Consider the following 72,089-nt stretch of genomic DNA (forward strand, 5'->3'; position numbering starts at 1 on the left):
CTGCGTCAATTCACCGACTCGGACCCCGCATGCCCTTTCTGCGGCGAGTCTGAGTCGGTGTTCCACATTTATTTCCTTTGCGCCAGGCTGCAGCCGTTCTTTTTGTTCTTGAAAAACCTCCTGCTGCAGTTCTGGCTGCATTTTTCCCCCACCTTTTTATTTTCGGGCACCCTGTTCGTGGCTCCACTAGGAAGAGGGACCTCCTGGTGAATCTGCTCCTGGCTCTTGGCAAACTTACCATCTACAAGACCAGGAAGCGTAAGATCACCGGGGAGGGTCTCTTTGACTGTGGGGCCATGTTCAGGGCCCTCCTTCGTTCCCGGGTGGCGTTGGAGCACGCCGACGCGGAGTCCGCTGGCGACATGATGGCTTTTGTCGACCAGTGGGCTCTGGGTGGCGTGCTCTGCGCCACCCCCCCCTTTGTTTTGAATATTTAATTTAAAAACTGGCTTAGTTAACGGCCGTTTTTTGTTGGCACCCCCTTTTTGATTAGGGGGTGCCAAACTGAATCTTTTCACCGGCTGCCTTTGGGCAGCCGGCGCAGTTTTTTATCGGCCCTTAAATAGGCTGTACCCTTGAGCAAGGTACTTTACCTAGATTGCTCCAGTTAAAACCCAACTGTATAAATGGGTAATTGTATGTAAAAATAATGTGATATCTTGTAACAATTGTAAGTCGCCCTGGATAAGGGCGTCTGCTAAGAAATAAATAATAAAAAGAAAAACTGCTGCCATAAACATTCATTAAAAAGTCTCTAACAGCATTGCGTATATATATATATATATATATATATATATATATATATATATATATATATATATATATATATATATATATTTATAATAGTACATTTCACCCTAAGCTGGTTTGCAACTAGTGTATGTATGTTCTGGAAATTAAAAGAAAACTATATACAAAGTGAATCTAAACAACAAGAAAAAAAACAATGGTTAAGATAACTGTGATATTTTATATCCGTACCAAGTTCCTCATTAAGTTATTTTCTTATGTGTGGTAAATATCCCTTAAACCATTCCAAGCAAGGAAGGCAAGCAGCGTTGCCAAATATGATCGGATGTTAGTGTTGCAATGTCTTCCAGCAGTTTTTACTGCAATCCTGGTGTAGCAGGGCGATTGCCCTGCACGTGTTTATTTAGTGTGGATATAATTTGTATGGGGAAATGGGTTTATTGTGTGTCGTTTTGGAGTTTGTTTGATTGAATTATTGTTTTACAGACGGGCGCTCGATGGAGACTTGCTGCCTGCTAGGTTTGGTTGAGGGGAAGGGCAGCAAGTGATTGGCTGTGCTGGACCTCAATCAGCAGGTGGGCGGGTCTTGACTGAGTGTCCATCAGTTCAAAAGCATCCCCGGGAGATGGTTCGAGGCGACTGCAACACCATGCCAGAGGGGAGCGGCGTGTACTCGGGAGGAGAGGGTCCGTTCGGCAGGAACGACAGCTACGCAACCCTGAGACTGCAAGTGGTGCTTGTGAAGGCAATGCCCAGCCAAGGCCGTATGAAGCAGCACAAGTCGTTGTATGAATACCGGTTAATGAGTAGGTTAGTTAGGGGATTGTGATCCCATGTGATGTATAGCGAGGGTTACGTAGTGTAGCCAGTTCCTGGAGCGGGACGCCTCGTTTATAAGGCTAGCACTCGCCCTCTGGGGCACCTTTTATTTGTAGTTTTTGTACTGTGTTTTATTTTGCCTTTTGTACAGCTTGCTGTATGTGTCCTCTGTGCATTACCATGGCTGGTAACGTCACATGATCACCTTTACTTTCTTTTTTGTTTGTGTTAATAAATCCTGTGCGCCTGTGCCGGCGTTTCAACTCCACCCCCAGTTGTCTCTCTGTTTTGCTAAACAGCGGCTATCCACGCAAGTGATGTATGACCCGGTCACACCTGGTCATTGTGTGGTTTGCTTTAATCCCGACAGTTTCTGATTGCAATGTCGGTATAGGTGACACCTGGAACCAGCACAACATGAATCAATTATTAAAACCAGAAAATCAACAGGCAAATGAAGGGTGTGCTTTTTACTTCTTGTGTGCAGTTTGCATGGACATTCTGAATTTGAAAAACATGTTAATTTCAAAATATCATTAATTGCTTTTTTCCACATTTCCCTTACTATTCCCATATTGATTTATCATTTTTTTGCCTAAATATGCCTTCACTTTGCTTTGAGTTGTGCTTTGATCTTGTATGGAGAACCCTAAGTCCCGGAACTGCATTCTAATCATGTGAAAATATGACTTTTCATCTCACTAGCCCAACTTACTCTACATGTATATCGACAGAGGGAGTAGGTGTCCAGTAAGAAACTCATTGTCTCTTAGAGTTTACACTCTGGCTGCTCAAATTATCTGCAGGCCTGCCTTTATTATTCATGCCTTTCTTACCTACTGTTCACATTGTCCTATAGACTGCACAATACATAAACAGGGACCAGGGGTGAGTAGATATAGGAGCATCTTGTGAAAGGAGAAGGGGCGTGGACTCCACCCTTTGCAGCTCAGTATGTCAGAAAAAACGCAGTTACAAAGTGTGGTTTTTATGTATCATGCATAATAAAAAATAAATAAACTTTTAGAGTGCAGAGAAATCCCTGAGAGGCAGGGTAAAGCAAAGAATAGAAGCTGCTTGAGTAATTGAACTGTATATAGCTGTGTACTTGCCTTGCTCTTCAGTGTGCACTGCACAACTCCTGGGACCTTGAACATAGAAATAGTTTTTGAATTGTGGCAGCTAAGTATACTTTTTATTGAGGGATGATTTTTACTAAACTTTAAGATGCTGTCTGGGTCTGGCACCATCTGAGGCTGCAGAATCCTAGTTTCCAATTTAGAACACTGATTCCAAAGATATTACATGATGCAATGACCTTTCAACTCTGCTGGCCTGTGGCAATGTGCCCCACCCCCGTGTGCATTTGTGTGTTATATGTTGTATGTTGCGTGTGTAAATGTTGGTGTATAGTCATTGGTACACGGGATATAAACGGGTCTGTTTTTCACGTGTATTTAAAAATGTAGATTTGTATTTAGGCACGAGGATGGCACATCACTTCACGTGCACATTTTCATTCACTCAGGGTTGAGTGTTCGAGAGTGGAAAACAAGTGAGAGAGAAGGAGAACGTAAAATTAAGGAAAATAATAATAAGTGTTTAGTACTCACCGTGTTTGTCTGTCTCCGTGCACCGTTTGTTAAGTGTTAGTTCGTTTTGTCTGTCTGTTTACTTTGGCTACCAGTGCCGTGCCCTGTGTTTTGTTTGTACAACCTTTTTATTTTCTGTTTTGTTTATTAAATGCTGAGCGAAACCATTCGCTCAGGTCCACCAAACCACACCTCTCTGTCGTTTTATTTCCTGCTTCTGGTCTGACGCTACCCACTCCGGCCGTCTTTGTGACATGGCCCCACTAGCTTACTATTATTATTGTAGACAAGGTCAGAATATTGTAAACATATTATAATGTGTGTGTGGGAGCTATTATAACCAGAGTTTATCATCTAAATATGTCAAAAGAGCATGCAACAAATTATCCACACTGTAAACTTAATCATACACATTATTTGCACTGTACATTCTTTTTGAGGTTTTAGAATAAATAATATAAAACAATGGCTTTCATTATTTGTTTATCAGCTTTATAATAAGTTAATGTAGTGTATATTACAGTTTATAATAAGTTAATGTAGTGTTATTACAGTTTATGCTGAATAAAGAAAAATCAACCAGATCAAAACTGCAGAACCAAAAATTTAAAATGTTCATTTTTCATAATTGGAAAACAAATAGAAAAGGAACAATGAACAAGTCATATTAGGGCATTTCTTTTATCTGTTTGACCACTCATTTCCTTGCTCTTCTCTGGTAAATTCACTTTCAGTGTACATGCAGTAACTTGGGTTTTCTGTAGGGAAGTGAAAAGTGCAGTGTCGTTATTGCACAAACATGTTCTTCCGTTTACTGATATCAGTTATACAGTAAAGGGTAGATTACATTATCCAAAATTACCCAATAAAATTAAGCAACATGTTGAAATGAGTTTGTTTAAGTGAAAAAAACTCCACAAAGGACCAGATTTAATAAGCTTTTGCTCCAAGTTTTTGCCACTTTCTTTCTAAATGGAACATGTTCATGTTTTAGAACAGACTATGAACAGCTCTGAATATCAAATTATGGGTTCAATACAGTGCATGCACCTGGATCATGCACTTTGTAAATCTGTCTGATAGATTTAATTGTCTGTTGTCACAGATAAGGATGATATGCATAAGTGTAGTGTAGTGTGAAGAAGTGTGAACGCATGGAAAACCACAGGCAGTGAGGAATATGTTAAACAGAACGGTACACTACAGTAAATACATAACATAAGCAGGCTAAACTGCTTATAGCTCATATGTAGCTGTACATTTCAGAATGGGTTTGTGTTTGCTGTTAATGTGAGGCGACCAGCGGAGGATACAGAAATCCTCAACATTACATGTGGTGTACATAAGAAAACTTATATAGTCTTTCTGTATTTCAGCAATAAATAAGAACATAAGAACAGAAGAAACAGTACGAATGAGAGGAGGCCATTTGGCTCATCAAAGCTCGGTTTCAAGTAGGTGATTGAGCTCAGAACTTTGTCAAGTTGGGTCTTAAAGAATCCCAGCGATTCTGCCTTAAAAACATAACTAGGTATTCTGATCAGGGATGGGTTTAAATCTATCCCTGCCAGCAATCACAGGTGTGGCCGTTCCCTTATTAGGTAATTGGTGCTAATTGGGGAGTAGCCAAATGTATATAAGGAAGGAGAAATTCTGGTGGAGGATTTTGTGCTGTGATTTGTGTATTGTTTTGTATCTGTAGTGAAGGCTAATGCCCAGCCTACAAGTGTGTTTGTTTTTGTTAATAAACGTGCACACTAGTGCTTAAACTGCAGCTTTCTGTCTCTGAGTCTCTTTCCTGCTGGTAGCCAGCCTGGGCCATGATGCTACCCTGTCACATGTGGTGTTATAAGTGGGATAGTGCCCCTTGTGACCGAGAGCATGAATGCAGTTGAAAAAAAAAATGGCTAATTGGATCTGCTGGAACCCCGACGCATCCAAAACCCAGTGAGATGGTGGAATGGAGGACCGCCTTCGAAGCCTCGAGGACCAAGGCTGGTGCCTTGCATGCTGGGAGTTCGGGCACAAGGTGGTAGTTAGAGACAAGTAAAAGTATTACCATAATTTCTATATGTATAACATGGTTGTTACCTAGCTTTATGCTTTTTCTTGTAAAACGGTATAAATACAGAAAAAAACGTATATAGTATATTTTAGTACAGGAGCTTTAACAATAATCATTTTAATTTGGTATAAAGTTGCAGCATTCTGAACTGGCTAGAACCTGTGAAGGGAATCAGAAGGAAGGAGGAAATCCCACCTCTAGTCTACAGTCCAATTTACAAAAAGATCCAAAATATGCCAATAAAAATAAAATATGTATTTTTATTTAGCTTCCTGGAGCTCAAACAGAGCTTACACTTGACATAATTCATTGTATCACCTACGACCTGACTTTCCTGTCTGAGTAAAACAGACCTTTAAATTAGTTTAATTAATTAAAAAATAATAATAATAATAAAAAAAATCCAGAAACCTAATTCAACAAACCCTTCCATTTGCTATAAAGATCTCAAGCATGCACTAAACATGCCTTTTCATTTTAAACCATGATATCTGGCTCCGTAGTTGGCTAGAGAAAGTTCCCAGTTTGGTTGCCTTTCCAGTAGGAAGCATGCTACTGCTTCCTAAGTCATTTCACCTAAGCAGAACCTCAAAGCTTGTCACTGGCTGCTAAGCGTGCCAGCCAATAGGGAAGCACTCTCTTTGTAAATAATGTTTTTAGTAAAGAAGATGGCTTAGAAGGATAAACTACAGAAGCACACATTCAGCCAGGAATCATATGTTAGTGTAAAACTGAACTTGACTGTAGTTGCTGATTTGATTTCCCTGAGAAGTATTGAAACGCTCTTTTAAATCCTCATTTATTATTATTTGTTTATTTAGCAGACGCCTTTATTCAATGCGACTTACAGAGACTAGGGTGTGTGAAGTATGCATCAGCTGCAGAGTCACTTACAACTACGTCTCACCCGAAAGACGGAGCACAAGGAGGTTAAGAAACTTGCTCAGGGTCACACAATGATTCAGTGGCTGAGGTGAGGTGGTTACCTCCTGGTTACAAGCCCTTTTCTTTAACCACTGGACCACACAGCCTCCTATATAACTACAGTATTATTTTGTGTCTATTTCTATCAAAGCTCAATTCCTGTACACCTCTACACAACTATTCAACCAGCATCACCCCATTTAATTTGCTCTGTTATTATTATTAAAAGCTGGAAAGGAACCTGCTGGGTATAATTGGTAAATGTAGGATGGAGAAGGAGATACCGACTTCTACAAAGACAGGGGAATTAAACACCTTAAAGTACCATCTGGCAGGTGTGCATCAACAAATACAAAGCAAAATAACATAAATGTTAACTCCTGTTGTTTTAATAGTAGCTAATTCCGTCAATATAGATGCTATATAGATGTCTTCCTCCTTACACGCTAATATATATTTTCAAATAGTATTTATATATTTATTTCTGAGGCAACCCTTCCAGAGAGAAAGAGACAGGCAATTCAGAAGCACCAACATGTTCAGGAGGAAAGGTTTATTTCATAAACAGGCTCATACTCACTAAACACTCTGTCAGGGCTGTATACATAGAGTGTGATGGAGAGGGCAAGGAGCCAGGGGAAAGAGGGAGGGAGGAAAGGAGGCAGGCACTGAGGGAGGAACCAGGGCTGGTGTTAAAAGTCTTTAAATTGTGACAGAGCAGATGAAGAGGCTAAAATGGGCTCAGAGATGAACTCCAGAGACATGACCTCCACAGATCAGAGGGCCTCCCTGGATCTGAACAGGAATCCCACCCCAGGGTCCACTGGTGCCCCCAACTCCACTGCTAATCATGGGTGAGTAAGACTAACTGAGCTGTGGAACCTCAAGGCTACAACAAAATATATCTCAGGAGGCTGTTACCTATAGGAATGGCTATTTACCAGTTCCTAATAACTCAACAGTGAAGGAGGCTGTGTGGTCCAGTGGTTAAAGAAAACGGCTTGTAACCAAGAGGTCCCTAGTTCAAATCCCACCTCAGCCACTGACTCATTGTGTGACCCTGAACAAGTCTCTTAACTTCCTAGTACTCTGTCTTTCGGGTGAGATGTAATTGTAAGTGACTGTGCAGCTAATGCATAGTTCACACACCCTAGTCTCTGTAAGTCGCCTTGAATAAAGGCGTCTACTAAATAAACAAATAATAATAATGTCAAAGCAATAGCAAGCATGTTAAAGAATGGGCATGGTGAATAATCACAATCATTTTTATGCTGAAACACATTTTACTAAAACAAGTGTAAATTGTATAAAATGATTTATTGTATTTCTTTTATTATTATTATATTACAAGTTTGTATGTTTTTTGTATGTTTTTAATTTTAAGAATTCACTGTAGGCACATCGTTAAAAATTATTATTGTGAATCTTTGAGTAACTATCTGTATGAGGTATTTGGGCTAAGATTAATCTCTCTGATGAAAACAATCTGATTATCACTCAAGTTCTTGTGCACGCAAACACACTGCATGGAAAAATTAAAAATTCTATATGTGGAAACTTGTCGGGAAAAGTCTAACTGCCTTAGACTGAACAGACTTCCTCATTCCAGTCAAATCATGTGACAGAGTAGTCTGCCCTCTCAGAGTAGATTGGGCCAGCAAAGTCAGAAAATTTGAATAAAACGAGGAAGTCTTTTGAAGGTCACATGATTTGAGTAGAATGAGGGAGTTAGGATTCTTCTGACAACCAAATATTGGAGAACCCAGAACCACTCAGACTGATTACATCATAAAAAAAGGAAAGGGAGGAACAAATAAATTACATTTGAAGCTGCTTATTTTCTCACCTTTTAGAAAAATGTTCTGAAGTGAGGTGGGGAAGCACATAAGTGTTGCACTGACTCTTCTTTCCAGTGTGTAGTACAATGCTAAAGGGGCACTTTTTATTGAATAGTTAGTAGCATGGAAAACAGTTATCAAAGCAGCAGCAACAATGTATAATCATGACACAGAACACGCAAAAAGGATATTAAACAGGACAAAAATAAAAATGTAGATGGAATAAAGTACCCCAGCTTTATTGATCATATACCGCAGATTTTCTTTGACTTTGAAAATCATGTGGGGGATTAATCGAACAAACAAGAAATTAAGATAGAACAATTAAAAAAACTTTTTTTTTTTTTTTTTTACTCTTAAATAAACTCCAGTCTCAGTGTAAACAGCATAAAAAGACACTGAGTGTCAATAAACCACTGATAAAGTACGTACAGTAAAGAACTGGTATTTATTTTATTGGCACTGATTTTCAACATTATTGTCAATTATTTTGATGTTTTGTTGACGCTTTTCTCACTTTTGACGGCACTTAGTAGGTGCTGTATACTGTGGCAATGGGCAGTCAATACATCGCTCTGTATTTGAACATCTCTCTTCCAGCTCTTCCTGTCCCACGAAGATCCAGAAGTATATGCGGATCAAGAATTGGGAGACTGGCCAGCTATTTTACGACACCCTACACATGCAGTCAACGATGGTTAGTTTAAAAACATTAGTCAGTACAGAACACAGTGTCATTGCAATAAGTCTCCAGTTAGTACAGTACACAGTGTCATTGCAATAAGTCTACAGTCAGTACAGTACACGGTGTCAGTTCAATACCAATAGGTACATCAGTGGATTGTAAGGAAAATGATGGCCATTATAAGATTGTCTTTTTGTGCTGGAATGGACAGAAGCAACAGATCCTCTTACAGTATCACTAACATTGATCCCCATTGATCTGATCGCTAGAGGAGGGGTGTGTGTGTTTGGGGGGGGGGGGGGGGGGGGGGGGGGGGTATGAATTAGTTAGTCTCCATGTCTGTTCAATAATTTTTCCCCCATTATCACCCCCTTCACCCCGCACCCCAATCTTCCTCTCCAAAAGCCAATAGTTGGAAAGGAATTTATATCACCTCCAGCTAGACTGGAATTAAACTGAAGACAAATGAATTAACATTTCCATCCCCCAATGAGCCATAGCTCAAGCACACAGATGTGAGTAGATATGAGTAGATACATTTTCTCTGGGAGTCAGTAACTGGCCCTGTGCTTACAGGAGGTGCCCTGTGGAGAGCGGAGGTGTCTGGGCTCAGTCATGTTCCCTGATCAGATGATCAGCAAGCCTTCAGAGGAGCCCGTCAACAGAGAGAGGCTTCTGACCATGGCAACAGACTTCATCAACCAGTACTACACCTCCATCAAACGGTAAGAAGAAGAGAGGGAGAGAGAGAGCTTGATACCCAGGCTTGTAAATTTGTCGTTAAGGCAAAAGTGTGTGTGTGTGGGGGGGGGGGGGGGGCGGTGGAGGTGGGGTATGTTGACTCAGGCAAGGGTGAAATTAAAGGTATGATTGCAGAGGGAGTATTTTTAACATTAGGTAGGTAGATTACATTTACAATTAGGCATGCTTAAAATTCAAAGGTAGAGCCCAGCACACAGTCACGCTAAAGAATCAAGAAGTGCAGGTAACATAATGTGATGATCTCCAGGAGGGTGGGGGTTCCTCAGGGGTTAACTGGTGTGAGTGTGTGAGTGGTTGAGTGGTAGGGTAAATGCGGTTGGGGTGACTGTGAGTGCATGCTAGGAGCGGGAGGCGGGGTGTAGGGAGGAACATATGCGAGTGATTGGAGGGGAACAGGTCGAGCGAGGGCATAAATAGGGGGCACATGGCCTTGACCCCTGCACTCGGGCGCAAACAGTAGAAGTGACAGGATAGAGTGTGAGAGTCTGGAAGTGAAAGAGCAAAGAGGAAAAGAAAAAGGAAAGAAAGAAACACCAAATCACCACTTTATTTTGTGTTTGCTCCCAGTATCCTTCCCTTGCTTATGTTTATTTTGTGTTAAATACGGGCTTAAGCCTTAAAAATGGCGGGATAATGGAGCAGAGAAACCCAGGGAAGATGCTTGTGCCAGCCTATAGAGGAGACGGGGAGCTTCACGGAGGAGAGGATAAGGAACTAGGTGAGAGCTCGGGTTGCTCTGGTCACTGGAGCGAAGCATGGCTGAGTATAGCCGAAGAGTGGCCGGAGAAGCACAAGGGCGACCCAGAGCTGTGGTGGATGAAGCCGGGAGCCAAAATGGAGGATGAGATCTGCCGCGGAGCCAACAGCAAAGAGGAAGTACAGGGAGCCAGAGCGAGCGCAGCAAGCAGAGCGAACTGGGTGAGCTACAGCGCATTGTGCATAACAAATGGGCTGAAACCCAGAAATGGCTGGGGAGGTTTGATGGGTGGGGCAGCAGGGAGGCATTTCACTGTGCCTTTGAATCCATTGCCCAAGTAAACAACTAGTCAGAGGTTGAGAAAGAGGGGCAGCTGATAGCAGCACTAGAGGGGGAGGCCGGTAACTGCATTCTAGCGATCCCGGTGGAGGAGAGGACTGACTACAGGGCACTCGCAGCCACGCTGGAGAAACAGTATGGACAGGCTGATTTCGCTTACGTGATGCAGCTGAAGGAACGGAAGAGGCAGGTGGGGAAGTCGCTGGGGGCATTGGGAAATGACATCACAGCCCTGATTGTTAAGACATACCCGTGCCGGCGGATAGCATGTGACCGCATGGGACAGGACGCGTTTCTGGGTGCTGTTACACCCATTGAACTCCAGCGCCACCTACTGCTTGCGGGGCCTGCTACCCTGCAGCAGGCCATAAATGAAGCACGGTGACTTGAATCCATTCTGTTGCCAGCCCCTGCCCTCCCCAGTACTGAAGCTCCCACAGTTAACACCGGGGCCCCCAGTGCACCTGTGCCAGCCTGTGCTTACCGAACCTGGCATGATGTTGATGGTGGAGCTTGGGGCGCCCAGGTTGATGGTGGAGCTTGGGGCGCCCAGCTGCCACACCCAGCGTGGCTTGCAGAGATCAATGAGGAGTGTATACTGGGAGTGGATCTGCTCGCGGCGATGGAAGCAACCCGCAACCCTGGACCTGGGACAGCTGAGTGTACGGGAGGGAATTGTCATGCGCCAATTGTGGAGGAGCTGTCCGAGGAGCCAGGGGACCGGACCCCCAACCCCTGAATGCCGCCCCATGCAGCACTCTCCAGCCAGCGCCATAGCCCTCAGGTGCCAGCACTCACCAGCCAGCTCGGCCACCCCTGGGATGCAATGCTCGCCAGCCAGCACCACCACCCTTGGGCATCAATGCTCGCCAACCAGTGCCACCACCCTCAGGTGCCAGTGCTTGCCAGCAAACACCACCACCCTCAGGCTGCAATGCTCGGCAAGCAGTGCCACCGCATTCAGGTTCCATTGCTCTCCAGCCAACGCCGCCACCCCCATGCCGCAACACTCCCCAGCCAGCACAGCCACCCCCTGGCTGCAACGCTCGCCAGCTAGCACCACCATCCCCAGGCACCAACGCTCGCCAGCCAGCACCAACGCTCTCAGGTGCCAATGCTCACCAGCCAACACCACCACCTCAGGCTGCAACAATTGCCAGACAGCCCCACCACCCCCAGGCTGCAACGGCCACCCGCCCTTGCTGCCAGTTGACATAACCCTCACTGAAGTGGCCATGCACGACTTGTCAGCGCAGAGGGGAGGGGCTCAACCGCCGCCTGGGGGCACTGGTCCAACATTATGGGGACTGTTTTGCAGACAAGTCCAAGAACCAGTCTGGTCCAGTACCAAATTTACCAGGGGACGCCCCACCCCAGTTGGCAGTCAATACTTTTTAGTGGGTAAACATGTCCAGCCAGTGTAAAGAATGCTCCCTTGAAATACTTTAATTAGATTTTTGTTGTTAATTGTATTTTAAAAAAACCTTAAAGTTTAAAAATGTTGGTCCTTTAAAATGTGTTTATTTCTCTCTCTCTTGACTCATTGTTTAAATTGAATTGTTTACTATTGTTTATTTTTGAATCACTGTGTTTTTTTGTTCATTATAACTATGTTTTTTTTTGCTGAAGCAAGAAGTTATAACAAAGACACAAAAAGTAAAGCTGGGAGGAAAATATTTAAGAAAATATATATTGGCTTTGCAATGAAATTCTAAACAGTTCAGAGCAGTTTGTGCTCTTACCCCAGCAGGGCTGTGTTGATTCTGTGTGTCTCTGATGCAGGTCCCAGTCCGAGGCACACCTGCAGCGTCTGAGCGCGGTGCAGAGTGAAGTCAGAGCCACGGGCTCCTACCAGCTGGAGGAGACAGAGCTGATCTTCGGTGCGAAGATGGCCTGGAGGAACGCCTCCCGTTGTGTTGGACGCATCCAGTGGTCAAAGCTACAGGTAACCGGGCTAAGAGTGAAGGGAAGAAAGCAAACTTGCATTGTAATAGCCCACATTTCATACAAATCATGTGACAATTTGACCTTTCAACTCAGCCAGCCTATATAAATGTAGAGTAGGTAGGACTGGAAAAGTTGAAAGTTCACATTGTCACGTGATTTGAATGGATTCACGAAGGCTGTTCAGAATCTAATGTACAGCAATGGCGCAGTATACCTCTGACTTATATATATATATACAGCGCCTATAGAAAGTCTACACCCCCTTTCAAAATTTTCACCTTTTGTTGCCTTATAGTCTGGAATTAAAATGCATTAAAATATTTTTTTTTTTCATTTATCTACACATCCTACCTCACAACTTCCAGGTGAAAAAAATATTCTAGAAATTTGTAGAAAATTAATTAAAAATAAATACTGAAATAGCTTGGTTGGATAAGTGTCCACCCCCCTTGTAATAGCAATCCTAAATTAGCTCCCGTGTAACCAATTGCCTTCAAAATCACACATCAAGTTAAGTGGCCTCCACCTGTGTTAAATTGTAGTGATTCACATCATTTCAGGATAAATTCAGCAGTTCCTATAGGTTCCCTCTGCATTTCAAAGCAAAGACTCAATCATGAGCACCAAGGCGCTTTCAAAAGAACTCCGGGACAAAGTTGTTGAAAGGCACAGATCAGGGGATGGGTATAAAAAAATATCAAAGGCCTTGAATATCCCTTGGAGCACGGTCAAGATGATTATTAAGAAGTGGAAGGTGTATGGCACCACCAAGACCCTGCCTAGATCATGTCGTCCCTCCAAACTGGATCACCGAGCAAGAAAGAGGCAGATCAGAGAGGCTACCAAGAGGCCAATGGCAACTTTGCAAGAGCTACAGGCTTTTATGGCCAAGACTGGTCAAAGTGGGCATGTGACAACAATATCCCAAGCACTCCACAAATCTGGCCTGTATGGTAGGATGGCAAGAAGAAAGCCATTGCTCAAGAAAGCCCACCTTGAATCCCGTTAGAAGTATGCAAAAAAACACTCAGGAAATTCTGTAGCCATGCGGCAAAAAGTTTTGTGGTCTGACGAAACTAAAATGGAACTTTTTGGCCTAAATGCAAAGCGTTATGTTTGGTGCAAACCCTACACAGCGCATCACCCAAAGAACACCATCCCTACTGTGAAGCATGGTGGTGCAGCATCATGTTATGGGGATTTTTCTCATCGGCAGGGATTGGGGCACTAGTCAGGCTAGAAGGGAAAATGAATGGAGCAAAGTACAGAGAAGTGCTTGAGGAAAACCTGCTGCCCTCTGCAAGAAAGCTGAAACTGGGACAGAAGTTCACCTTCCCAACAGACTCACAGTAATTGCTGCCAAAGGTGCTTCCACCAAGTATTAACTCAGGGGGGTGGAGACTTATCCAATTATGATCTTTCAGTTTTGTATTTTTAATATATCATTTTTTTCTCATTAAAAACTTTTTTCCCCTTAACAGTGTGGAGTATGGTGTGTAGATAAGTGGACAAAATGTGTCATTTAAATGCATGAAACTCTGAGGCACTGACACAACAAAATGTGAAAAAAGTTCAAGGGGGTGTAGACTTTCTATAGGCACTGTGTATATATATGTATATATATATATATATATATATATATATATATATATATATATATATATATATATATATATATATACCTGCTGAATTTCATTAGGGTCCTCGTAAAGTTGAGAAAGTTCAAACTTGTGTTGTGATTTAGATTTGATTTAGACCAATAAAATGGCTACCCATATAGAGTAATATACGCTCTTGCTGTACTGTGTGGGGGCCTGCTTAACCTCTGCACATCTGCTTCATGTCTCTCTTGGATCAATGGCTTTCTAAAACATGTTCATGTTTATCATTCAAGTTTGTCTGTATGGTGGACTCGTGTGAAGGTGGAATAGAGGCTGCTGTGTTGTCTAGTAATGGTTTAAGCTGAGGAGATAAGGTTTGCACATTACACAGGGTTTGCACATACAGCACAGTAGCCTACCTGGAATGAAGGAAGGTGAGGGACTTATTTTCAGTGGTCTTGTGGTTAGAGCTGACAGACTTGGAGAGAGTGTGGTCTAGTGGTTAGAGCTGAGGGACTGGGAGGCAGTGTGGTCTTTAGTGGTTTTATGAGCTGAGGGACTGTGCACTTGGGTTTTGTTAATTAGTTTGGTTGCAATTTATGGTTTATTCTCTAATTTATTAAATGTCGTTCATTGTTATTTATAGTGATTACTTGCTAGTTCTATAACATTAATGGTTTGTTTTTGGTTTTGCATAAAAAAATGTGCTAACTTACCCTGGTGATTTGGGAAAATGGCCCAACACTTACTTCCATACTGTAGCACTTCCACAAAAAGTCGCCACACAAGAGTCTGTTTGTTATAGTATACATTGTTACTCTATGTTTAAATACCATGCTCTTGTGCTCTAATGGAGATTTGGTTCAGGGGATTTGTCTCGAAGTATTTGAGAAAAAACATGTGTGCGTTCTTTGTAATACATTATCTCTCAGATCCCAATGTAATATCCCTCGGTTTTCTTCCTTGTTTCTGGGTATGATCAACTGGGTATTTATTGGGTATTTGTTAGGAAACTGCAGAGAAGTTATAGGTTATTATACAGTAATTATAAGGGAATTAGCATAGCATAACCTGGTTACTACATGTATAGGCGACTGCAAAGGAAAAAAAGAATAATGAAAACTACGGCTGCTGTCAGGTTTGTGTTTGCAGAGGCCAACACCAATCTTACAGACACTCGGAAATCAAAGTATTTAATTTACTGTGAAATCTCCAGGATGCGTTGGTTATGCACATCTCTAGGCTTATAAATAATAATAATAATAATAAAAAAAACCTTAATAAATGTTTGACTTTCTGCAGGTCTGCTACTGGCAAGTGTTTCATCATTGGTACTGTTTGAATTCTGGTATCAACTAGTCAGGGCTGTTGTGTAACAAGCTTTTGTTTGTGGCTCCACAGGTGTTTGACGCCCGGGACTGCAGCTCGGCGGACGAGATGTTTACTCACATCTGCACCCACATGAAGTACGCCACCAACAAGGGCAACCTGCGGTGAGGAGAGTACATTGTTTCTCTGTGTAGTGTAGTGCCTGCATACTCAGCCAAGCCAAGCTCTTCCATGGTTATGGGTGTCACTATTAAAAGGTGCAGAGTTAAGGACTGGGCCGAATTTATGTTAATCGGGCCACTACTTATTCAAAAAGAAATTAGTACCACATCTTTGAGTTCATCTGAACTTCCTTTTACACCATAGATAAAAAACAATTTTAAGGTAAAACTAAAAGAAAGCAGGTATAACTGCTATTTTTATTTAAAGATCTGATGCTCTTTCAGTGCTCTCTCCTATTCTTTTTAATTCTCGCCTTTCGTTCTCATTCCGAATACTCATACTCATTCCCCAGCTGGCAGCGCAGTGCCCATTTTTATATCTCCTGCTTTCCCCCATGTCTCACACCATTGGTCCATTCAACACACAATATGCAAATGAGCTCTGGTGATTGGTTCCTTCTCCCATTCGCTGATGTGCCGCTCTGCCCCCACTCACAAAAGCAGATAGGCTGAGCGGGCCAAACGAAGCGGCACCCACATAACGAGAGAGAGCAGAACGCACTCACCACACATTCTGGTACAGACACACACTCACATTTATGCAGGGCACAATACCATCCCTCTCCCCAGTCTCTAATACAGTCCATATTGCCTGTGTCTGGGCTCCAAAACTTGCTCAAAAGCTCACCAGATTCGGTAGTTTGGTAGATGCTTATGGGAAGATGGAAAATGCTAATGAACATATGTTGCAAGTCACATGGTTTGGCAACCATATTGGATTGAAAAAAAAAACATTTTGCTAAATGTAAAAATTCATCTTTTGAAAACCACTTATTGCAGAGTGCTGAAAGTTGGTATAGTTGTTGAGGGATAGTCTAAGATCAACTGGTGTTCGTAAGAAGCTGATAGGTTGTGTCAAAATCATCATAATCACAAACTACAAAGATCTTCTCCAAAACTGCTAGTCTGATTGAAACAAACCCTATAGCACATATGATCGTAGTGTGATTGTCTTTAAAGGGTGTTAAAGGGAAGTTGCTACAATAAAAAACATGGCGGCCACGTTGGATGACATCATCAACATACTAAAGTGGCTACACAAACCTTCGTCTCTGAAATCGCTAGTCCGATTGAACCAAAAAGTGGCACACATGATCCTAGTGTGCTTGTCTTTAAAGGTTGTTCAAGGGAAGTTGCTACAGTAAAAGAAATGGCGGCCACGTTGGATGACATCATCAACATACAGAACTGGGTAATAACTCCTTATATCAGGGGTTCCCAAACTTTCTTACCCGAGGCCCATCTGTTCAGCTGCATTAGGCACTGCAGCCCACTATTAGCACTCCTTGGGAAAATGTCAAATTCAAAACATTTTATATGTTTAAACCTGTAACATTATAAATAAACCTAATCTAAACTGTCTTATTCATTTGAATAAATATTGTGAAAGACGGAAGTCACACAGAATATGCACTAAGTGAAAATATATTTTTTGAAACACTTTAATTTTAGTAAATAAAATAAATTGAAAAAACTAAACAGATGTTTTTATCAAACCTTTAAATGAAGTACCTTTGTATAATTGAACATTTTAGAAATGCAGTTATTTTTCTTGATCAAACAAGAAAGAAGTGCATGTCTCTTATTATTCCCATTCATAAATACCTGAACAGGAATCACTTTTGAGTAAAACCAGTACAATGTGCACAGAAACATAACTGTTAAATCATAATTTCTGAACACTGTAACTAAAACATCCAGCCTTTCACACTGAACTGTCATGCACAAAAAAGATGAATGCGCACAACAGAGAAGGAAGTTGAATAAGTTACTTTTTTCGCCACTACTCTGTACAACGAAATACAACTTGCAAAATCACATTCAGTTGGCTTGACCCCCCCCAAAAAAGAAAACTTATGAAAATAAATCCATCTGCAGCAAAATTTGAGTCAGTTAAACAACATTTTTATTATTATTATTACTTTCCAACAAAACATATTCTAGCGTTATTTTAAGATGACTGTCAACGATTAATAAAATAGCAGTATATCCAAACATTTTAATAAATCAATTACCAGTATGTAACAAGATTTATGAGTTTGATTAATAACTTGATTTAGTTACTATTGAAACATATATCAAAGTACTCAATATTTTAAATGTTAATAACTAATTGTCACAAAAACGTATTCTTCATAGGCGTCAATTGAATTTTTGAATGAATGTTATGAAGTACAAAAGTTAGTATGAAAACATTTCTAAAAAGAAAAAAGAAACATTCCATACCTCAAAATTGAGCCCACGGTACAAATTCATTCAAACTCCTGTAGCTGCCTTTTTTGTTCTTTATACAGTACTTTGCAAAACGTATTCTTTAGTAGCGGATTTAACATATTGTAATTTTATTAATTCTGAACACCCTTTTTACATCTGCCAGCACAGCGGTCACATGACCTTAACACTGCCCTATTGTCAGAGCTCTCGATCTACATCCTGCCTGTAACATTCAGTAATGTATCACACATTGTTGACTACCAGGTCGCTAGAACCAATAGGAGGGGGTTTCCAGTTAGGAGCTGGGCGGAAGCCATGTTGTTAATTCAATAAAATACATGTTTTGCCTGCATCTGTTGACATCGTGTCTATTTTAATACATGCTTATCGAAACACTATACAGAGTGACCTAAGAACATTAGACCGCCTACAGGTAGGCAATCTGTTTGCTCTCATTTGTGAATTTCTGCTTTGGTTGACAGTTCGCCAAAACTGCTTTGCTGCACTTTATTTTTTCTACTTACAGCTGCCACCGGTGCCTTTTTTTCACTATTAATAGAAAAAAAATACATAGAATGTCATTGCTCCTGCGGCCCACCCGGGACTGTCGCGGCGCACCTTTGGGCCGTGGCCCACAGTTTGGGAACCCCTGCCTTATAGAGTGCAGATAGGGCCATGGTTACTATGGAACACATATAATAACCCATGTATGCTCTATCAAAAAATGTCATTGCCTGTGACCTTTGACCTATCTCAAATGTAAAACTGCCTTATAACTCATAATAGATTGCACATAGGGTCATGGTTACATGGTTAAAAATGCCATTCTGCACTATTTGCTAAAGTGTTGGATACTGTTACTGTTACTGGTACTGGCATTCTGCACTGTTTGCTAAAGTGTTGGATACTGTTACTGTTACTGGTACTGGCATTCTGCACTGTTTGCTAAAGTGTTTGGTACTGGTATTGTTACTGGTACTGGTACTGGTACTGGAAGCCATAAAGTTGCTGGCAACTAGTTATTTTTTTTCTTTTTGCCAAAAGTTGTTTGAAAACTCACCAGATTCGGTCGGTTGGTAGATGCTTATGGGAAGATGGAAAATGCTAAAGAACTTACTGTATGTCATAGGTCACATGGTTTGGCTGCCATATTGGATTGGAAAAAACATTTTGCTGAAATGTAAAAATGTGTCTTTCGAAAACAACTTATTGTAGAGTGCTGAAAGTTGGTATAGTTATCGAGGGATAGTCCAAGATTAAGTGGTTTTCTTAAGGAGCTGATAGGTTGTGTGGTATGGCGGCCATGCTGCAGACATAAAAATCGTACGGTACAGACGTCATAATCACAAACTACAAAGATCATCTTCTCCCAAACTGCTAGTCCGATTGAAACGAACCCAATGGCACATGTGATCATAGTGTGGTTGTCTTTAAAGGATGTTAAAGGGAAGTTGCTACAATAAAAAACATGGCGGCCACATTGGATGACATCATCAACATACAAAACTGGCTAATAACTCCTTATAGAATGCAGATAGGGCCATGGTTACTATGGAACACATATAGTAACGCATGTATGCTCTATCAAAAAATGTCATTGCCTGTGACCTTTGACCTCTCCTAAAGCTCAACTGTAAAACTGCCTTACAACTCATAATAGAATAAAGATAGGGTCATGGTTACTATGGAACACATATAGTAACCCATATATGCTCTATCAAAAAATGTCATAGCATGTGACATCTGACCTTTCCTAAAGGTCAAATGTAAAACTCGTTTATAACGCCTGAGAGAATGCACATAGGGTCATGGTTACTATTTAAAAATGCCAATCTCCACTATTTGCTAAAGTGTTTGGTACTGGTACTGCATTCTGCACTATTTGCTAAAGTGTTTGGTACTGTTACTGGTACTGGTACTGGCATTCTGCACTATTTGCTAAAGTGTTTGGTACTGGTACTGGAAGCTGTAAAGTTGCTGGCAACTCTAGTTATTATTATTGTTATTTTTTTTTCTTCCTCCCCAAAGTTGCTCAAAAACTCACGAAAAGTAGTTTGGTAGATGCCTATGGGATGGTGCACTAGAAACAAAAACAAATGTCGTAGGTCACATGGTTGGCAGCCATATTGGATTTTGCTTAGATTGTTAAAACGTCTACGTATCAAAAACCATTTATTACAGAGTTATGAAACTTGCTATACATGTTAAGGGATAGTCCAACATTAAGAAGCTGTTGTTCATAAGAAGCTGATTGGTTTTGTGGTATGGCGGCCACGTTGGATAACATCATAAAAATACAGTAAAAACATAAAATCATCAAAAAACAAACATCTTCTTCTCGGAAACTGCTTATTCGATTGAAACAAAAATTGCTATACATGATCTAAGTATGGTTGGCTTTTACGCTTGTAAAAATGGTGAGCACTAGTCCCACTAAAAGGAATGTCCCACTCTAGGAATCTACTACTCTATGGTAACCCTCTCTGTTGGGATCAACATCCCCTAAACTGACCTACTATTGTTGCTTCTGAAGTCTCAGCCTCCCAGCAACTCCTGGTCGTTGTGACGGTTCTGGCTGAGCAGCCTTCACAGGCACCTTCCTACAGTCGAGGGGTTCCGTGTAGTAGTTACTGCAGAGCAGACACTCCCTTCCATGATGTTAACAAACGTGTTCTCTCTTAGCTCCTGTCTATATATAGCAGTGGCCTTGCAGCAGCCTTGAACTGTGGCACAGACACTTTTTGAACTTCGTGCAGCATCCCTGGGCATGCCCCCCAGCCAATCTGGACCTGCTGATCCACTCAGGGCTGTCAAGCCTAACTGCTCAATCAGTTGCCCAGCAACGCATGCCCTGTGGTTCTATACACAGATCAGAAGGTTGAGGCTTGGATACATGTATCTGATCCTTTAAGAGCTGAATTCACAAAGGTTTGGGATCAATCAGCTACTCGGAAACCAGACAAACACTAATGTGTTGAACAGCCTCCTCTTTTTCATAATTTTTTTCTGTTCTTCCTCCTCTCTGCAGATCGGCCATCACAGTTTTTCCGCAAAGGTCAGAGGGTCTCATGGATTTCCGCATTTGGAACCCTCAGCTGATTCGCTACGCCGGGTACAGCCAGCCAGATGGCTCAGTCATTGGGGATCCCTCCAACGTAGAGCTCACAGAGGTCAGTCTGCTCTTATAAATATAGTAAAATATAGCAAAGCATTATGAAAACATGGTAAAGCATAGGAAAGCAATGTAAAGAACAGTGCGGTATGGTAAAGCATATTAATAAACATGGTAAACCAGGCTAAATTATGGTTAATATGTGGTATTACCATGGAAGAAGCATGTATAAGGATGGACACAGCCGGGACAACCTCTCTTGCACCCAATCAACACTTCATTGATTACAAACTAATGGAAATATAACTGTGTACTGCTCCAGTGTACTGTCCCCTGTGCTTGTGCAGTACTATAACCTTTTCTACAGTAGACATGGCAGATTCTATTCCAGTTTACTGTCATCCTGTGTTTGTCCTCACAGCTCTGCATGCAGTAATATACAGTACCTTGTTATACAGTATACAGGTACATGACTGTGTCCTGCTCTAGTTTACTGTCACCTTGTGGTTGTTCTCACAGCTCTGCATCCAGATGGGCTGGAAGCCTTGTTACGGGCGCTTCGACATCCTGCCCCTGATCTTGCAAGCGAGGGGGGAGCAACCTGCTCTGTTTGAGCTGCCGGCCGGGCTGGTCCTGGAGGTGTCCATCACACACCCCACGTGAGTCCTGAGCGCACGGTGCACACTGACCACAGGAAGAACAACCCGGCCACTGCTGTGTAGATGTGGCTTCTGTTTCTAGATTTTACAATAAAAGTATGAAGGACAAGGGTCTATAAGTGATGGCCAAAACTGAAAGGGATACATCTACTATAAGGGATACATCTGCAGAAAATAACTTTGTTGTTTAAAGATGCAGAGATTCGAGATTTGCATTTATTTACTCACTGCTGCCACAGTTGCAGTGGGGCCAGAAATACCAGTTGTACACTTCTAAATCCACACCACCTGAAAAACCCAGATTATATAAAGACAGAGAGTGAGAAATAAATGGACTATGAAGAATATTGATTTAGAAATGTCCTTAGTTTTATGTGTATGAAATTTAAATATTTTTGAGTCATAACAACATTTTCTTTGCCTTCGATTTCCACCTCTCACCTAAAGAGGCTTTTGTGGTCATATTTTTATATACATATTTTAGCTGACCCTATTAAAAAGGTATCACAGAAAAAACCTTGTTCATACCTTGTACAAAGGAGTATGTTTAGTACTGGCCAGTGATCAGTACAAATGTTTTATTGCTAGTAATTTAAATTGATGCCTTGTCTCTGTCTCTGTCTCTGGTAGGTTTGAGTGGTTTGCGGAACTCGGTTTAAAGTGGTACGCACTCCCCGCAGTGTCCAACATGATGCTTGAGATTGGGGGGCTGGAGTTTACAGCGGCGCCCTTTAATGGGTGGTACCTGGGCTCAGAGGTCGGAGTCAGGAACTTCTGCGACAACCACAGATACAACATCCTGGAGGTATCCTTATTATTTTTTACTTTAGTGACAAATCAGGTATTTTCCTTGAAAAACACAGGACTGCTGCTGAAATAATCCCAAAATATCTGCGTAGAGATTTTAGAAAAACACTGTTTGCATTCAGCCTACCTCTTGTAAAAGCAATGGTTAACCACAGTAAAGGCATATATAAGCACATTAGAAGCAGGGAAAAGTGCAATATCACTTTTAAAATGGTTAGCAGTAGGTTCAAGAATGCAATCTTGCAGTCGCCTGAAGACGAGACCAGAATGGTCTGCTTTTCTGTTGTCCCTGTTCCTTGCAATACAATACTTTTTGTTTGACTACATTACCTGCCACATTAAAATATCTTATTACAAAAAATGAAATTCACTAAATAAGAACCATGCAAATTAAGCCAGATCCTTTATTGTTTAATTTAATAAAACAACACTGGGGCCATTTTAGCCTAGATTCTATCCTACAAAATGAGATACCCCTAGTAGGGGACAAATGGTCATAAGGGACAAGCTTTGATGGTGCCGAACAGCTTCTTCTCATTCCCAAACTTCTCTGTTGTTCTAATTTAACATTTAAAGAGCTGGTTGGAATAAAGCTCTGGACTACTTGATTCAACATCGATCCAGAAGGGCTATATGCTGTATGAGCTGCTATGCTTAGTAGAGCTACTAAGTACAGCAGTAGTACCAATAGCTCCAGTAAGTTTAGTCTCACCTACAGCTTACAACCCCAAGACTAAATCAGATGTCTTACCTGTTAACATTATCTATGTAATTTCTGTGTTGCCCAAGCGGTTGTCATTCCTCTGGGTTCCTTGTTCTCTGCTGTAGGAGGTGGGCAGACGGATGGGCCTGGACACCAAGAAGACCTCCTCCCTCTGGAAGGACAAGGCTGTGGTGGAGATCAACATCGCTGTGCTGCACAGCTACCAGGTAACACGGTCTCAACACCAACCTGCTGCTCAGAGCACAAACCTGTACCCCAGGACCCACCTGGAGCATCGCAGGTACACAGGTGCAACCGATCAGCATTGCAATCTGGTGGCATGGTCAACAGAAGTTGTGATGTGATAAAAAAACTTTTGATATTAAATTGAAAACCTCCAGCCCTACTTGGTTGAAACACAAATTGTTTCTTAACTAACTGTGTAACTCAATGGATGTATGTTATACCTAGGGCTTCTGATTTTCTGTGTTTAATCCATGTAGTTGTTTCACAGAAAAAAAAAACATAAATGAAATCTATTTTACTATTAAGATGTTTCTCAGTTGTGATTGAGATACATGATGCAGATGGGGGGGGGGGGGGGGGGGGGTGTCAGGGGGCCAACCTAAGTGATAGAAGCACTGTCCAGTGGATCTGTTTCTTGTCTTTATTATTAAAGTCAGACATGTCAGACATCATGTCTTTTTCAATTGATAACATGGCTAATTTAATCGTTCAGTTTTCATACTGTTTCTCAAGAAGGTTTTTTTATCTGCTTCAGTGTTGAGAAACACCTTTCTGCCTCTGCTGTAGTCATCTGCTGTAGGAGTGCTAATAACTATCTTCAGTAGTTTTGTAATCTCCATAAATGTTGTTACATATCATCAGTTCAAGCATACTTAATGCATTTTCAGCATTTTTAAAATCTTCTATTTCATACACTGTTTGTAAGTCAATGCATAAGGAAGTCTTACTAAGCATTGGATATGCTTGAACTGTTTCCTTAAAACGGTCACTCTGCAGCAATTTTGCAGGGACAAGGTGCTTTCTGAAGGCAAACCGTTCCTTTGCATGAGAGATGATGATGTCACAAATTTGCAAGGCAGCTGTGTCATAATCTTCTGTGGTATTTGGGCCCCTTCGTCTTGTTGGCATTGGTGGCAGGTTCTCAGGGATGCTGGATTCCAGTGTTCTAACAGATGCTCGGATGTCCTGAATCCTTTGAAGAAATTGAGTTATTGCTTCATTTGCATCAACAGATGTAATATTCCTTGCCTGGAGATTCCCATACAAAATATCCACCTTCATCATTATCTTTTTAAACAAGTACAGGAAGTACAGAAACTCTCTGTCCATGAGGCTACGGCAAAAACCATTAGCTTCTCTAACTGTGACACTGTCAAAGTCTCCTGAATTACTAATTGTTTGAAAACACTAACAGGTGATTGCGCTGTTCAAACACTGTCCTCACTGCTTAACTTCATCCAAACAGCAGTTTTCTTTGGCGAGCGAGAGAAAAAAGTTTAAAAACCAGAGAGGATCTGGAAAAAAATGTGAACCTCTGAAACACAACTCGCTGCTTGTCACATTATTAGATTTAGTTGATGGGCATAGCAATGGACATAATGTGCATTTGAATATTAGGTGCCTTTAAAGACTGTGGCCTTCTCAAGTGTGTTTCCAATTGCCTGATCAAGCTTTGAAACAAAATCTACCAGCCCAAGAAACACAGCAGGATTGGAAGATGTTGATAAGTCATCATGACCTCGTCAGGCCAATTCAAAAGCTCCAGAGAACTTTATGCATTCAATGATGCGTGTCAGTTTATAGACACTTCTTCATTGTCCTTCTTTATGGCATTTCGGTAAGCAGTGCTAAGCTGGACAGCAATGTTCCCTCTCCCTGACATACCTAGACGCATTTCACATGTCTTATGAACTCTTGAGTTCTTGTGTTTTTTTTTAATTTAGAGGAGAGATTTTGCAGGTCTGTAACTCCGGTTCTTGACCATGATGCATCAGTGTCACCCCGAGCCTTAGCAAAAAGGAAGCAAGGAAAGCAAAACAATGGATTGTTGTTTTCACTTGCACAACCCCATGGCCTAAGTTTATACCACTACTCATTAAAGGTTTGAGTGTTTGAGTGTATGCCCATCCTCGGTCACTGTCACTATGCACTAATTTTATTGGAGGCCTGCTGGGTCCCAACCTTTTGATCTGCACTTCCTCCATTGTAGCAAAATTATTAGCAAGCACACATTCTGCTGTATTGATTTCTTCTTTTTTTAATTAACTTAGAATATTAAAACCTAGCAATATACCACCAAAAAAAAAGATAAAAAAAACTAAAACAGTGGTCTGTAAATTAACCCAAAAAAAAAAGCCAAATTTGCCGAACACAGCAAGATATTACTGAGCTTAAGTTAAAAGCACTGCTGAACGGCACAATTTTTTCCACAGCTTTTAGCCTTCCAATAAGGCAGCAGATAAATATTTCTTCTGAAACAAAAATAATAAAAACCAACGAAAATAATCTATAACTTGACAGTTAAGTCGTTTTTCTGGGTTCTCTTCCAAGCAAACACAAACAAACGATAATAGGCAGTCTTGTGGTTCAGAAAAGGGTCGTTTTACCGGGTTCGGGTACTCATCCAGTCCAATAGTCCAATCCACTACTCGAGGTCCAATTCCATTCCAAAGTCATAGCCAATAAATCCTTTGTTTGTTTGTTTGTTTGTTTGTTTGTTTATTTCTTTCTTTCTCACTCGCTTGCTCTCTGTTCACTTGCCGTCCTCCAAGTCCTTTCTCCACCACTACACTCAGAGCGTGTTTTTATACAGGTGCATTGATCCGTGGTACCTGTCTCTTGTTGAGCTCATTAGTGCTGAATAACAAATGACAAGAAAGGTGAAGGTACATCAATGACCCTACCCTGTGCCATATTACAATACTAAGTGTTGCACTATGTCATTTATTTACAGTTATCTGTGAGTTTACAATGTTCCATTGTATATAATACAATTATATACAGAGTCTGTGTAGTCAGTATTCATGTTGCTTACCTACTAGCTTTCAAATACATAAAAGATATTTTACTGTGCTTAGTCGTCACATGTCTTCACCACCTTGATGTAGCGAGTCGCACTTCATTGATGACACATATAGTGCTTGCATGGAAAAAGCTGCACATCTGTGCAGCCGTTGAAGCCCGTGGCTGCGTGATGTGGTGACGTAGAAGGTCATTATCTGCGCAGCAGACTGAGAAAAGTCTAAAATTTAAACGGGAAATTGATGGTCGAATACTTTTTGGACTTGCCAGAATTCTCGTACATTTGGCCATTTTTGCAATTATCGATCGTACATTATACAAGGGTTGAAATAATCGTACAAATACAATAATTATCATATGTCTGGCAACGCTGTGCAAGACTGAGAAGAGACGAAGTCCGGCTGCTCATATTTATAGCCTTTGTTGTCTGGCAAATGTGCACTAATCACCTGATCACTGTGTTCGCTAACTGGCTGCACTCCATCCAGACATTTTTAAGCCAGTCATAGCCAGTCCTGGCTGACAGCTGGCTGCTACTGCGCATGTGCCAGGCAGATTTGGGTGCTCACATTTCTGAGCGAGCACAGCCCAGCTTCAGCCCTTTAAAGAGATGGCATGAATGGCATTGTTGATGTGCCAGTGTCATGTGAGAAGGGGGAAATGAAACGCACATGACCTAGAAGAAGGGAAACCCAATTAATTAATAAGAGACACTGTTAACATGCTGCCCCTGGTTGAAAATGTGATTGTGAATTAAGTGAATAGCAATGCACAATGGGTTCGTGTGACAGAAATACAATGATTCTTGGTTGTAAATCTCCCTCCCAACCTATGAGGGCGCTAAGCAGCGAGAACAGTTTCCTGGACGGGCTGGCCTGACAGTTCTTTCCCAAGGTTCAAGGGAAGTCGGCCGGCTAGGAAGAGGGCGAGGCTCCGTTGCAATAACGCATTGACCCGGAAGGGAAACGACGTGGCAGCCGCAGATTGGAGAGGCGGTTGCATTCATTTACCAAGGGGTCGCCAAGAGCCAGCACTAAGCCGGAACAGCACTTCACCATTGTCACATATATAAACTTGTATCACCCACCACGAGCACTACTGCACGCACCCTGGACTGGTGACTGTGTCTGTATTATTGTGGGGCGGATATTGTTTATTATTTCCTGTGTTATTTACCTCGTGCTGTACACATTGGTGTGTATTGCCAGGGGATTATTGTTTGGTCGCCAGACCTGGAATATAAATAAAAATAACACTTTCCAAACCGGATTACAAGGCTCTGTCTGTTTCATTTCCACACTGCATCACTCCTGCATCTGTTTCCACTCAGCCACATTGCCACAGTTCACTATTCATAAGTGTGGATATGGTAAAACATACACTAATTGAGTTACACGATTAAATAAACAAGTTTGTTTAACCAGGCTTGAGGTTAATGTTCTACTGATTTGTCTTTTTATAAATCAATATATTTTTTTCTTGATTTTTGTTTGTAAAAGCACCACTCACCATCGTTGGTGGACCAGTACAACTCAGAAAATTAAAATGCCTCTGCACTTTCAGAGATGCAGATGCTGGATGAGGCTGTTCTGTGAAGCACTACCATGTGGTTTGCAGGTTCCTCAGCACCAGAGAATCAGTTGAGTGAACTCTGTAAGAAAAAGGCAGTCACAAGGGTCGCTGAAATACTGACCGTGACAGAGCCAGACATTATATTTCCCACGCACCCCGGGTCCATTTTTGCTGTGAAATTAAAATTATATTATTGTGGCGAGGTGCCCCCGCCCATGTGCGTATTTTGTGTTTCATGTTGTCTGTTATATGTGGATATAGTGGTGCACGGGATATAAATTGGGCTCTGTAGCACTAGGGTTGTAATATGTATTTAGGCACAGGGATTGCACAATCACTTCAGCTGCAGATAAAATGTGTATTAGTATGTGAGCACGGGGAGTGCACAAATTAGTTCATGTGCTGGGATTCAAGTGAATAATTAAGTAATTGAATCCTGGCACAACTGCATATGTAGATGCACATTTCATTCACTCGGGGTTGGTGTGTTCACAGTGGAGAACAGGAGAGAGAGGAGAGAAATAAAATCAAAACAAATTGTACTCATGCAGGAGGACTTGCACGATACTTTGTTTTGGCCAGTGTTTTGTGTTTTGTTAAATCTTTTTATTTATTAAAACGTGCAAGCAAGCGCATTCACATTTAATTTCACTTGCAGTGCTGTGTGTTTCTTCCGGTTTCTTCCGGGTCTGACATCGTCTGACGTCACCACTCAGGCCAGCTTGTCACAATTATATAGAAAGTGTAGGGGATTAATACTATCACTAAAATTAGCATAAAAGAAAATGACTCCAAGGCTTGTCTGCACAATTCAAATAATTATTACTGTTAGTATCAAGAGGTACACTAAGTAAAGACCCTGTGTGTGTCTGTATTGGCAGCTGGCGAAGGTGACGATCGTGGACCACCACGCTGCCACGGAGTCCTTCATGAAGCACATGGAGAATGAGTATCGCACGCGAGGGGGCTGTCCTGCAGACTGGGTCTGGATCGTCCCGCCCATCTCCGGCAGCATCACCCCTGTCTTCCACCAGGAGATGCTGAACTACTTCATATCACCCTACTTCTACTACCAGGTACCCCAAACCAGCAGGGCATATCTCTCACTGTGCACCCCGACAGGCCTGCTCTCCAGTGTGCAAATCAAAATCCTACAAAAGTCCTGGACCCAGCAAAACAATCATTCTCACACAAAATTTATTCCACCTGTGAATAGTGAAAGGTGCACAAATAAAGTAATGTAAAACACAATTGCCCTGGGATAAGCAATGTTACAATGTGAGTCATTGATATTAGAGTAACGTTGTTATTATTTGTGTTGATTAGGTCTATGTAGGGTACAGTCTGTAAAAACTCTCTCTCTTCCTCACTGTGATTGTCTCTCTTTCAGCCTGTTCCCTGGAAGCTCCCGGGTTTCTCTGCCAAGAAGAAGATAAGCTTCAAGGAAATTGCAGAGTAAGGCTGCTTGGTGACTAACCCACACTCCCAGTTGGGTATTCTCCTCTAGTGACTTGGTGTTCATTGTGCTGTTTAGTGTTTAGGGCTGTTTGCTATAAACTGCACTTTTGAGATCTAAGTAGGTAATGAAAATGCAAAACAGGTAAGATTTATGTAATTATTTTTTCTCCAGCACAGCCGTCTTGTCAGTTGAACATAATTAGGCTGTTGTGTTATCTGGGCTAACAGAATCTCTGGAATCCTCCACACATCACAAGCATTTCCCAGCAGTTGGGGGCTCATCATAAGTTATTCTCATAGTTACTTTTGAATGTGTAAAACCAGGGACTCTAATAATGAAATGGTTCCATTTGGAATTAAAGCTTGTTCCGTTTTTATTTCAGGGCCGTAACGTTTTCCACCAGTCTGATGTGCCACGCCATGGCAAAGCGAGTGAAAGCCACAATCCTGTACGCCACAGAGACAGGAAAATCTGAGACCTATGCAAACATGCTGTGTGACATCTTCAAAGTGGCCTTCAACCCTAAGGTCGGGGAAAGAGGAAATTGCTCATGTAATACCTCTTTCGACAATGGTCTTCAGAGGTTTTTGTAATTGTTACGTCAATTAGGGATTTTTCAAGCAAAAAAAAAAGATTTGTATACATTTGCTATGGGTCTCTGAATGTGAATATCCATGCATGCCACTCTTAATTGTTGCTATTTATGGAGGCCGGACTATATTGTTAAAGACATGACCACTGATGTTATGCAGCAAAATCCTCTTACATTTTCTTTGCTTAAAAACATTTTGATTCAAGCAGAACAAAGGAAAAACACAACGCCTTTTGACACATAGTGTATCTTCATCAGGATAGATACACGACAACTGGAGACCAATTAATCCAATCATTGAACAATGCAGTAAATAATATACGTAGACAAATAAAACATCTCATAACATTTCTGGAAAAATCAGGTGCGACTTGCTATCCAATTAAAAAAACTGCTTTGGAATAGACTATTAAATAAACCATATATACATATATTTAATTGTTCAATCATTACACCACATTAATATATGGAAATACTTAAAATATATACTATTACAGATCATATTACATTTAATATACAAATGTCAGAAAAGTTTGTAAACACAATTAATCCACTCTAGAAAAACAATGAAAGGTTCAAGTTGGCATGTAACAATTGATCATCTAGTCTTTCAGAGATACGGAATGAAATCTAGAATTTAATCGTGGGTTCTATTTTTTAAAAACTCAAGAAACAAAAAGCTGCTTTTTGTAACAAAACCTAGTAGTAACAGAATTTGAAGGTCAATACAAGTCATTAGTGTTTTTACACATTTAAGAGATCTGTTTCGGCATGTTTCAAACGAACGTAAAGCTAGCTTTTCAGTACAAATATGCTTTTATATTTATAGACAAACAACAAAATGTGCAAAGAACACAGTCAGTGTAAGGGATGGGAAACACTCAGCATCATATCTAAATAGAAATGCAAAACAAAGAGGGAAAACAACACACACACTGTTCAAATAGTGTGATAATGCACTACAAGAAGATAACAATAACTTATAAATGACTCTGTGTGTTCTGTTGGTTGGGTTTGAGTGATGTGCGGTGCTGTGAGATGGCTGACGCACTCTGTTTCCCTGTTATTTGCAGGTCGTCTGCATGGACGAGTACGACATCGTCAACCTGGAGCATGAGAATCTGGTCCTGGTCGTTACCAGCACCTTCGGGAATGGAGACCCGCCAGAGAATGGAGAGGTGATCAAACTTTCTTTTTCTTTATCATTCTTTTATCAAGACAAACTGGTTACACAGATTCCAATTAGCACAAATCTACCTAATTTTACATTTAAGTTACAACTCCTTTCAAAAGAGTTCTAGGATATCTGTCAAAACATGTGGTGACAACAATCGTTGAACACAGTGTATACTCAAAACAGAGAGGAAATTCAGTCAAATAAAGGACACATTTATGGATTAACATTTCATAAGCCCTTAATTCAAAACCAAGGTGCTGTAATTTGCATTGAATCTGTCCCTTGTGTGATGGTGTGTGGCGTTTACTGGACAGAACACCTAAGTCAGTACTGTGCTTGCAACAACATTAACAAATGCTCTGTACATTCTTAAAAGGTAATACAGGGTACAATATATTTTTTTATTGGGTCACATTTGACCAAATTCACTGTGGGGTTCAAAAGTTTACAGTGGGGTCCTTTTACCCCACAACCCCACATTAAAACACTAAGGGCCTCATTTACGAAAGGGCACTAAATTTGGAAATAGCGCGCACATAAAGTAGTGAGCCTAACGTGCGAGATAAATGAAAATTAACTACCCCATTTACTAACAGAGAATAAAAATAACCCGCCTCTTTAATATAACACATGTATTCAGCATGTGCAGTCTGTGTTGTATGAGTGACATTCCCATTAAGCCAATCAGAGCTCACAGTGGTTGTAAAATAGCCAAATAAAAACTATTGCCAACTTGGTAGAAAAGCAATTCCTGGATCTGTGCTTCCTCTTGCCTTGCAACATCTTGTGCACCAGTCACTAACATTTGGTGGTAAAAGTGGGATATACCATTCCCTGGTCTGGACACTTGGGATTGAATAAAACCCTAGCTAGAATTGCTAGGTTTTATTGGCCAGGCTTGAATGGAGCTGTAAAACAATATTGTCAGACCTGTCCTCAGTGTCAGCTGTCTGGAGGAAAGAAAGTAGCCCGTTCCCCATTAATACCATTGCCAGAACTTCACATCCCTTTTGAGCACATAGGTGTGGATGTGGTTGGGCCACTTGAGTGCAGTCAAGCAGGGAATAAATATATTCTAGTCATATGTGACTGTGCTACAAAATACCCCAAAGCTTTTCCACTGATGAGGTTCAAGCCAGACCGGTCAGCACTTATGCAACTGTTTTCCAGAGTAGGTATACTGTCAGAGGTGTTAACGGATCAGAGTACAAATTTCATGTCTAAAACCTTGAGGCAGGTATATAACCTACTAGGGATAAAGGGAATACAGACCACCCCTTACCACCCACAGACTATTGGCTTAGTTGAGTGTTTCAACCAAACACTGAAGCATATCTTGAAAAGGTTTGTCTCAAAAACAGGGAAGGATTGGGACAAGTGGCCCAATGTGTTGAAGAAGTCATGGGAAGGCAAGCAAGATGAGAAAGTTAGTGTTCTGTCCTATACAGATGTGCTCAAATTAGTTGGTACCCCTCCACAAAAAACGAAGAATGCACAATTTTCTCTGAAATAACTTGAAACTGACAAAAGTAATTGGCATCCACCATTGTTTATTCCATATTTAATAGAAATCAGACTTTGCTTTTGATTTTTTATTCAACATAATATTGTAAATAATAAAACAAATGAAAATGGCATGGACAAAAATGATGGGACCACTAACCGAATATTTTGTTGCACAACCTTTAGAGGCAATCACTGCAATCAAACGTTTTCTGTAGCTCTCAATGAGACTTCTGCACCTGTTAACAGGTAGTTTGGCCCACTCTTCCTGAGCAAACTGCTCCAGCTGTCTCAGGTTTGATGGGTGCCTTCTCCAGACTGCAAGTTTCAGCTCTTTCCATAGATGTTCGATAGGATTCAAGTCTTGAAAGCGACTGAGGAATTTGCTCTAGCTTACCTGGACGATATTGCCATCTATAGTAACACTTGGGCAGAACATCTGGCACACCTGAGGGAAATATTAACCAGGATTAAGAATGCAGGATTGACCATCAATCCCAAAAAGTGTTCCTTTACTATTGTTTTGGATCCAAGCTTACTGTAAACATTTCAGTTTCAGTTCTTACCTGTTCTTTAAGTTCCTGACAAATAAAAACTATTGCCAACTTGGCAGAAAAGCAATTCCTAGCTCTGTGCTTCCTCTTGCACTGCAACATCTTGTGAACCGGTCACTAGAAGTAGGAAAGCATAAATAAAAAATAAAAAAAAACTAACTATAACAGGGACGGGTAAACAAACTAATGATCAAACCCACAAATGCATGATAGTCGTACTGTAGAGACAGTTGCTCTATAAATAATCACTGTAAAAATTAAAGCGTTTCAATTGCAACAAACAAAACCAATCTGTCAAGCTCCTTCTACAGCGTAGCTACTTAACTTGGTGCCCATGGAATCCACATGGTTCTCAATACTCCATTGCTCCTTCCCACCAAATCAGCACACTCTCAATGTTTAGGTAATTGCTTGTAGCTCACGTTCTTGTCAGCAACACTCCGTGTCCTTTTCTCCGTCTCTCACAGCACTCCTTGTAAATTTGTTATATCTGTTCCGCCCTGTTTCATTTAATTTCACTTAATTTCATTTTGTTTCATTTCATTTCCTTCCGTCCTTGTGACCTGATCGCCTGCCTCGTCCATCTCATCTGCTCTCCCATCTGTTCTCATGGCTGCTCTTGCCTTCTGCTCTCTCTTCTTGTTTTGCCTATTCCGTCATCCCATATGTTCTCACATTTGCCCTTGTGAGTACTCTTTCATCTCCCCTCTCTTCACTGCAACTAGCTTGTATGAAAAAGGATGCGCCTACCACCCATTCATTGGTGGACACCACTTCTCATGGATTCCTCTATTGGAAGAATGCTGGCAAACAAGTTAGGTTACGTGAAACATTTAGTTTATACTTGTTATTGCAAAACCAACCTCTCCAGATGCCAATCAGGAAGTAAACAAACACTCGTGTTCAACAAAACACACCACCACAAAGCCAAATAATATTATAAAAAAGTGCAAACAATATATAGTAAAATTAATCAACCAAAATAAAATTTGCAAATAGTATACACAAGTGCCAACACAACAAAAATAAATACGTCACAGTGCACAAAGCATATTTTAAATAAAAGAAAAAAAGTGTACCATTTAGTCACCCCTGTGACACTTGTCAGTATCTTTTTTTTCAGTGCTGCTAAAAACATTATATATTGTGGAATATAAGTTAAATATTGAGACTTAGCATTATATACTCTTCTATTTCCTCCATTATATTACATTTGTGATATTGAGTTCTTGTCAGTGTTCTAGGAAAGCTGCTTCTAGTCATATCTATAAAATACATTAAGTAATATGTTGATTAATTGATTGAAACCGTGCCTGCATACTTATTGCTGACTAGGAATCGTACAGTGTGGGTAATGTGTTTTGTGAAAAGCAGTATATTTGAATATATTGGCCTACAAACAATTTATATAGACATTGTCACGTACATTAAGATGTATATATATTTTTCACGGTGTGGCCCACCAAGTGAACAGTCTTAACTTAAATGGCCCTTGTTGCCAGATTTTTCAGTTGAAACAAATTTTCATAACCAAGTAATTCAGCAAGATGTATTTATTTCGTGTTAGTGAATCAGTGAATCAGATGAACAAATCTGTTGAATTGATTCACTAAACTGAATTAATCAAATGAATCCAGTCAGTAAAAAGAATCGAACTGCACATCACTAGTTTTCAGGCCAGAAAAAGAGGTTTAAATAGCACGCCTATTTAATATGCCAAGTATTGCACGCAATAATTAATAAAATTGCAATAGTGAATACGGAAATCATGAACGTGCACACTAATTGCAATTAGAATGCACCATAATGTTTAGCGCCCTTTCGTAAATGAGGCCCTAAGGGCCCTATTTATCAACGTTCGCAAACCCCTAAGGCAATCGCAAAACACTTTTGCGGACAGTTAGCACACCAAAATCAGGCGCACGTGTGGGCAAACACTTTGCCCACCTATGTGATTTAGCAACCCTGTTTTAGCGCCCACCTGGTTGGTGCTGGACATGGGTTGAACTTTAGGGGAGTGTCCTTATTTGCATACAACTGTAGTGATTTAGCAAACTATCAACAGTGCTAACGTTTGCATTTCAATTGTGCTCAAATTACATGGTCGACTATAAATACCGCTGAAACTACCATGGAAACAGGTAAAGAAAAGAGAGAGAGAAAAAAGAGTGCGCACTCGATTTCTATGTGACCAGACAAAAAGAGAGGAGGAGGAGGAGGAGGAGGCGTCCCCAAATATTTAGAAGTCATCTGTCTTTTCTGAGCCTGTCTGACACACAATGTATGCAGCAAATTTGCCTCAACAGGCAAACAATTACTGACATCTGCCAGCTGCTTCAGGCTGACCTGGAAGGAGACATGCAGAGTGCACACCGGTTCCCTGTAGTACTAAGTGTATCCGCTGCATTAACATTTTATGCCACTGGCTTGTTCCACCTTTACATGAATCATTAGGGAACATATTCTGTCAACGTGCAAGTAGTATGTGATGCCAAAAACTACATCACTAATGTGTATGCAAACTATCCTGACTCCGCTCATGACTCGTTTATCCTCGCTAATACGCAGCTTGCAGCTGCGTTTCAGCGGGGTGACAGTCTGAGAGGCTGGTTGATAGTGGACATCGGGTATCCACTGAAGCGGTGGCTACTGACACCGCTGCTCAACCCCATGACCCCTGACAAACAGAGGTATAACTGTAGCTTGAAATGTACTCGTACTGTTATTGAACGAACATTTGGAATCCTCAAAATGCGATTCTGATTTTTGGATGTCTCTGGGGGAACACTAGAGTACACACTCCTCAGAAGGTTAGCAATATCATCCTGGCTTGTGTTTTACATAACATAGCTCTCTGTAATGGATGTGATGTTGAACTGTGGCAAAGTGGTAAGTGATCTGCAGGTGAAGAACAGGTGCAGTAATCCAATTGAAACAAACAGACAACAAAGTACGGCTGAAATAGTTTGTTTATTAATTTGTAATCCAGATGGTCTGATGACCAGGCAGAAAAGAATAATGATCTGGCAATACACAGCAATGTGCAATACACAGCAATGTGCAATATACAGCAATGTGTATTGCACAGTAGTTATAAAGGGTTGCAGTCCCACAAATAATAACACGCTGTAAAACACCCACAATGTACAATAGTGCGTGCTGTAGTGCTCGTGGTGCAAATACAATTAATCGTGATATACAGTGCAGTGTTGTCTGGTTTTGTGCTGGCCCTTGACGACAGCTCCAGATCATGTTAGTCGTCTAACAATGACAAGCAAACAGTTAGACACGACAAAACAAACAAAAAACTCACGATACAATACGGGTCCTTCCTGGTTTCGTAACACAACCATCAACAAAGGACGAACAGACAAAATAAACAAGTACCGTGCTGGTCCTCCAGCACCACGCAGCAATTGCTTTGCTTTTCTTTTCTTTTCTTTTCTCACTCCTGTTCTTTCTCCCTGAACACCCAACTCTGAGTGAGTGCTTCGTGCCTTTAGATATACAGCTGTGCCGAGATTCAATTACTAATTAATTAATGAATCTCGACACATGAACTAATTTGTGCAATCCCGTGCTCACATACTATTACCTACTTTAATCTGTACGTGAAGTGATTGTCAGTCCCTGTGCCTAAATACAACTATATATTTTAAATCACTCATGTTACACAGACCCATTTATATCCTGTGCACCAATACATATACATCAACATTAACACACCACACGCAACATTTAATGACATAACCCACACATGGGCAGGGCACACTGCCACATGAACATACAGAGGAAATATTACAGGGTTTGAGGGAAGCAGATGCTGAACTTGAAGCCCCAGTGGTGGGGGTTGCAGATGCTAAGTGCCAGGCACTTAGCATGTGGGCTTGGCCTGGACACTTTTAAATTGTCTCCTTTCTTAATTTTTTTGGTTTCAAAATGCCCTCTGTTCGCTATCGCAGACGCACAGGTGCTCTTAAAGGGAATGTTGAATCCTTATTGGTTGTAACCATACCCCCCCCACCCCCCCACTGTGCTTTGATTGGCTGGGTGCATGATTTGATATTTGATGTGCGTTAGCCCATGCATGAGACCCGACTTCTAAATCACGTTTTCGTGCGCTATCGCGGCGGGCGCTGTCATTTTTGCCCGAGTGGAAGTGGCTGCTCACATATATGCTAAATTGGGCCCTAAAAATCAACGCAATAAATCTGTATTGGCAGTCTTTCTGTGACACTCACAAAAATTGAATCCCTCTTCTCTAGAGATTTGCCAAAGCACTGATGGACATGACCCATCCTACCTCAGAACAACCGGAACCACAGAAGTGAGTATCGGATGCTTCAAGTTGTAGAGCTGTGCTGGATGCGACACACCTGCAGTTTTGATCATTTTATTTCAATAATACGTGTACTGGAACAGAATACAGAGTGGCAAGACAACAAAAGCAAACCAAGGTAGAAGTGGTCTGAAAGCTGGTGTACACATTGTTGGAAGATCTCTGTATCTCAGATCTAACAATGTAGGGCTATGATACAATATTGGGGTCTATTTTTTGTTAGTTTTAGCATGTTTCTCATGTTCTAGAAACTGAATAGTTTACTACATTGATACCAATTCTGCAAAAATATTGCAAACTGATAAAATGAAGTCAGTTTCTGAATAATCAGAATGTTTTGAAAAAGGATAATGTTACAGATGTATACAAAAAAAAATAGTGTTGTATTGCAACTTGTGTGTTATTAGGTTATGTTCACTTGTGTGATTAAAGTTTTTAGAACATAAAAAACATGGTTTGCGTTCTATAAATGAATCAATTTATAACTGTTGTCTGTGTGTGTGTCTGTGTGTGTGTGTTTTAGGAGCTACAAGAGGCGTTTCAACAGCCTGTCTAAAATGGACACAGTTCTGGAGTTGCAGAACAGGAAACCACGTCTGTCCAGCACCACAGAGAGTGCCGGGCCTCTGGGCACTGTCAGGTACAGAATCAGTCTAATACCTTACTGTAGAGACCTGCACTTTAGCTCTATCTTATCCATAGTATAGACCTGGAGCTCAGCACTGACCCAATCTAGTGCAATATAGACCTGCAGCTCAACACTGTCACTGCCTGGTCCTCTCTGCTACTGTAAACAAGGTAATACTATAAGAAACTAAGTTTCAGTGTACTAATACTATATATACCTGTAGTTCAGCCCTTCCAACACCTGACCCTGTCTGTCCATGCCTGCAATTCCTTGCTGGATGTGATGTGTGCTGGGTGTAATGCGTATTTCTCCGCAGGTTCTCTGTGTTCGGTCTGGGCTCCCGTGCATACCTCCACTTCTGTGCTTTCGGCCATGCGGTGGACACACGCTTTGATGAGCTGGGAGGGGAGCGAATCCTGCAGATGGGAGAGGGAGATGAGCTCTGTGGGCAAGAGGAGTCCTTCAAGACCTGGGCCAGGGACATCTTCAGGGTAACCTCTCCATAAAACATAGCTATTACATCTGTTTATCACTTTAAAGAAAATACAGTTTATGTACTGTGATTGGGCCATGACTGTAGCCCTGTATACTCCTCTGGGGGCTCATTTTACGGGCTAGTTTTTTTCTACTAGTTTTCTGTATAAGGTTAAGTTAACTTAATAGTCTCATAATCTGGCTGCATGCACAATTATGCAACCCGAGATTGATATAAATGCAATTTGGGTTTCCTGCCTTCAGGCTGCTTGCGACACATTCTGTGTGGGGAGTGATTCGAGTCTGTACCAGAACGAGGATGTGTTCTCAGGGGATCATGGCTGGCAACCTCAAAAATACAGGACAGTGATCGAGGCCACACCCACAGACCTGATCACAGGTGAGCACTGTCAGCAAGTGAGGGGCCTGTGCCAGTGGATTGTGGAGTGATATTCTAAACACTCCTTGAAATGGAATACACCCTTTGCATTCTCAGACAAAAAGACTGGTATTCATCAGATAAAAATAGCTTTGTCACAAAGCTATTGATTCAATAATGGTCCCAGATATGTGTGTACATGACCTTGGTGTTACTAGAGAATGTGCCAAAGCTCTTTTTATCTGATGAATAGCACAGCTTAGAGATCTGATCTGGTTGTGTGTTCAATGTCTGAGCATCCCGACACCTGTATGAATGTCCTGTCTACCAGGACCCCTTGAAAATGAGATGTTGATTTCAATGGATTTCCGTCCTCGTTAAATAAGAAAGCATGAATTTGATATTGATAACATAATCGTATGGCAGCCTCGGTGACAAATAGATTGCTTCTTGCTCTGCAGTGAATTGAGTCTGTCCCTATGTCTGTCTGTCTGTTTCCAGCCCTGTCCAAGCTCTACAGGAGGAAGGTCTTTCAGACTAAAGTCATCTCAACACAAAACCTGCAGAGCCCAAAATCCAGGTAACAACTCAGATTCCTTTTATTTAGTATTCGCATACAAAATGTAGCTGTAGGTGTACAGTATGCTTTTCTTTCTTTTCTTAACCTGCCATTTGTAAAAAGACACAATTCTGGGTACCCTGCATATTTGAATACATTTCAGTTATTGAATTTAGGTTGTCACTTTCTAATCTGTACAAAATTTGAATACAATACAATTGAGAAAATATCGCTCTCAAGCAGAGTTGGGGTCAATTCAATTTTTTTAATTCCAATTCCATTTCCAATCCCAATTCCCTTTTATACAATTCCAATTCCTATTGTGTTTTACAGCATAGTCTTCACTGAGGTTTATGCCATGGGCTTTATCAGGTTACCTGACAAGTTCATTTGTTTGCTCAATAAAGCCTTTGTTGTAAAATGATTGGAATAGGAATTTGAATTGATTAAAAGGGAAATGGGATTAGAAATGGAATTGGAATTGACCCCAACTCTGCTCTCAAGGATATAGTTGTAGCTTCACCTGAACTGTGTCAAAGAAAAAGACAAATCTTCGGCACCCCGCTAGACTTTGTGCCCCAGTTTAATATGGAATTATAGTGACTCGGTACAGAGATGGCCCAATCTAATCTGGCATAGAAATTCTATTCCAGTCAAGATTTTTTCCAGATTGCATTTCAGTGGAACAAAAACAATGACGCCAGATTTGTCCATCCCTGACTGTATTTGCACAGACCCACATGTGAATGACGGTGTAGTTTGTGTCTCTGCTCTGACTGGTGTGCGTTAACTGTGTTGTGTGTGTGTGTGTGCACACAGTCGTGCGACGATCCTGGTGCGCTTGGACACAGGGGGGCAGAAGGAGCTACAGTACCTCCCTGGGGATCACCTGGGCATCTTTCCAACCAATCAGGACGAGCTGGTGCAGGCCGTGCTGTCCCACGTCTTCGATGCCCCACCCATCAATGAGACCGTTGGCGTGGAGATCCTGGAGGAGAAGAATGGTAACCGGGGGTCACCAAGAGGCTGAGGGTGGGGGAGGGGAGGGGAGGGGAGGGGTAGGGGGTTGAACGAATGTTCAAGAGGTTTAGCAGAGGGGTTCTTATCTCTGTATCAAGTGTCATTGTCATTGTGGTTTTATAGTAAACATTCAATAGAAATGTCTTTTAATGGACAAACTGCTTTTTTATTTTTGATATTTCAGAAGTTACAGAATTAATCACAGCTTAACTTTTCAGGTTTTGTTCTGGGAAATAGGTAAGCAAGTGGAAAATAAATAGGGCATTGCTTAGGTATCGTTTCAAGCCTAAAACATTTTGTAGCACCATATGTAGACTGGTGTTTGGTTACAGCTGTCAGCAATATTGGTGGTAAGACCAACAAGTTAGCAGGTGAGACAAAACCACATGCAAACAAAATGTAACCAGGAAATACACAAGTATAAACCCAAAATATAGGTATAATAAAAAATAAAAAAATGATTACTAAAATTCCTGACACCTGCTCATTTCAACAATATACCCAAACAGGGGAAGTTTTGATACCTGCTGGCTGGATGGCTAGTGTGAGTTTCTAATACTGAGAATCAGTAAAGCAGTTTCTGTAACCTTTATTAGCATGTCATTGGACTTCTTGAGGATTTTTTTTTTAAATGTTTGAACTAGTGTTTAAAATTATAGACAACATTTATCAGAGCACATAACGTTTGGAAATCTTGTTTTGTGCTGTTTGTTTAAATGTAAAATGAGTATTGTGTGGCACACATGCCACCTAGTAGTGGCTAAGGAACATAATTGCACTAACTTGTTTGAAACTTGATTCTGCTGTGAATCTCATGAACAGTATCACATCTTCAAATCTAATGCCGGTAATCTTACAGTTCATGACTTGATCCCATGTGTTCAGGGGATTGTGGATTTTGTGGGCTGATGGGACTCTTTTTCTCTGCTGCAGGTAAAAGCAGCTGGGTGCGTGAGAAACGCCTGCCCCCCTGCACCCTGCTCCAGGCGCTGTCTCACTTCCTAGACCTCAGCAGCCCTCCCAGCCCCAAGCTCCTGCTCTCCCTGTCCCAGTTTGCCAGCGCAGACAAGGACAAGAGCAGGCTGGCAAAACTAAGCCAGGTAGGACACACCCCTAATAAATGTTTTCTATAGTAAAAGCACAAGAAAGTGGAATAAAGCACATTGAAAGCATGAAGATGCAGTTATGCAGAGAGGCACGGTAAAGCATATTAAAAAACATGGCAAACCAGGGTATACTGTGGGAAATGCATAGTATAACTATAGTGAGGACATGGTAAAACTGAAAAAATATTGTGGTGAACTTTTTTTAAGGGACAGCAGGGCAGTGCAGACGCACAGGAGAGCTAGTTAAATCATTTAAACAACGCTGCCATGAAACATGTGTTTGTTATATCACAGACCTCTTTCCAAGGCCTTTTTATTGTATTTAGTTAATGAGAGGGACATTGAAACAACCCCGTGAAAAAACGCTAGTGGGGTATATTTGAATGGAGACTGTTCTAAACATTAGTGTTATGTGGCTTTTCTAGAGGAAGTTGTTTTCATTGAAATTCTATAAATGTCTATGATTGAAATAACAAAAAGTGTGCATGTTTTAAAAATTCAATAAAACGTTTAAGACTTAAAGCAGAGTAGTGCTGAGAGCAGTGGAGTTGGTGGTTCCACTATAGTGTGACTAAAGCACACAGTGAAGCAGACAACTGTGTTGTGACTGTAAAGCACACAGTGAAGCAGACAACTGTGTTGTGACTGTAAAGCACACAGTGAAGCAGACAACTGTGTTGTGACTGTAAAGCACACAGTGAAGCAGACAACTGTGTTGTGACTGTAAAGCACACAGTGAAGCAGACAACTGTGTTGTGACTCTGTTATTTGTACTGCAGGCTGGTGATGACTACGAGCAGTGGAAGTGGTTCCACTCTCCCACACTGGCAGAGGTTCTAGAGGAGTTCCCCTCGCTCAGCGTGCCCTCCTCCCTCCTGCTCAGCCAGCTGCCCCTGCTGCAGCCCCGCTACTATTCCATCAGCTCCTCCCCCGAGACCACCCCCCACCAGGTCCACGCCACCGTCGCTGTGGTGCAGTACAGGACACAAGGTCAGAGAGCTGTCTGTCCACCTGCCTGCCTATCTGTCTGTTAAGCCACTTTCACACTGGCATGCTCTACCCGAGTCGTGACCGGGTGTTATGCTTGTTGGTTACACAATTTCACACTGCTTTGTGAAGAAGCAGGGACGACCTGGGTGACAGAGGCAAGTAAAAGCACGTATGCAATGCACTGGAAGCAGCTTGTTATGGACGCTTCCATCCAAGCTTCTCCGGATTGAATCATCAGCCCAAATGTTGGCTCAACCCGAGTATGTGGTTTCACACAATGCAGGATTATGACCCAGGTAGCCAGAACCCTGGGTCGGGACACAGGAAGAAGCACCAGTGTGAAAGGGGTTTTAGACTGTCTTCTTGCCTGCCTGTCTGTCTGCATGGAAGTTTGTCTGTCTACCCGCACCTTTAATGCAGTTTAATTGTTTGCCTGCACCTACCTGTACATCTACCTATCTGTTCCTGTCTGTCTGCCTGTCTGCATGCCTGTTGATCTGTTTACTTGTCTGTCTGCCTGTCAGTCTCTTTCTCTGTGTATAATGCCCCTCTTAACTTCCCCCTGTGCCTCGGTCTCCTCTCCCCCCAGACGGAACAGGTCCTCTGCATCTGGGAGTCTGTTCCACATGGCTGAACCAGCTCAAGCCTGGCGAGGAGGTGCCCTGCTTCATCAAAGCGTAAGATACACTGTGTGTGGGTGTGTGAAGGGGAGGAGGAAAGGAGGGATGTATTCAGGGCTGTGAAGACACCTCTGTTATGTGAAATAATGATGGATGGAGGGGTTTGTGGTCAAGTGGTTAAAGAAAAGGGCTTGTAACCAGGAGGTCCCCGGTTCAAATCCCACCTCAGCCACTGACTCATTGTGTGACCCTGAGCAAGTCACTTAACCTCCTTGTGCTCCGTCTTTCGGGGTGAGACGTAATTGTAAGTGACTCTGCAGCTGGATGCATAGTTCACACACCCTAGTCTCTGTAAGTTGCCTTGGATAAAGGCGTCTGCTAAATAAACAAATAATAGTCAGTCCCTAATTGGGACAGGTGCATATTAAATGTGTTTACTCATTTCTACTTAACCCACTTCTTAATCATTTGTGTGTTTTAATTCATAATGTTTGTGGCATACAGGCAGCAGTGACAAATATGTGAGCTAGTTTGCACAATTTGCAAAAGTTGTTCCGTAAAACTAAATCTGTTGTTCACTCCAAAAAGCACAACCATTTGTATGTTTCTATGGTAAAAAGTAAATGGCTTTGGTGTTGCCCAAACAAAAAAGTTTGAGAACCTTTGCACTAGACAGCTAGTATTTGAACCCAGTATATCCCAAGTCTTAGCCCACTAGACCACAGTCCTCAGCTGCAGCTCCACACTCTTCCTTCACAGGGCCCCCTCCTTCCGCTTGCCTGCTGATGACTCTGTGCCCTGTATCCTGGTGGGGCCAGGCACCGGTATTGCCCCCTTCAGGAGTTTCTGGCAACAGCGGCTGTACGAGATAGAGCACCAAGGTCAGTCTGTCACCTCAGGTAATTTCTTGAGCAATATCAGCATTCCTTTGCTCTCGGTTTTACACACTAAGATACCCTTATTGTATCTGTTTTACTAATCATTTATGTATTGTCTATTTAACCAGGAGAGTACCCATTAAGACACAAGCCTATTTTACAAGGGGGTACTGACACAAACACAGACAGAGAAGTCAATCAGCTACTCAGCAGCAGCATTAGCACTCAACACATATTTAAACACTTACAATAAAAATAATTGGGATAAGATTAAGGAGAGATAGCGCCACCACCAAACTTTAAATCAACATGTTGGTCAGAGATTGCAAAATGTACTGTTCAGTCTCTATACAACAGATGCTTCCAGAGAATTCTTCAATCTTATCCTATACAGTACTGGTAATGCTTGTGTCATAAGGTACATTTCATTTGAATTTTTAATAACCCATTTCTCTAATGCTCTGTTCTTAGGAAAGAAGCCCAAGGAAATGGTGCTGGTATTCGGCTGTCGCCAGGCAGAGTTTGATCACATTTACAAGGAGGAAATGGAGGACATGAAGTGCAAGGGAGCCCTCAGTGGCGTCTACACAGCCTACTCCAGGGAGGAGCACACCCCGAAGGTACTGCCCAGACAGCGTGCATACCCCTGTCTCTATAGAGCTGGGGTGGCCAAGCATGTCCCTTCCAGTCCTGGTCTTTGTTCCAACCCTGTTCTAAATTGTTTAATTGACCAAATCGAACTTTCACCCAGACCCTGAACCAGTTCACTATTTTATTTTACCTGTTAAAAGAGGACCCTCAGGAATAAGAACGGGCAGTACAGAAAGGTATCCACTAGAGGGCACAGCTACCTTATTAAGCAATGCCCTTCACAAGTGGTTATAACACTGTGTAACAATTTTTTTTTTTTTTGGTTCTTGGGTAGTAAGTGTTATTTCCTAATTGCTTATGCCTCAAAAGTATAGAAAATGGCTATTATTCCCCACAAACTTTGCTTTTGTGACCAGGACGGTGATATTTTGAAATTTACCTATTTTCCAGAACATTCCAGATAGATTCAGTGCTGAGTAAACTTGGAGTAACTTCTAGAACTTTCTAGAACTTTCCAGTAATATAAATAGTAGTATAAATACAGGGGCCTTAAGCCCACCAGTTCAGTTTAGTTCCAGCTAAGTGGATACATATCTGCATTTTTCTGAGATGGCATCAAGAGGCTGCAAGCATCCGGCAGACGCATTTTGAGATTTCAAAATGGTGGCATTCCTGATGGGTCTCCAAGGCGGTTTTACCAAGTTTCCCTGCTATCTTTGCCTTTGGGACAGCAGGAACACCAAGGCGCACCACCACAGGCGGGACTGGCCACAGCGGACCGAGTTCTCTGTGGGGAGGAACAACGTCAAGGTTTAAACGTCAACGTCACTGGTGGACCCCCGGAAGGTGCTGATGCCACCACTGCACATCAAATTGGGCCTTATGAAACAATTTGTCAGAGCTCTAGATAAGGAGTCGGCAGCCTTCAAGTACCTTCAAGACTTCTTCCCTAAGCTGTCTGAGGCAAAGGTCAAAGCCGGTGTCTTCGTCGGACCACAGATAAAGAAGATCCTGGAGTGCAATGAATTCCCCAAGAAGCTCACTAGTAAGGAGAAAGCGGCTTGGAACAGCTTTGTCGCAGTGGTTCGGGGCTTCCTGGGCAATCACAAGGCCGAAAACTATGTGGAGCTGGTTGAGACTCTGGTGAAGAATTACGGCACAATGGGCTGTAGGATGTCCCTCAAAGTCCATATCCTTGATGCTCATCTTGATAAATTCAAGGAGAACATGGGAGCGTACTCAGAGGAGCAAGGCGAGCGCTTCCACCAGGATATACTGGACTTTGAACGCCGCTACCAAGGACAGTATAACGAGAACATGATGGGAGACTACATTTGGGGGCTGATTCGTGAAAGTGATTTACAGTATAATCGTAAATCTCAAAAAACTACTCACTTCTAAATCTTTTGTAGTCATTTTTGTATTACTTTAGTATAAATACATGTTAATTTGGATTCATATGTTGTTTTTTTCTGACTTTATGTGAACGAAAAGACACAAATTCGCCCGTTTTCTCATTGGAAATAGGTACATTTCAAAATATCACTGTCCTGGTCACAAAAGCAAAGTTTGTGGGGAATAATAGCCATTTTCTATACTTTTGAGGCATAAGCAATTAGGAAATAACACTTACTACCCAGGAACAAAAATTGTGTTACATAGCGTAATGATTCTTTTTCAGGATTTGTATGCTCTTAAGGTGTGTCATTAGCTCTGATACTACGTGGTGACATCACTTCCTAATATGCATTTGCACAGCTAGGGAGATAGAGCATGATAGAAGCGCAGAGAGGTCACAGCAGTGTGGATGTACCTTGGGGATAATCCAAGATAACGTGGGTTTATTGGTAAAGTCGTGGCACCTGGCTTTGTTTGGTCTGAAACCTACAACTGCCTAATAAATGTGCTGTTTGTACCCAAATCCATTGACTTGGACTCACTTTATTTACCTCCGTCCTGCGATACTCACCAATACCAGCCTACCCGGCGTTACACGGTACACATACTATTTAGACTCTAGAGAGATACCAAGCTTGGCTTTAAAAGGTGAAATAAATAGACATAATAATAAAAAATAAAGTGCAAAAACAAATCTCCAATATTATAACTTACTTTACCCTGTAGTACAACTTGGTAAATCTCTATTACACATCTTAACCTGACAGCATAACATTTTGAGTTTACGCTTTTGAGATTTTGAAGTTTGGATTTAAAATGTTGTTCTTTCACATTTTGGATTTTTGAAGTTTTAATTCTGTATTCAAATGTACTTTTTTTCCTCTTAGTAAATTCATGGTGACGCTAAATGAATCACACAGGGTGATGTGTCCTCTTAAAATATGATGTATAATATACTTTTACAACACTTTAACAAACCCTCTAACACAAATATATGTAATGATTCCAGCAGTGAAGGGGGTAAGATCATTAGAGGTAGCAATGAAGTTTACAGCCAAGAGAAATGTGATTGGAATTGTATTGTATACAGCAATGTCTGCAGTAGAATCCAGCTGTAGTTGCACTGTGTCCTGCTCTCCACACAGATGCATGTCCCGGTGGTACTCCACTCACGCTGGTTGTATTGTATAGATTGTGTGCAGTAGAGTTCATCTGTAGCTTCAGTAATGGGTGGTGTTGATGGTAAATGTATTTTATACAGTTTGTACAGTAGTGCTCCACTGTAGAGTAGCATGGCATTCTGTTCTCGTCACAGATGTATGTCCAGGATATTCTGCGGGAGCAGCTGGCCTCTGAGGTGTTCCGAACACTCTGTGAGCAGAGAGGTCACATGTACGTGTGCGGAGACGTCACCATGGCGAAGGACGTGCTGAACACGGTGCAAGAGATCCTGTCAGTACACGGGGAGATGAGTCTCGATGAGGCTGGGGAGTATCTCAGCAAGCTGAGGGTGAGGATATTGCGCAAGTTACAGATTTAATGAACATCACAGTATAAGCTAGAATGAATGGCAAACACAAAAAAGTGAGTTTGCAGTATTTGTCAACTAATAAAGCGTTACTAATGTAGCATGATCATTAATTAGCAGTTAATACCTGTAGAGCAATAATAAAGATACTGGGAAACAACAGGGTAGTTAGAATGTAAAGCTACATATTGTTACTAAAACATTAACTTGGCTACCCAAATGCTGTAGTGCAGGCATCCATTGCCACTAATTTGCCATTATTTGCTAAGGCAAAGATCTACTCACTAGCCATCAGGTAACACTATCAAGTAACAACCTCTTGTTTGCAGGACCAGAGCCAGTACCACGAGGATATTTTTGGCATCACTTTGCGAACACATGAAGTTAGGTCCCTGATCCGATACAGAGGCCATATTCAGGAGCAGAAAAAGGATGGGAGTGTGAAGAAGCCGGAGCAGTAATCTGCTATTGCCTTGCCAGTGGAACCCCTACCACATTCACACACACAAATACACATGAACACACACACACACGCACGCACGCAAGCACACACACATACACACTTATACACATGAACACGCACACACACACTTATACACATGAACACGCACACACACACACACTAATACACACACACACACACACTTATACACATGAACACACACTCACACACACACTAATACACATACACACACACACTTATACACATGAACATGCACACATACACACACTAATACACATACACACACACACACACACACACGCATACATACAGTGTGCATATACACAATAACTTCAAAACACTTAGTCTAAGATCTACAACTCAGTCAAGCAGACAAACGTTTTGGCTAGTGTCCTCAACAACAACAACAACAACAACAACAACAACAACAACAACATTACAATGATACATCCTTTCAAGCCAAAATTGTTCCCAAAGTGCTTAACATTAGGTTCATCAAACAGTTTGAGCTAACCAGCTTGAGCCTGTCAAACATGTTTGTCTTCAGAAGAAATGTCAGTGTATTATTTATATCTGTTAGGCAGGGATATCCCTTCCTGTGAGAGATATGTGTGAACAGCACTCATACTTATGATTGTGTTAAGTTTCTTATAAAGTCTGACACAAACATATGAAGTCACACATGTTCTCTTAAGTTACAATCACCCTAATACTGTACACACTCAATTACACTCGCATGCAATCCTCAACTGGGCCTCCCAAAGATATTCACAGGCATTCTGCTGCCCAGATACTCTTATTTCATGACTAAAAAAATAATACTTGCCAAATGCATTAAACGCTTTGTTTGATTTGCTTCTTCCAGCTTTTGTAGGTGATCACAATGCTGTATGTTTTTTCTATTCCTTGAGATTCTAGCCCCTGTTATCCTGTGATAAAATGATGTGGCACAATTTCGATACACAAACCATCATAACGGGTCCATAACGACAGCAGCTAGTCAGCAAAAGCAATTCATAGCTTAATTCAGGACCTAAAAAAGACAAATCTTCTCATATAATAGCTATAGCCACAGTACAGGGAGCCTATCTGTACAGATTCCTTCTTGATGTGCTCTGTATTTTTCTCTTAAATGTATTTTTAAACCTCTGTGATCACAATAAAGTGTCAATCACAGAATACATTTTAATGACCTCTTAATAAAGTCTCAGATGTTTTGAAATCATGATATTTTGTTTTAGATTTTGTTAATATTGAAAGGTTTGCTGAGCGATGTCTGTGGTGTTCCATTGGATTCTTTTTTTACAATGTGGGCAACTAGTCTCACACAACCTCGAACCTAAATCCCATGTGCAGGAGGGTCAGCTGTATGTTCCTCAGTAAAACTAAAAAGAAACTTGGTTATAAAATTAGACAAAGTTTCAACAAATCTTTGTCAATGTCCAATCCACAACATTGGAAGGTGGTTTAATGGAATATTTAATACATCCACAAACACACAAAGCAAAACAAAGTACTATTATGCTATATGTTTACACTTCTTTTTTCGTAGGACGGCATTTTAGTGTTTTTACTGGGTTCTAACATAAACAATGGCTCTTGAAGTGATACAACACTTACAACAAATATAAAAAGAGAATAAAATGCTGTATAACCCAGAAAGTGGCAATGCTTCTGCAAAGTTATAGTTTAATTTTGTTTTGTGTAATGTGCTGATGTCACACTGTTGTATGGTACGGTATTTCCTTATGCCAACTTTTAGCTTCTAGTATTTACAGACCATTGCATTGGTATTGTGAAGATATTAAAATGCATTAAACATTGAAATGCCTATTTTAAACTACTGAAATAGCCAGCTTGAATAAACTGGAATCCATTATTGTTTCACGGTGGTCTTTTGTAAGCTCTCCTCACCTGGACAAGTGCCACACCAGCGAAAAAGGAAGTTACTACAAAATGTCTATGCAGTATGGCTAATATTGTAGTGCAGATACACCAACAAATATATCCGGCATTTGAGTTTAAATTTAGTTCAGTTCTAAATCTGGCACCAGAATTGTATTGAGGGTATTGGTCTTGAAATTGGACAGTGTTGCACACACACTCACTGTAAAAGACAGTAGGCCTAATTAAAATTTAGTTTGACACATTTGTATTAAGGGAAACTCACAGAGGAAAGGGGGTTAATAGAAGAAGCATTTCCTTAAATAACAGTAGCTACAGTATAAAATGCTATAGTTGTAGTTTTTGGAACAGTTGCAATGAGTCAGATTAAGTAGATAATTAGATGATTATATATATATATATATATATATATATATATATATATATATATATTGCAGACAAATGTATTGGCACCCTATGCTTATTATACCATAATTCAAGGTAACGGATTAAGGACAAGCATTTTGTAAACTTACTACTTGAATAAAAAAAAAGCAAAATACACAATTTCTTAAACTTTATAAAAAACAAACAAACAAACTTTTGGCACGCCTGCTTTAGTTATTTCTTTGGCATCCTCTTGCTTTTTATTATGTCTTTCAGACATTTATGATAATTCTTAACCAGTATGTTACATCATGCTGGTGAAAACTGTATTGCATATTTCTTTCAGCTGAGACAGATTGGATACACAATTCTTGGCTACAGCTTTTTTCAAATCATTCCAAAACAGTTCTGTTGGATTGAGATCTGGTGATTTGTAAAGGCCATTCCAGAACTGTTATCTTCATTTTCTTCAAAGAGTTGACTTAGCCATATGCTTTGGGTCGTTGTCGTCTTGGAAGATAAACTGTCTGCCAATCAGCCTACGAGCAGATGATGTCATTGTACTTTGTAGAATGTTTTGATACATGGCTGCATTCATTTAATCTTTAATCTCCAGTCCCTGTATCGTGATCGAACCACCTCCATGTTTAATTGTAGGTCCAAGGTGTTATTATTATTATTATTATTATTATTATTATTTATTTCTTAGCAGATGCCCTTATCCAGGGCGACTTACAATCGTAAGCAAATACATTTCAAGTGTTACAATACAAGTAATACGATAAGAGCAAGAAATACAATAACTTTTGTTCAAGCAAAGTACAAGTGTGACAAACCACAATTCAATAATACAGCAGATAATAGTGACAGTGACATCAGGATATGATTAAATAGTGATAGTTACATCAGGATATGATTAAATACAAAGTACTACAGGTTAAACACTTGGCAGATTACAGTATTCTTAAGTACAGGATTAAATGCAATAAAATAGGGGGCAGATAAGAGCAAAATAAAGCACATTTACATGAAGGGTGATAGTGTCCCAGGATACAAACAGAGGAGTTCTACAGGTGCTGTTTGAAGAGGTGAGTCTTAAGGAGGCGCCGGAATGTGGTCAGGGACTGGGCAGTCCTGACATCTGTAGGAAGGTCATTCCACCACTGCGGAGCAAGGGTGGAGAAGGAGCGGGCTCTGGAGGCAGGGGAGCGTAGCGGAGGTAGAACTAGTCTTCTAGTGCAGGCGGAGCGGAGAGGTCGAGTGGGGGTGTAGGGAGAGATGAGGGTCTGGAGGTAGCTGGGTGCAGTCTGGTCAAGGCATCTGTAGGCTAGTACAAGAGTCTTGAACTGGATGCGAGCGGTGATCGGGAGCCAGTGGAGCGAGCGGAGTAGTGGAGTAGCGTGGGCGAAGAGAGGCAGAGAGAACACCAGGCGGGCAGCAGAGTTCTGGGTGAGCTGGAGCGGACGGGTGGCGGACGCAGGGAGGCCAGCCAGGAGGGAGTTGCAGTAGTCTAGGCGGGAGAGTACCAGGAGCTGGGTAGCATAGTTGGTGAGGAAGGGTCGGATTCTTCGGATGTTGCTCAGGAAGAATCGGCAAGTGCGTGCCACAGTGGAGATGTGCTGGGAATAAGAGAGGCAGGGGTCCAGGGTGACTCCAAGGTTCTTAGCTGAGGAAGAGGGAGAGAGTGTGGTATATTCTAGAGGAACAGAGATAGAGAGATCAGAGGAGGGGGAGGAGGAGGGAAAGAAAAGGAGGTCAGATTTAGAGAGGTTGAGTTTGAGGTGATGCAAGTGCATCCAGGAGGAAATAGCAGACAGACAGGTAGAGATACGGGAGGAGATGGTGGAGTCAGAGGTGGGGAAGGAGAGGAAAATCTGAGCATCATCAGCATAGAAATGGTATGAGAAACCATAGGATGCGATGAGGGGGCCCAGGGAGCGGGTGTAGAGAGAGAACAGGAGAGGACCCAAGACTGACCCTTGGGGGACTCCAGTTAAGAGAGGGTGAGGTGTGGAGGTTGCTCCACGCCAGGTTACCTGGTAAGTGCGGTTGGAGAGGTAGGAGGAGAACCAGGCCAGAGCAGTGCCAGAGATCCCCAGGTCAGCAAGAGATGATAGTAGAATAGAGTGATCAACAGTGTCAAAGGCAGCAGAGAGGTCGAGGAGAGAGAGGCAGCTCGGGCACACTTAAGTGAGTTGGTGACAGACAGGAGGGCGGTTTCAGTGGAGTGGGCAGAGCGGAAGCCAGATTGGAGAGGGTCAAGCAGAGAGTGGTTGGACAGGAAAGCAGAGAGCTGGCGGTGTACAGTCCGCTCGAGGGTTTTGGAGAGGAAGGGTAGGAGGGAGACAGGACGATAGCTCTGGAGGGAGGTGGGGTTTTTTGAGGAGGGGAGTGATAGAGGCTTTTTTGAAGGCAGAGGGAAAGATACCAGAAAGTAGAGAGGTGTTGAGGAGGGAGGAGATGAAGGGGAGTAGAGCAGGAGCAGCAGCTTGAAAGAGGTGAGTGGGGAGGGGGTCCAAGGCACACGTGGTGGGTTTGTGACCCTGGAGCAGGGAGGAGAGGTCAGAGTCTGAGAGGGGCAAGAAGGTGGAGAAGGAGGGCGAGTTAGTAGGGGATGTAGTGGGTGTAGGGGTTGGAGCAGGAGGGGGTGTGGGGGAGGGAGAGGTGTTAAAGAATTTGCGGATATCTGAGATTTTAGAAGAGAAGAAGGAGGCAAAGTCATCAGGGGAGATAGAGGAGGGAGGAGGAGGGGGGGAGGGTTTAGGAGGGAGGAGAAGGTAGAGAATAGTTTACGTGGGTTGTTAGTGGAGGCTTGGATTACAGATTGGAAATAAGCACATTTAGCAGAGGAGAGAGTAGAGGAGAAGGAGGAGAGGTGTTCTTCATTTCCCTTTTTTTCTTTTCCAGATTGGAAACACAATGCTTGGCTACAGCTTTTTTCAGATTTTTGGATTGAGATCTGGTGATTGTGAAGGCCATTCCAGAACTTTTATCTTTGTTTTCTTCAAGTTCCAGAGTTGACCTAGTTGTATGCTTTGGGTTGTTATCATATTGAAAAATAAACAAATCAGCCTATGAGCAGATGGTAGCATTGTACTGTGTAGAATGTTTTACTATACGACTGCATTTTGATCTTCAATCAAATGAATGTTTCTAGTCCCTGAACTGCTAAAGGCATGATCAAACCACCTCCATGTTTAACTGTAGATACAAGGTTTTCTTCATTGAAGGCTTTTTTCTTTAAGTCTTTGGCTGTTTATATATATAATTATTATTATTATTTATTTCTTAGCTGACGCCCTTACAAGATATCACATTATTTTTACATACGATTACCCATTTATACAGTTGGGTTTTTACTGGAGCAATCCAGGTAAAGTACCTTGCTCAAGGGTACAGCAGCAGTGTCCCCACTGGGAATTGAACCCACGATCCTCCGGTAAAGAGTCCAGAGCCCTAACCACTACTCCACACTGCTGCCCTATATATATATAGTAGCACAGCAGGGAGGGGGTTAATACCCTCCCTGCCTAAAAACCTGTGTTAATTATTTTATTGTTAATTATCACCTGCACCTGGCTATTATTGTACATTAGTCAGGTGCAGGGTATATAAAGAGAGCAACCAGTCTCTTCGTGTGGAGAGCCCGATTGATGGTGTTCATCTGTAAAAACGGTGTGTTTTTTCAGCCGGTAAACAGCTTAGCTATTATATTGTTATCATTATTAGCTTGTTTAGCAGACAACCTTTATCCAAGGCAACTTAGAGAGACTAGGGTGTGTGAACTATGCATCAGCTGCAGAGTCACTTACAGCAACATCTCACCCGAAAGACGGAGCACAAGGAGGTTAAGTGACTTGCTCAGGGTCACACACAGTGAGTCAGTAGCTGAGCCAGGGTTTTGAACCGGGGACCTCCTGGTTACAAGGCCGGTTCTTTAACCACTGGACCACACAGCCTCCTGCCTATATCATATAGGCAGAAGTCAGCATTTAGCCATTAGCTAATTATTACAGTCCAACGATGTGGAAATATACATAAAATACATGATAAAATCAGAAGTAAAAAAAAAAAATCATTACTCTTTCAGAAAAATGCACCACAACAGCGCGTGTAGCCACTGAGATAGGACAACCAGGGGGCATCCCAACCTCTTTTGCCACTCTCAAGCAAATAAATATAAATTCTATGTTCCATAACAAACCAAAACAATTGTAATACAAATGAGTGATTTTTCCCTCAAATCTTGGGCATTGTATACAGTCTTACTGACGAGTGTGTTCTGTACCTAGTTCAACCACAAGATGGTAAAGTGTGTAGATCTATGCTGTATGTGGAATTAATATACACACCAGCTGTCCAGGTTATTAGAATAGGTTCCTGACAAACATTTAGTTAGCGCTCTGAAGGAGTTAGGAGTTTATTTTGTTTTTGTTTATTTTTCATTAAAAGTGAGCTTAAGCGCTAACCCTCCATTTCTGTGTGCTGGATCTCATTTTAAAAGGGGCAAACGAACGACCAATAATAGCCAGGTGCAGGTGATAATTAACAATATATATATATATATATATATATATATAGATAGATATATATATAGAGAGAGAGAGAGAGAGAGAGAGAGAGAGAGGGGAAAATGAGCTCCTAAACAATTAAGATTTTAGTATTTACAGAGCCTTAAGTTGTGATTTACATTTGAATGTCACAAGTGACCAAAAAATAACAGTTTTATTACATGGTGGTTTTTATGGTAATAATTAGTACACTTTTTATAATAGTTATTCAGTTTTATTGTGTTTTATTACACTATTGTTGTTTATATTTTACACATATTTAATTGTTAAATTGACTATCCAAAGGGAGACCCAAATAGCTGGGTTATATATGTGTACTGTTATTTTGTTTTAATTGTTTCATTACCGGCACGGTTGCAAGGCTTTCAACAATGGCCAAGTGCATGTCATCAGACACCACTTGATTATTCCCACTTCTGAAAGTTCAGGAAGGGAGAGGAGGTGTGGGAAGCACCGGAAGGGACCTGGCAGCCATTTTGTCTGTGGAGAAGAGAGTACATTGTCCTGGACCAAGAACAGATGGGACCACCTTGTTAAAGAAAGAAAGAACTGAAAATATGTCTGGAAGAAGAAATGACTGCTACACAGTACTGAATAAAGCTAAGTATTCACTACATCAAGGAAAATAGAATGATTCAACCGCAGATTAATTTTGAGCTTGCCTGTTGTTTATATATGATCCTTCATTAAAGAATGTTGTTGGTACAGTAGTTGTGGTTTATTATTATTCGTTTACGATATGAAAGTATAGTACAGAAATTACAGTTTATCGTGGATAATATATTATAGATGTTTAAGATTTAAAGTAATACTGGGATGATGAATTGGGTTTCATTTGTGTCTGTCTCCAGGACATCCCGCTTTCTCTCTCCTGTTTGAACATCAGCCCAGATCATAGGAGCACCAGGAGGAAGGGCAGATAAGCGAGGTCCTACTCTGCAGGAGTTAAGTATAAAGTGGCCAGGTCGAAAGACCAAGACCTGATTTGCAGGAAGGGCTGAGATCGGGGTGTGTGAGGAAACCCCGCTCGGAGAGCGAGCTGGGGAAGGCAGCAGAGTAATAAGGGTGTATCTCCCTGCTAGTCCTTTTCAGGAGTCAACATCATGGAGTGGTGGGAGAGAGGAGCAGCCCCCTGGAGGCGGATTGTGGACCTAGAGAGATCTAGCTAGCCACCGGGACTTATTTGCGATTTAAACCCCAGGATTGATGGGTCTTTGGATCCAGTTTAGAACGAGTTAAGGAGAGTTAACTTTGATTGCAGGAATCGGGACACTCCGAGGAAAATCTGTGCACTTTAGTTTTAGTCTTGTACTGTGCTAAGGAGAGTGAGAGGGGAACTGCAGAGAAAAGCCCAGCTCAACCAGGTGAGGAGTGTACACAGAGAGCTAAAGGGACCAAGAGACAGACTGCTAGAGACACCAGCCCAGGAACAGCACAGCATTGCACCCCCTGACCTGCACTGACACGCACACTGCCCCCCCCAGTACTGATACACGCACCTCCTCCCCTAGCACTGACACATACTGCCCTCCCCAGCCCTGACACACGCAGACAGAGCAGCAGATCAGTGCGGCAGTGGTCTTTGGTCCTGATTGACTCAAACAGGAGATACCTAGATGAGAGGTATGAGAGGCCTGATTCCAGACAAGAGAATCAGTAAGATCAAACTGAGGAGCCCAAAATACATCATCATACACACAGGAACCAACAACCTCAGCTCCCAGAGAGGGGATGTGGCCCAATCCCTGAAGCAGGTGGCAGAAAAAGCAACCAGAGAATTCCCCTCCTCCAAGATAATCATCTGCACCCTGCTACCCAGACGTGCCCATGCACACCATCCAGCTCATCAATGCCGAGGTATACCTGTGCTTCTGAGCAAACAGAAAAACAGTCGCTCTCGTGAGTAGATCAGAGAGGACTAGCTGTGTATATGCGCATTTAGGACAAGGGATACTGAATTAGATAATACACCGATATAACCAACTCACCCCTAAATCCCACACATCAAACAGAGCTGTTTTTTCACTTGCATTTAGAAACTGTCATGCAAATTCTGGCAAAGTGGTAAATCGGTGCAAGGCCAAACGCATTGTGAGACGTATTTCTAATTTGTATAATCTATGTAATTTATGGCAGACAGAGACATGGATTTTTGCCTTTGAAATTTATGTGGAGAAATGCTTGTTCGAATATTAGGATATTGCACTACTAAAGCTTCTCTTGTTGATCAACAAATAAACACTGACACAAAGCAAAACTAGCAGAGATTTGTAACCCATGCCAAAATAAAATCGGATCAGAATGAAAGCTTGTCCAATCAACATACGATTATATACATTCTTTATCTTATTCGTTAAACAATTAAAACACAGTACAAAAAGCAAGAATCCCGAAATGAAGCTGAACTTTTATTCAAAATCAATCCGACATGAATCGTTTCAAAATGCAATAAATCTTAATCCAACATCCAAGAATCCCAAACTGATCTTTTACTCCAAATCAACGTGATCAGATCTTTAAGGTTTTTTGCTTGTTTTTGTTTTCTTTAATCAAGTTTGCTTTGCCGTATGGTTGCTGAACAAGCCAAAAAATGAAGTGCATTTTGACAACCTATATTCACGACAGACATATGCCTGCGTTACTCCTTTTTTCAAACGATCAATATAGTTTCCAGTTTTGTTGCAACATAAACTTGTTTTTATTTTGGATGCACAGTTACACAGCAAGTGCTTTTTACTAAAGAGCTGACTTTATTGCAGAGGTGGCATCCTGTGCGTACAGACCTGGATGTTGACAGGGTGTGTTTATATTAACTTTTTTATATATTTTTTTTGTTTGGGGTCCAAGGGCCAGGTTTGTTGTAATGAAGGGCGTTATAGCGAGGGTGTACTGTAATAACAATAGTGATGAGGATAATGCAATATACATGTAGAATATATTGTAGCGTTTCGCAGGTAGGCAGAAGAAAGGAGACAACACGCTGGTTTAGTTGGAAAGCTTTATTTCAGGACACTATCTCTAGCACCCACTCAGAGACCACTTCACTACTTTGTGGAACAACGCATATTTGGCGGTGCAGCACCTTTTATAAAACTTAGCTCCGCCCCTTTATGCGGAACCGGGTACCAGAGCTTACACACATCCCCATTGGTCCTCAGCCGCACACCAGGACTAATTGGCACATACAAACAACAACCAATCACAGAGGGAGACACAGAAATCACCACACTCGCAGGCTACAATTACACAGACACAGTTAACCAGCAACAGCAGGAAATACAGAGAGGGAAGGAACACAATACAGCAGAAATTACAGTACACAGTGGAGACAGCAGGATTCCAGTAAAAAAAAAAAAAAAAACACAATTACATAAATGCACGGATCGCTACAATGTACTGAACTGTTGGATAGTGCAGCATTTCTACAAGCAGCTTACTTATACAGTGCAAGAGCCAACATGCATACTGTTGTGCTACATAACTGTTAAAGTCTACAACAGAACTTAACTCAACCTTTTCAGTAACGGTTCTCATTGGGTAAAATATTTGAAATGTGACGAGGCTCATGGCGAAGATGTCCACCTTGTTTGTGCATACACTTCCTTTCTGGATGCAAAATCACAGCGAACACCTGCCGATATTAAAAACCCTGTGTTCTTTATTGGAATCTCCTCAGCACACTATGCATGGAAAAAAAGTCTGATTTTGTGAGTAATTTGTTTATTTAGCAGACGCCTTTATCCAAGACGACTTACAGAGACTAGGGTGTGTGAACTATGCATCAGATGCAGAGTCACTTACAAATACATCTCACCCGAAAGACGGAGCACAAGGAGGTTAAGTGACTTGCTCAGGGTCACACAATGAGTCAGTGGCGGAGGTGGGATTTGAACTGGGAACCTCCTGCCTTTAACATGTTTGTCAGTATGTATTGAATAAACAGAAACAAGCTTTTTTAAAAAGTGTATATTTGATAAAAAAAAAAAAAAAAAATCCTTTTCTCACATTTGCCTGAATCTGTCCTGTGAGCCATGGTGTCAGGCACTATACAAACTAATTAAGTAGCCAACTGCTTAGTTAGAGAAGTGATAACTCTAATTTACTTTATCTATAGCTAAATTAAGAACAGGTTAGTTTTATTTCAGGGAAGCAGCAATATAATTGAGCAGCCACACAAAGGAAGGTCCACCAATTGCCATTAATTATAAAACATTTATTATCCCCATCATTTAAAATCAAGTTTAAAAAAGTTAAAACAATCAATCAGCATTATCCCATAGTACATTAAATGGACAAATACAGGAAAAAACAAAAAAGGAAACAGGATATATAAACGGGAGTCCAAATAGGCAGTCTCTTTCCAGGGCCCAACAGGCTGTAAAGTCCATCTATTGAAATAGTTCAAAACCAGTAGGGTGTGCAGGAAACAACGACTACAGAAGCAGGAGACAATCTAATAATAAAAAAAAACCAAACAAAAAAAAAACGCAAAACCAACGTGTACTTTAAGTGTTAGAAAAAAAATAAACTTAACAAAATAAAAAAACAAACAAAAAAAAACAGCACTTAACTTTGAAGAGGGGAGCAAACGAATCCCTCTCCCCTCTTAGATGGCAAAAGCTGTGACTCAGTCTCCTAGCTGCCGGCTCGCTCAGCCTCACTGTGGTCTCGTTGATCACTGTGTTACACGGATCCAGCTGTCATCCTCCTTGTTAGTGCAAATGGGCTCTGCTCGTCCCTGCTTCAGTCGGTCTTTATAGTTACAAACCAGGAAAACTCAGCCTGAAAAAGACTCAAACAACTGCATACCCCAGCGTACTGGATATCTACAAAGTCCAAAAGGTAAATCATTGTCTTTTCATAGCGTTCCCCAATTACCCGTCTTTTCTGTGATTTTTCCTATCCCTCTCCGTTCTTCGTTTCTTTCTCCTTTTTAAGCATAACAAAGTAATTTTTAACCTGATACAGGTTATCCAATTAATTATTCAATTACATCAATCAAGTGAACATTAAAACGAATATCAAGTTATTTGCACACAAAAAGGAAGTCACACATAGGGTATATAACAAAAAAAGACGTTAAACTTGATCGTGCAGTTAGAATGACAATCAAATATTTAGTGCTCAACATCAAAACAATTAATCACACCTGTGACATATCAATTGAGAACCAATCAAGGGCAATTTACTTCCTTACTGAATGATTTACAGCCGCTTGACATTTTTACTGATTTTCTTCCAACTGGTGCCATAAAGTGACAAAAAACCAAAACAAAAAACCAAGCAAAAGTAGCTCATGCAACTGATTCAGGGCCAGATTAACCTATATGCAAATTCCGCTATAGCGTAGGGCCCCCAGCAGAACTGGGGCCCCTAAGAGGTCACCGTTTGTTCGGGCCCACACACACAGGAAAAGAGGCACACAGAAGCTTGCTTTCGGTTAATTTTGTTATTTTATGACGGCAAGCGTTTTGTGATCCATATTGCATCATTTTGTGTTCTGTGTTCCCACAAATGTATGTGATTTCTGTCGTACAAGGCAATAAGGCATACACAGTCTGACAAGCTTTGATCAGCTGAGAAAAAAGCCTAAAGTGCTCAGATAAGTTATCAAATTCAATTCAAAGACACTCTCATTATTATTGATTGGTACTAAAAAAATGCATAAATTGAAAACAAAGTAAAACTTAGGAAATATCATCTTGCAGGTTTTTAACAGGTGTTGTGAAAGAGTGGGCTGGAAATGTCTGCTCCGCGCTCAGCTCCAGCAACTACCTGGCTCCGCTGCCCCGCTCCACTCACACTCTTTGTCCCCAACGCAGGGCCGGATTGACCAATAAGCCAATAACACCATTCGCCATAATATGGATAGGGTATTTTTTTTGGTGCTAAATCAGATGTTTAATCTTGCAAGTGACTACAATCCCACAATTTACTGCAAAGATGACACAATTCCATGGAAACAAGCCAAGTGAAAATCAGGAAAGGAATATCCAGTGGGTAAAAGAAAGGTAAGACAATTAATCACACATAAAATATGAGTGATTTTAGTTAGTTTGATCACAACAGTTTCACTATCTAAATCACACTGTGAGATTGCTGGTTGAGTGGTGCTCAATTATTGTGCAGACAAGCACAACAAGGGAAAACAACTCCAACAGTCTAACAAGATGCAAGTTTCCTTCTAACAGTCATCAAGGGAGATGTGTAATTTTCACTGGATGAATATTCATCTTAGTGGTGTGTGTTTTACTGCTTTACTGGTGACATTCGTGTTTTTGGTGAATATTTACAGGTATCACTGTATTCAAGAAGAGATTTTTAGGTAATGCAGTATCACCTCCAGAAAGAAAAAAAAAATCTGAAACAGAATAACTCTCCCCAGTGATCAGCTTGCCTGCTCTGGTGCCATTTACTCAACAGTCCCTATGTGTGGAGTGAAGTTCTCCTCACTTTAGTTTTTGACGAGTCCAAAGTCAATGAGTTGGATTTTCACCCTTTGGCTAATCACTATGTTTTCAGATGGTAAGAAAAGAAAGGGACTGAAATGTGTTACATTGTTTTTGTAACACATTTCAAGAAAAGAAAGGGACTACTCATGTGTCACATAGTTTGTTTTATTTAATATAGTTTTTCCAATACTGTGTTTAGTAAAAAGCTTGCAGAATAATCAGGAGCTAACCTTGAGGTCCCAGTGCATGTAATCATTTTGATGCAATCTTTTCTCAATGAAAAGGACAGTCTGTTTCCTAGAAGTGATCATAGTAAGCAATCCATTAAAACACATACCTACCTGCCTCGGGTTCTTCATTGGTACACCATGACATCTGTTCATTTGTCACTTTCGTTTATGAGTCCTTTCTGACCAGCTGAGCTGATGAAGTTCTGTATTTAAGTGGGGTGGAGGTACTGGCATCCAAATCATTAATAGGAAAGCATCAGGTTAGATTTAAACCAGTTCCATTTGCCGTGATTTTCCTTAGCTTGAAAATAGATACATCATATAAAGGTTGAGTGATTTATTACAGTATTTTGTGAGCCCCTGGAAAATACATGTTGAAAAGGAGAACCTAATCTAGTTATAATATATAGAATTTCAAATTATATAAGCATGCTGAGATCATGATGTCTCATTATGTTCTATCCAACTCTTACTTTGTTGCCACTGTGAAGCAGTACCACAAATCTGGTATGGATACCTCCTGTCACTACCCCCGGATCACAAAGGAAAATAATCTGGTACTGGTCACAGGTCTGAGGCCTTAAAAATTACTGGGTACCGTCTTCAAGTGCTCACAAACAGTGGAGCCACACTCTGTCCTTCACCTCAGACATCAACAAGGCCAGCAATGATCAAACACCATGTTGCTCGAAATCGCTTGCTGCAGCTCCACCTACTGTTCACAATGAAAATTAAAAAAAGGGCCTGCAAATCTTCAAAACTGCAATGTTCAGTTTAACATCTATAAATGTTAAACCCATTTTGTAAGCGCAATAAGGCAGGGTGTGGGATAGCCTCGTGACTTAACGCACCCAAGGCGTGGTGATTTTAGAGTATATCCCACACCCTGTCGTGCTTACATAATCCATCTACCTTCATTGGCAAATATAGCTTCTAACATCACTTTTAAATGTATTAAATAAAATTGAAATCTCGGCAGAATGGTGTGAACCGTGCCTAAAATCTCCCCACTGTGATTTCCAACATTTTGAACATAATGATTTTGAATCCATATCACAGGAATGAGTTTCCTGAAGAAGGATAAGATCTGCATCACAATTCTTGCAAAAAAGAAATATTGCTTTCCTTTTAGTATTATCTCGAACTTTAACTTTATTAAACTCAAAATCCATTTTACAAAATGAAACTAAATAAAAACTAACAATAACAGAAAAATAGATAGTTAGTGTTTTACTCTCCTAAATGAGTGATAAAGGAAACACTAGACTTTTGTTAATAGGTCATGTGTAATGGCCAGTACTTTTAATTAACATTTCTTACCTAAAATATCTTACTTTTTCACTAACATAATAATACAGACAAAGTAATAATGTTAGCAACACATTTAAACACTTTGAGCCCATTGCAACATAATTACTCACTAAGGGGTGTATTCATAAAGGGTTAACGTCTGTCCATAGCCACCTATTTAACGGCAGTTGCTATTCATAAGAGATAATTCAGATGTATCGTTATGCCCCAATGATTTTCATCTTTGAAGGCATGTTTTAAACAAATTGAGATAAAGCTTAACGATTATCCATTAGCATAACGTTTTCATCGGTCCTGAGCGTCAACCTGCTTTTCATAAGAGTGAACGACAGCAAAATGCTGTGGACAACTTTATGTTCAAAATTAGCGTCAAAATTACATTGTGAAAAAAGTTATCTGACCGTATTTAACAAATCCCCCCACCCCAATAAATAAATAAAACAATAAAAAAACAATAAAAAATGATTACAGCATTTTTTTTAAATTAAACTGTGTTTGTATAAATGTTGATGCCCCCGTAATTAACACTGCCTAATATTTTTTTTTTTAAAGTAATGCTGTATCTGTGTTAAGCTGAAATAATAATTGAAATAACTGATTTACAAGTGTTTTTCGTTTAATTGTGTATGTCCTGCAAAGCAAAGGAACATTAACAATTAAGGTAATTTAAATAACCGGAACATGATCACATCCTACAGTATATAACTCATGTATCATACAGGCAAGCTGTTAATAACACGATGGGTGCTGCATCCCACAATATATAACTCATGTATCATACAGGCAAGCTGTTAATAACACGATGGGTGCTGCATCCCACAATATATAACTCATGTATCATACAGGCAAGCTGTTAATAACACGATGGGAGCTGCTGTCGGTAGATTCCATTTGTTTATATTGCCAACTGAGCGAATGTTTATAGAGCTGATGATGTCTTCAAAAGGAGATGGATTTCGGTCGTGAATGAATACATACCCATTCATAAATTGCTTAGCGACAGTCGTCGGTCTGCACAGAACATTTTATGAATATCAATATGTACGACTGTTGTTAGTTTTAAACGAAATTCGATTACCTAGGACAGTCAGCAAGTACTTTTATGAATAGACCCTTAAATGTCTTTGCTATCAATTCGACTTCCATCAATAATCCTTCTTCTCTCGCTTTTTTCACAAGAGGCCATAGCTTCTCCCTCGCCTCCACTTTGTCTTCTGGAGAAAGATCCTCGGCAATGCGTAAATGGTTATCCCTTAGAAAGTCTGCAGTTTTAGCATCTTTCCAAATAATATCCCTGTAGAACCTCATGGAGAACTGCACGATAATGGGGCGCGGTTTACCATCATCTCTTCTCTTACCGATGTGGTGAACAGTGTCCACTACCTCAGCCAGCTTGTAATTTACCCTCAGTGAAACTTTTGCAAATGTATTAATTATCACCTTTCTTACATCCTCATTCTCTGATTCTTTCATCCCATGAAGTCCAAGTCCCCATCTTCTTTTGTAGTGGTTTGCCTCTGCAATTGCCTGCTTTAATTGGGTATTTCCTTGCATGAGGGTCTGAACTTTTTGTTCCACTGTTGTGATCATTTCTTTATGAAGTTTAACTTTGTTGACTAGATGCTGGACACAATGTGAAAGGCTGCCAACAGCAACTGATGTACTTTTCAAATCTGGTTAAATGATTTAGAGTTTAGAGATTGAATAGCTGCTAGAATATCAGCAGGTGAGACTTCGTTATGAAGTTCTTCTTTGCGCATTTTTTATTTGGAGGGCCTTTGTTTAGAGTAAATTGAAGCAGAGTCAGTTCGTCTTCAGTTTCGGAGTTCAAGACAACATGTAAGTTTAATGTCTCTAATTCACTGGAGGCAAGGAGTACACTGTCAGCAGTAGTATTTGAACTCTCGGTTGTATCCATCTTCTTCATCGGTGTGCTATACATAACTGCCTGAGCCACCAAGGGTTTTTTTGACGCTTTGTTTTTACCTATCTGTAGCCGCTTTATCATGTGTTCACATTGAAATTTCCCAAATAAGTAAGATGAAGTGTATAATCAAACACACATATTTTTTCCTTTTATATTTAGCCAAAAACACAAACCTCAGACCTGCCTGAGCATGAACAGTCTCAGTTGAAACCACACCCTTGTCACTACCCCAGTTTCACTTGGGCGTGTCTCTTCAGGAATACAGGTAGGAAACAAAATGACATGCCGGAGCACTGTGCCTTTGAGAAGCTGCAGCCAGGGAGCACCACTACCCCTGCACAGCACGGTACCACTGACAAAAGCCCTCCAAATAAAAATAAGCATAACGAGCACCTTTCCATGCTCTTGTGCATTACAGTACTGTGTTATTGTTTTGTGAAACCTTTTTGTTTGGGGACTGGAAACCCACCGTTTGACCCCATAACATTGCTAGTATTGGAGGTGGCTCTTGTTAATAAAAACGGACTGTTTTGGAATCATAACAAACTGTTTGGACATTCACTTCTGTGTAATACAACTCACATCCTGACAAGGAGGAACAACAAAAATACTTTATTTACAATGATGAGATTAGTGTGTGCAGAAGAATGTATCTGACATCTATAACTGTGCATGTGAGGCACATTGTGAAATACAGGTTCTGCTGGTGCAATAGTCGAATGAATGTTGTCTCGCGTTCAATAAGATGATGCTTTTGGCACCTAAGGCATTGTAATACTAGCACACCCAAATCCCGTAAAATCTAATATTACATCACATCATCTCAGTTACCAACATTTGCAAAATAAGCAGTTTAAATTACCTGAAATTTCATCAATCCCCTCTAAGTAGTAGTACTGGTCCGAGCACAAATTTGTTTGTTTCCATTACTGTACAAAGCAACATTACAGTTAAAATACTGTACTCAGAAAATGCAGGACCTTCATTGTTACCCTGTAAGGGCCATGTACTGCACCAAGCACTGCACTGTACCAGCATGGTTGGTGATGGTTAATATTTGAAATAGCAAATTAAGTATGTTAGCTCAGCTAGTATACTTCAGCAACTGAGAGCCACAAAAATCTATCAGCAGCTTTTTTACTTCATGCCATTTTGACAGGCATTGCAAAACCTATTCCCCAGCATTGTGTAATATCTAATTAAAGTATTAGTATTGTGTAACACCCTTTTCCAAAAGAGGCGTCGGCTTCTAAACAATTGTAAAAGGGAACTGTTACTGGAACAGTTTACCAGATTTGGCAATCAGTTCCTGTTATTGTTTTTATCACCTCTATGTAAGGTTGGAGAAAGTCTTGTTACTGTTACTGATAGAAAGAGAGACCTTGAGCAAGGAACTGTGATTGGAAAATGCAGTCCTCCACTGTACTGAAGACTCTTTTTGTCACCATCCTCTGCATGGTGGTGAATGGAAAGGTATTTGAACGGTGTGAACTGGCAAAGAAGCTGAAGATATCTGGTTTGGATGGATACCAAGGGTACAGTCTGCCAAACTGTGAGTTAACTGTTCTATCGGTTTGCCTGTCTGTATATCTACAGAATATATATGTCTATCCTCCAACCCTCTCTCTTTCTTTTTAATCCCTCCACCCCACTGTTAGACAGGACACAAATAGAACGACACACAACTGCAGGAATAGCAAACTCCAGTCTAGTCATTCAATTCCATGTTTAATAAGCAGCATGACATGTGCAGGGGTTTAATTGGCTCAGTTTAGTAATACAGGTTGAAGTACAATGTATTGGCTTGCACCAGCTTAAAAGTGTATAGTTAAAATGCACTGTAAAGCTTCTATAAGGTAAGACGTTAAAAGCAATGAACACTGTAATTAATCAAGCTCAGGTCTTTGGTACAACCATGTCTCTAAATATTTAATTTCACCCCTGGCCATGTCCTAAAGCTCTTAATCATTGAATTATACTTATTACACCTGGAGTAAAACTGCAAGTCTTGTTTTGTCATTCTTTATAATTGATGATGATGATTATTTATTATTATTATTATTATTATTATTATTATTATTATTATTATTATTATTATTATTATTATTATTTATTTCTGAGCAGACGCCCTTATCCAGGGCGACTTACAGTCATAAACAGAAATACATTTCAAGAATCACAGTACAAGTAATAATACAATTAGGAGCAAGATAAAAATACAATGACTTTGGTTCTAGCAAGTACAAGTATATGACAAAATACCATTCAATAACGGAGCAGATAACAGTGTCGGTGATAGTTACATCAGGATATAACTATCAGGAGGATAGTTATATAACATCAGGAGGATTTTAAGGTAACTATAGATTAAATCATCTTCAACTCAAATCGATCTAGCTTAGGCTCCCCTAAGAGCCTGTACGGATTACCAAGCCATCCTCTGGAAGAATCCCATTTTCACTCTCTCCTCAGGGGTGTGTCTGTCATTCTACGAGTCTCATTTCAACACTCAGGCAGTGAACCACAACACAGACCAGTCCACTGATTATGGGATCTTTCAGATCAACAGCCGCTGGTGGTGCGAGGACGGGAAGACGCCACGCTCCAAAAATGCATGCAACATCCCCTGCAGCCGTGAGTGAAGCTCGGAAGGGGGGAAGTGGGGGCGGGGGTGGGCAAAGTATTGTAGGAGGGGGGTGAGGTAGATCATAATAAAGTGGCTGGACCCTGTTTTTTCTTTTTTGCATTTCTGATAAAAAGTTATTTTTCCTTCCTAGGCCTGCTGGATGATGACATCACTGATGACATCCAATGTGCTAAGCGTGTGGTGAGGGACCCAAATGGAATGAAGGCATGGTAAGGGCTCTTAATAATGTACAGTTTATTCAAGGTGACCCCTCATATGGCACTCATATTGAATGTGGTACAGAATTGTAGGACTGTAATATTTTGCGTACAACTGCACTTGTGAGATGTCTAGCGCAATAAAATCTTTTGCATACATTCAAAGATGATTCAAGGGTACTAAAACAAGGTTAGTCTGAGTTGGGTGTTGTGGGCAGTATATGACCCACCCCAGTTGTTCAGCTCTGATTCATTGAACCATGTACTTGTTGGAGGGTAATATAAAGTATACCAGTATTGATTAGAGAAACAAGCTTGTGCTTTCATAGGACATTCAATATCACGTACTAGGATGGGGTTGAGATGGAGTCATTGTTAATACACTCTATTACTGTGGACAAATCAATAAACAGTTTGTTAAGTCTATAATGATGGGATGGCTGCCCTAAAAACAAGTTTACTACTGTCATTTTGCACAGTTACTTTGCAGCTTTCCCCATGGTTATACTGTGTATTTATTATAGTTAGGCATGGTTTTGTTGCTTTTTAATTTTCTTTACTATACCTTTCTAGGTTTTACGAAGCTTACATGTGCTTTCACTATTCTTTATTACAGTATACTATACTTTTACGAACTTTGGTGTTAAAATCCGTGCCAGAGGCAGCACAGACAACCTATAGACACAGATTACTAAAAGCATAGCCCAGTACAATATTTTAGATCCTAATCACAGCAGCCTACTGTCATTTTAGATTTCCATTCTTTAACATGCTTCACATGATGTCATCAGGCTGGGATATTCTCAACCAGTTGGTGGTTCTGAAGGACTAGCACTACTACCTAATTTCACAGGAACAAATTAGTGAGGGATCAGTGCAAGTATTTAGGTTTAATGTACCTCCTGTTTCCTCCACTCTAATTACCTCTATCTTTTCATTCAGGGTTGCCTGGCGTAAGTTTTGTGAAGGTCAGGATCTTACCAAGTACACAGCCGGCTGTGGAGTTACAGCATAAAATAACTGGGTGGGCAGTGCAAACATTCTGTAACTTTTAAGAATCTAAAGTAATCTGGATTTCATGTCTTATAAATGCCTGTTTGTTCAATATAATTTTCTAGTGCTACATTTATCATTAAAAAACAAAAATGTACACACTTTTGCTTATTCATTTGTGATTTATACATGGTCGAAGAAAGAGAGGCGAGGAAGCACGCAATACTTAGTATTATGCACTGCAATTAACAAAACTAACAATAATAGCATTAGTGCTTGTGGGCACAGCCAGAGTGACAGCAAAGCAGCACTTCTGGCTCCACCCTACAAACAGTCAAAATCTTTCTTTGATTTTTCATCTGTTCCATTTGCTTTTTCTCCTGTCAAATACATTGTCCAGTAGATTCCTGTTTAAATCAATAAAGCGTTGTTTGTGAATCCCATTTAATTGAATTGTGATGTCTTGATTTTTTATTTATTTTTTTGGTAAAAAATGATGTCAAGTTTATGATGCAAATCTGCAGATGTAGATGTGTAAAAGAGCATAGGCTGGGCACGAACCGCTGACCACTCAGACTGCAAGCAGGCATCTCAACCACTATGTAAAAGAGCCAGGCTCTTCTGCATTTGTGTTGTAGATCTCACCAACATGGGTCAGAATCCGTAAATACAGTGTATCACACAACATTGCCCGTTATAGGAGCAGAGCACAAGTGATGCATGTGTTAGAGGATTCCAAGTAGAAATAGGACCACATTATCTTGAGTTATTAAAATCGACCTGTCTGTTTTTTGGTTAATGTTACAAAGATGGCCATTTTAATGTCTGACTGTGAAACCCAAGAAGATGGGATCCTAACAATCAATATACAGTAAAGAGCAAGTTGTGAGTGAGAGCTTGAAAGGAAAGATCAACCCGGGGGTTCCAACACACTACATTCAAATTTTTTTATCAGAATACTAGTACATTAAATCTTTGAAACCCATGTCCTCATGAACACCACCCCGAAGATCTGTCCACATTGTTGCTACTGGGGTTCTGGATCAGGCTGACAGTGTTTAATCAAGTCTACGGCAAGGTTTTATTAGACAGCTACTCTGTCTATTATCTTCCCTGTGGTACTGTACTCAGTTTTAACAACCACTTTACATTTTAGAAACATTTAGAGTCGGTAAATACTTGTGTATTGTACTTTATGGATGTGTTCAATTGTAAATGAAAAGATTCTAAATTAAATACATGGCATGACAGTAAACAGAGGGAAAATAAACTTAAGTACATATCCAACGTTCCCTCTTTGACAGGTGTGCCGGGGGTACATTTCTTACTGTTGCCAAACAGGTTTTTTTAAGCGCAAATAAAATATATTTGACAGGCTTGGTGCCTTCTGCCAATTTCCTGTGCCTGAACACTTACTGGTGGCCACACTAATTTTTCCTAAAAAGACTTAGCTTATCATATGAAAAATAAAGAAAATATAGACATGCATGTAGGTTTTTCATGTTTATCTATAATAAAATCAAACACTTTCTCATTTTAAAAACATACAGCAGCCCCTCTCAACTTCCCAAGCCTTTCTACAATAAACCGGAGACAAAAATCTGGTGTTTTGCAAGATTTAAAAAAAAAAAAAATGCTCTGACACAGGTCACATGTAATAGGTTTATCAATCATATAACTTAATACAATACCTAAACTAAAGTACATTGCTAGCATATTTAAGTTAAATAAATACAAAAGCCACTTTCACTTTCCTGTTCCAGTCACATGTTGCACAATTCCCCGTAGAGTTTAAAGGTTTTATATACATTTCATGAATATTAAAATGTATTTAATTCATTAAAACAAACAACATTGTACTATTTATACAGTAGGTATGGCCCAATGCTACAGAACTAGTAAAAAGTTAAAATTACTCAGATTTTAATTGCTTTTTTCCACCTTTACCTTACTATTCCCATATTGAGTTATCATTTTTTCCCTAAATCTGCCTTTATTTTGCTTTGAGCTGTGCTTTGATCTTGTATGGAGAATCCTAAGTCCCGGAACTGAACATACTTCCTCATTGCATTCTAATCATGTGAAAATATGACTTTTCAACTCACTAGCTTACTCTACATGTATTTCGACAGAGGGAGTAGATGTCCAGTAATAAATGTAACTCATTGCCTCTTACAGTTTACACTCTGGCTGCTCAAACTATCTGCAGGCCTGCCTATAATATTCATGCATTTCTTACCTACTGTTCACATTGTCATATAGACTTTCCACAAAAATTGACCTAGTAAGGACCAAGGGTTAGTAGATATAGGAGCCTCTTGTGAAAGGAGAAGGGGCGTGGACTCCATCCTTTGCAGCTCAGAGTGTGATTGTTGTGTATCATGTATAATAAAAAAATAAATAAACTTTATATAAGCAGCTTGAGTAATTCTTCTATATATAGCTGTGTACTTGCCTTACTCTTCAGTGTGCACTACACAACTCCTGGGACCTTGAACACAGAAATACAGCAATTGTAGCAGCTAAGAACACTTTTTATTGAGTGATGATTTTTACCAAACTATTTTAAGATGTTGTCTGGGTCTGCGCTTCATGATTCTCCTCTACACAATGCTTAAAACCCACCTGGCACTATCTGACCCTGCAAAATCCTAGTTTCTAGCTACTTTAAAACATTTCCTGATTCCAAAGAAATTGCATGATGCAATGACCTTTCAACTCTGCTGATTATTATTATTATTATTATTATTATTATTATTATTATTATTATTATTATTGTTGTTGTGGACAAGGTCAGCAGATTGTAAAAATCTTATAAATGTGTGTGGGAGCTAGTATAACTAAAGTATATCATCCAAATATGCAAAAAAAGCGTGCAACAAATTATCCACACTGGCAGCGTTTACATGCACAAGTCATGACAGTTTTCCTCACAACGTCTTTGCCGTACTTTTCAGGAAATGCGTTGCTATGCAGTTCTGATTTAGGAAAAAAAAATCGGCCGTACCAATGCAGATTACTCAATTCATAGTCATTTAGGGGAGGGGATATTTAAATGTCCGTGTCTGCTTACTAAGTAGGAAAAGAACGACTTTGAATATCGTCAGTAGTGCTTCATGCATTGCCATGAAGATAAAAACATTTAACAAGAGAAATTAATTCACGTGTTGTCGTGCACATTCTGAATTACGTCGCGCATTAGCTACTTGTTTGTCTGGTTACCTTTCCAACACACACACACACGCAGATGCAACATCTGAAAGTTAAATGTCCTTAAGGAACTGCAAAGCTGCAGGCTGCAACAACTCAGCCTGGATTCTGTGCTGCGAGCGACACACACGCAATAGAAATCATATGTTACTTTTGTTTTAGATTAAAAACTACTTTTGTTTTTACAGTTGTGTATGTACATAAACATGTTTACACACTAGTTTTTTTTTAAATATTTATTTTATTATAGTTTTTCATTTTTTGAAGTAGTGCTTTATATGTGGTAAGTTAGAAAATAAACCCTTTTATGTTTAATTGTTCATTTAAATGCAGCGTTT

At 40.7% G+C, this 72,089-nt stretch overlaps 2 protein-coding genes across 2 annotated transcripts; both read left to right on the forward strand.

Annotated features, from left to right (window-relative positions):
- Positions 1 to 6,872: 6,872 nt before the first annotated feature.
- LOC117394704 (nitric oxide synthase 3-like) lies at positions 6,873 to 49,170 on the forward strand. The gene is made up of 26 exons (XM_059012984.1): positions 6,873 to 7,004; positions 8,589 to 8,685; positions 9,250 to 9,398; positions 12,254 to 12,416; positions 15,421 to 15,512; positions 20,812 to 20,953; positions 21,415 to 21,554; positions 22,185 to 22,359; positions 23,190 to 23,291; positions 28,566 to 28,760; positions 29,075 to 29,139; positions 29,526 to 29,670; positions 30,809 to 30,913; positions 37,235 to 37,296; positions 37,832 to 37,948; positions 38,253 to 38,427; positions 38,675 to 38,810; positions 39,291 to 39,369; positions 40,168 to 40,352; positions 41,302 to 41,468; positions 42,254 to 42,464; positions 43,054 to 43,141; positions 43,844 to 43,965; positions 44,434 to 44,582; positions 47,267 to 47,461; positions 47,809 to 49,170. Exons 1-26 carry the CDS (start codon positions 6,886 to 6,888, stop codon positions 47,938 to 47,940), a joined length of 3,507 nt encoding a protein of 1,168 aa, XP_058868967.1. The 5' UTR covers positions 6,873 to 6,885; the 3' UTR covers positions 47,941 to 49,170.
- A 16,838-nt stretch (positions 49,171 to 66,008) lies between these two features.
- Positions 66,009 to 68,989, forward strand: LOC117435433 (lysozyme C, kidney isozyme-like). The gene is made up of 4 exons (XM_034058580.3): positions 66,009 to 66,256; positions 67,177 to 67,338; positions 67,482 to 67,560; positions 68,491 to 68,989. Exons 1-4 carry the CDS (start codon positions 66,112 to 66,114, stop codon positions 68,561 to 68,563), a joined length of 459 nt encoding a protein of 152 aa, XP_033914471.1. The 5' UTR covers positions 66,009 to 66,111; the 3' UTR covers positions 68,564 to 68,989.
- Positions 68,990 to 72,089: the final 3,100 nt, after the last annotated feature.

Source organism: Acipenser ruthenus, chromosome 3 (assembly GCF_902713425.1).
Source record: "Acipenser ruthenus chromosome 3, fAciRut3.2 maternal haplotype, whole genome shotgun sequence".
Lineage (NCBI taxonomy): Eukaryota > Metazoa > Chordata > Actinopteri > Acipenseriformes > Acipenseridae > Acipenser > Acipenser ruthenus.

Excerpts from the sequence above, each read along its gene's own strand:
- LOC117394704 (XM_059012984.1), top strand. The coding sequence starts at position 6,886 with ATGGGCTCAGAGATGAACTCCAGAGACATGACCTCCACAGATCAGAGG. Across the intron at positions 7,005-8,588 it reads AACTCCACTGCTAATCATGG|CTCTTCCTGTCCCACGAAGA; the intron begins GTGAGTAAGACT and ends TCTCTCTTCCAG. Across the intron at positions 37,297-37,831 it reads GAACAACCGGAACCACAGAA|GAGCTACAAGAGGCGTTTCA; the intron begins GTGAGTATCGGA and ends TGTGTGTTTTAG.
- LOC117435433 (XM_034058580.3), top strand. The coding sequence starts at position 66,112 with ATGCAGTCCTCCACTGTACTGAAGACTCTTTTTGTCACCATCCTCTGC. Across the intron at positions 66,257-67,176 it reads AGGGTACAGTCTGCCAAACT|GGGTGTGTCTGTCATTCTAC; the intron begins GTGAGTTAACTG and ends CTCTCTCCTCAG. Across the intron at positions 67,339-67,481 it reads ATGCAACATCCCCTGCAGCC|GCCTGCTGGATGATGACATC; the intron begins GTGAGTGAAGCT and ends TTTCCTTCCTAG.